This window comes from Rhopalosiphum padi, chromosome 4, assembly GCF_020882245.1.
Source record: "Rhopalosiphum padi isolate XX-2018 chromosome 4, ASM2088224v1, whole genome shotgun sequence".
Lineage (NCBI taxonomy): Eukaryota > Metazoa > Arthropoda > Insecta > Hemiptera > Aphididae > Rhopalosiphum > Rhopalosiphum padi.
This window is the reverse complement of record NC_083600.1, coordinates 31,697,850-31,763,777: the sequence shown is the minus strand read 5'-3', so window position 1 is coordinate 31,763,777 and position 65,928 is coordinate 31,697,850. Positions and strand designations below refer to the sequence as shown.

The 65,928-nt window shown below is 26.2% G+C and overlaps 6 protein-coding genes across 9 annotated transcripts; 3 read left to right on the top strand and 3 right to left on the bottom strand.

Annotated features, from left to right (window-relative positions):
- Positions 1 to 20,379: 20,379 nt before the first annotated feature.
- On the bottom strand, positions 20,380 to 23,629 carry LOC132929636 (something about silencing protein 10). Its single transcript, XM_060995127.1, has 10 exons — positions 23,388 to 23,629; positions 22,666 to 22,819; positions 21,965 to 22,199; positions 21,788 to 21,906; positions 21,550 to 21,712; positions 21,335 to 21,452; positions 21,086 to 21,265; positions 20,823 to 21,025; positions 20,600 to 20,754; positions 20,380 to 20,520 (listed from the first exon to the last, which is right to left on the bottom strand). Exons 1-10 carry the CDS (start codon positions 23,402 to 23,404, stop codon positions 20,428 to 20,430), a joined length of 1,437 nt encoding a protein of 478 aa, XP_060851110.1. The 5' UTR covers positions 23,405 to 23,629; the 3' UTR covers positions 20,380 to 20,427.
- A 144-nt stretch (positions 23,630 to 23,773) lies between these two features.
- On the top strand, positions 23,774 to 26,105 carry LOC132929635 (DNA-dependent metalloprotease dvc-1). Its single transcript, XM_060995126.1, has one exon. The coding sequence runs from the start codon at positions 24,222 to 24,224 to the stop codon at positions 25,761 to 25,763; it is 1,542 nt and encodes a 513-aa protein (XP_060851109.1). The 5' UTR covers positions 23,774 to 24,221; the 3' UTR covers positions 25,764 to 26,105.
- An 893-nt stretch (positions 26,106 to 26,998) lies between these two features.
- Positions 26,999 to 44,289, bottom strand: LOC132928562 (guanine nucleotide-releasing factor 2). Of its 2 annotated transcripts, XM_060993337.1 has the most exons (18): positions 44,081 to 44,289; positions 43,825 to 43,981; positions 38,215 to 38,465; positions 37,818 to 38,105; positions 37,522 to 37,742; positions 37,241 to 37,458; positions 37,065 to 37,175; positions 36,336 to 36,475; positions 36,033 to 36,246; positions 35,270 to 35,293; positions 34,925 to 35,105; positions 34,707 to 34,853; positions 34,202 to 34,383; positions 33,664 to 33,838; positions 33,239 to 33,601; positions 32,174 to 32,452; positions 30,785 to 30,916; positions 26,999 to 30,722 (listed from the first exon to the last, which is right to left on the bottom strand). In XM_060993337.1, exons 2-18 carry the CDS (start codon positions 43,877 to 43,879, stop codon positions 30,593 to 30,595), a joined length of 3,111 nt encoding a protein of 1,036 aa, XP_060849320.1. In that variant the 5' UTR covers positions 43,880 to 43,981; positions 44,081 to 44,289; the 3' UTR covers positions 26,999 to 30,592. The 2 variants fall into 2 exon arrangements, with proteins under 2 accessions (XP_060849320.1, XP_060849321.1); XM_060993338.1 differs by lacking the exon at positions 35,270 to 35,293.
- LOC132928563 (cyclic AMP-dependent transcription factor ATF-6 alpha) lies at positions 38,807 to 56,227 on the top strand. Of its 3 annotated transcripts, none has more exons than XM_060993341.1 (14): positions 38,807 to 39,257; positions 50,652 to 50,695; positions 51,553 to 51,679; positions 51,736 to 51,842; positions 51,920 to 52,094; positions 52,169 to 52,234; positions 52,559 to 52,770; positions 52,836 to 52,976; positions 53,062 to 53,204; positions 53,271 to 53,471; positions 53,879 to 54,058; positions 54,142 to 54,365; positions 54,475 to 54,609; positions 54,717 to 56,227. In XM_060993341.1, exons 2-14 carry the CDS (start codon positions 50,654 to 50,656, stop codon positions 54,812 to 54,814), a joined length of 1,851 nt encoding a protein of 616 aa, XP_060849324.1. In that variant the 5' UTR covers positions 38,807 to 39,257; positions 50,652 to 50,653; the 3' UTR covers positions 54,815 to 56,227. The 3 variants fall into 3 exon arrangements, with proteins under 3 accessions (XP_060849324.1, XP_060849323.1, XP_060849322.1); XM_060993340.1 differs by lacking the exon at positions 38,807 to 39,257 and adding an exon at positions 44,497 to 44,767; XM_060993339.1 differs by lacking the exon at positions 38,807 to 39,257 and adding an exon at positions 45,921 to 46,206.
- Positions 56,228 to 59,060: 2,833 nt separating this feature from the next.
- On the top strand, positions 59,061 to 62,814 carry LOC132930108 (beta-parvin). The gene is made up of 8 exons (XM_060995779.1): positions 59,061 to 59,292; positions 60,238 to 60,327; positions 60,412 to 60,585; positions 61,018 to 61,115; positions 61,191 to 61,358; positions 61,448 to 61,588; positions 61,652 to 61,895; positions 62,349 to 62,814. Exons 1-8 carry the CDS (start codon positions 59,169 to 59,171, stop codon positions 62,423 to 62,425), a joined length of 1,116 nt encoding a protein of 371 aa, XP_060851762.1. The 5' UTR covers positions 59,061 to 59,168; the 3' UTR covers positions 62,426 to 62,814.
- A 363-nt stretch (positions 62,815 to 63,177) lies between these two features.
- On the bottom strand, positions 63,178 to 65,145 carry LOC132930109 (uncharacterized). The gene is made up of 3 exons (XM_060995780.1): positions 64,682 to 65,145; positions 63,866 to 63,996; positions 63,178 to 63,767 (listed from the first exon to the last, which is right to left on the bottom strand). Exons 1-3 carry the CDS (start codon positions 64,754 to 64,756, stop codon positions 63,341 to 63,343), a joined length of 633 nt encoding a protein of 210 aa, XP_060851763.1. The 5' UTR covers positions 64,757 to 65,145; the 3' UTR covers positions 63,178 to 63,340.
- Between the last annotated feature and the right edge of the window lie 783 nt (positions 65,146 to 65,928).

Below are 65,928 nucleotides of genomic sequence, written 5' to 3'. Positions count from 1 at the left end.
TACCGGATAACATTTTCCCGTTTCCAACACCTCGCGAGTCGTGTCCGATAACCGCGAATTTCCAAAAGTAGGATCGGACGCGGCGCCAACATTTGGTAGCAGAGCGTGGTTCCGACCTCAGTGGGGGGTTCGGTAGCGGTGTGTTGGTTCGTGTTTTGCCTTGGTATTTTGGTGCTAAGTACAGTGCTTGGGTGTTCCCCGGACGTTGACATTTATTGTCTATACGTGTGTATTAGTTGACCGGCCTTCCCCGTGGGTGGTTATTATTATTAGTACTATTTAGGTACTGTTAAATTAAATTAAGTTAATGTGTGATGCGCGCATAGTGCAGATAGTAGTATATGGCTGATATAGGCGTTTATTAACATTAAGTTAACCGCGCGTTGGTCGTGGTGTTTGCTATCAGCTGTACTGTAGATTAACGTTAGAGGTAATTCTACGCATCACCTGGATATCGTCGATATATTCAATAAGTTAATGCGTATACGCGATAGCCGTCAGTTTTGATATCGTCGATATATCTAAACTACACTTAATTAGTCGTGTCGGTTGCGACATTGATATCTCCGATATATCAATTGCACTAACGTCGTAGGTATACTACGTAATTTGCGCCTGTCGTTGAAGTGATATCGCCGATATATCATTATTATTATTTATTATTCGCGCCGGTCGCTGTGAAATATTTTAACATTTTGGGTATTGTCCGTTCACTCCGGTTGTTTATACCGTGTTGTGATTTAATTCGTAAGAATTCATTCGGTTGTAGTCTTCCATAGTAGCGTAGGGTGGGGTCCGCTACCATGGCCGAAGATGAAGAGCGTCTCCGTCGTTTTACAAGATTATTAAAATTGAATACTATAAAGCGCGCGACTGTGATTGCGCAAATTCGAAGCACACATGATGTGGCATTACGTGTCGTTACCGACAATAGCTTAGTCTCCCTGTACTCCTTTTACGTGGCTGACCTAGACTCTTTGTGGCACGAGTTCAAGTCTTTTGATCTGGTCGTATTAAACTGTTTGTTTGAGCTTAACAGGGCGGACGAGTATTCGTTAGACTTACATTCTACCATGCGCAAACTTGTCGACATGTCCAAAACCGTTTGGACACAAATATGTCATATGGACACGGAGCGTATTATTAAAGCACATCCGACGACCTTTGAGTCAATTCCGCGAACGTCGAAGACTGTCCGCAGCCAATGTATTAGTTTTCCGAGTGGACATTTTTCGGAAGTGTTACCGACCCGTCCGTCTGCGTCCGATATAAATTCAGTCGTGTCCCGCCCAACCGCCACACCATTGTTGAATCGTGATTATGATATGTTAGATTGTAATTTGTTGACGTTCAGGTCACCATTGGCCAAGTTGGTTTTTACGCTCGGGCCTGTAATGAGATCGCCGAATTTCGTAAGGCCGTGTATTTATGATTTGTTTAGAAACGGGCCGCTCCTCCCCCCCGATATTATCTGTGCAGTCCGCGCTGCCAATGGAGCTCATAAGTGGTCATTGAACTTTGTTAAAGGTTCGGCCGTGTTAAAACGCGTAGTCGCGCCGCCGCCGCCGCCTGTGTTCCCACTCCACCCCGTGGTATTCCGTAGGCCTACAATGTGCGTACAAAATCCGGAACGCTATCGCGATGCGTATCCGTCGTTATCGATATATTATTTACCTGCGCGTCGCCGTCTTCAATACGTGATGGGATCGCCGTCGTCATTACGTCAATGGGCAGACGTGACAAGTATCGTGGTTTGGGTAATAGGCCTTCACAAATCGTTTAAAAAATATATGTTCAATCGCGGGTATCAGATCCGCACATTGTTAATGACCGGTTTCTTTGGACAGTATATTAAATCATCGAACGTCGATAGGGCGTTGCGTGGCATAATGCCGATTATTCCAGCCCGACTCCTCTTATACTGGTGTAACACACATGGAGCGAACGGCGATCCGTTGGAATGGGACGACTCATCTCCGTCGCTATCCTTATGTGATTTATCCAAATTTCTGTCGTCGTGTATCACGCGTATTGTTGATATGACCAACCAATTGTCTACGCGTACTTGTAATATTGACCACATGTTGCATACTGTGGTTCATAGGCGTCGTAAGAGTGCCACTCGTGGTCGACATAACTGTGACCCGTCGGTCCTTGTTGTCATTTGCGAAGCTTGGGTATCGTATATATTACCTCCAAGTAATTTGTTTCCGTATATAGTTTTTGACGGAGGCGGTCGACCGCGGCGCTTAGCCCGGTCTAAGCGCGAACGTACCATTTACGTAACGTCGATCTCTTGCGTCTCACAGCACTTCGGTCACCGATTGCACCGATTGTTGTGCTCCACCAATCCGTGTGTCAGTACCACGATGCGTTCCGCATCGTCATCGGGACAGGGGGCAGACCCGTTACATATGTACGAATTGCGGCTAATAATTGTCCGTCGAAAGGTAAGGAGTGATGTAATATGTCCATGGTGGCATTATTACCCACCAATAATTTGAAAATGATTTACTATCATTGTCGCGTCCTTTTGTGTCACCTATAAGCACTGTGCTCCTTGACACGACGCGTCTGGCTCACCAACCCAACCACCTGTTAATTATTTTATTGTATTGCACGTTATTTAACTATGTATAGACATATCGCTACTGGTTGGGTGTTGGAACGGGGGGAGTCCTCATGTATAAAGCCGAAATATAATTTGATCGGTATTATTATTATTATTTTGTAATTTATATTATTTTGTTCAAGCGGCACTATTGTTTTGTGTCCATAATTGTGTACATTATTTTGATATCGTCTTACGACTAGTAAAATGATTGTTTAATTATAAATTTATAAATTATGTTTATTTCACTTTTACAAAATTATTAATTATTTTTTATAGTGCCTTTGCGAATTTTATTTTGTTGTACGGACATACGTCCTTAATATATTTTTTTTTGTATTTTTACAATTATTTATTACCTGAATCATATTCTGTTCATTGGATTGTTTTTTTTTTTTTTTTTTTTCTATTATATATGTGTTTAATGATTTTTTCTCTCCTTATAAAAAAAAAAAATAATGTGAGCCATTGGCACTACAATTTGTAACAGGTTATGAGACCGGCAGCTATTGACGTCGTACTTCCATCTTCATTGGACTTCCGATCCGGTTCTCTCGTCAACGCAAGTGATGCAAAGCCTCACGAGGGGAGGATGTTCGAACGCGGATCTACTAAAGCGCATTATCGCGACTTATCAATTTCCCCCCTCCCTCTTCGAAGTTCGCCATCGTACCGAAGCCGTGAGTGCTAATTTTATATAAGCTGTGCCGCCATCGGCCAGCCTTTATATTAGATATTACACTTTTTTCCTGGCGTTCGGGCCTGACGCATCGTTGCGTCTGTTCGCCGCCTTGTGCCGGGTTGTGCGGCCAAACCGCGTGTGTGGTAAATGCGTTTGTATACATATTTTAAGCCGTTGTGGCATTTTGCGAACTTATACGCGTTCTTTTCCAGCGGTCGACCGCAACGGTCGATATACCTTTTTTGCCGGTCGTGGCATCGCGTATCGTCACCGCAGTTGTGCCTTTTTCGCGTCTTGTTCGGCCACGTGGTCGACGAGGTTTTTATTTTTTGTGCGTTGTTGCCATAAAATCACGCATAGTTGCGTTGCTGTGCTGGTATTCATACACCAAAATTAATTATTATATTACATTCGTGTGCGTCGTGTAACGTGCTGTCCGAGAAAACAACGTGTTTAGACGAGCTCTTCTGTGTGTTGTCGCCACAGAATCTAACACGGTGTTTTTCGTCACCTGGTGTGACGCGTGCATCTCAATATCATCATCATTGTTCCAGCGTTCCGGACCACTAGGCAGAGCTCGAGCGGTGTCGGTATCGTTAACCTATTTTTTTGTATTTTCATTAATTGTACTGTTTGATTTATTGTAATCGTCATATACACAAATTATTTATTTTATTATTATTTCATGGGCGCCCACCTTTATTAGACTGTTAAGCCGTTTGCATTGATTATTATTATTATATTCTATTTATTTAATATACATTTTTGGTGGTGTTATATGCACTCGTATATTGAAGTGCTATTATAATATATATATACCGGATAACATTTTCCCGTTTCCAACACCTCGCGAGTCGTGTCCGATAACCGCGAATTTCCAAAAGTAGGATCGGACGCGGCGCCAACAATAATATATTAGTATATATACTCTTGTACCTATTATATAGGTACACATTTTATTCCACTACATAATCACTATTATTTCTCGCGTACATATAATAAGTACGAACTATACTATTATATATTATAATATATAGACTATATATTGTATATATAGGTACTCTGCAATCTGCATGTCATATATGTAAAATAAATTTGATCTTATATGTTCTGTATATATAGCACCTATACATTTATAGATTTAACATGATTTTAAATTAAATATTTAATTTTAATTTTTTAAGTAAAATTCGTATGATGTATACCTATATATAGATATAATATCAATATCCTTGTGGTTGCGAATCCTAATAAGGCTTGACGAATGTGTTTTTAGCCTACAATTATTATAATCGTTCACAATGTGATAATAATATATGTTATAATAACGTTATATATTATATGCTATATGAATATATATATATATATATATTGTAAATCGTATTAAATGTTAAGCTATCGCATAATTGTGTTATATCTAAATAATATATTAATAATATAATACATATATAAATATTATATTATTATGCGTATATGCGGTTATATGGGCCTACCTATTTATTTTAAAGTTTTAATTATTATTATAGTAAGAACATATAATTTAGTATGTCTATATTATAGTATGACTGCTATACCTGTAAAATATAACTACACTAAGTATACCGCTTGACTCTTGCACGTATAATATATATAGGTATTATATAGGTACCTCATCATATAACTATATAGAAACTTAAATTATAACTATAAATATGTTTTAATCTATTGCAAGGTAAATAAAAATAAAAGGGGGTAATGGGTATAACATGCAGGCCTGCAAGTATAATATGTGATCTACTTAAAAATTATAATCGTGGTTCGTTGACCGATATAACTGACGACTGTAACATTATCAACAAGTATTAAAAATATCGGGACTATAACTTTGTTATTATAATATAAAATACCAGCTATTATCGTAGCGATAATCCATTTGGGCAAGTGTAATTATTTGGGAGTCGGACGTTTCAGCAAGTTTATACATAGATAAAAACTATGTATCAGGTTATGAGCGTGATTATAAAATATTTAAATTAATATGCATGACCCTTAAACTATTCGTTTATCGTTAATCATATTTATATATTGCACAATTTGTTACAAATATTATATATACCTATATGCATACATACGTCTAGTATAAGTATATATAGACAGTATGTCAGTATATAAGTATTAGTGACAAATAATAAATAATCGAAATAGGTATATATATATCCACTCGCAATACTGTATATATAGTAAACTAAAAGATTAGAAATGAAATAACAAAATATATTGTGATGGAGTCGTCTTGAATGACTTTAATTGGAGATTGTCATAGTTTTAAACACCAATAATAAAAAAATATATGATAAAAAAATTTTAATTTATAAACAAAATATAATGTCTGCATATAGATACTTGAGACAGAAGTCAAAAACACGATTATTTATATAATTATATTTTATTGAGCGTCTACTAATAATATTCGATAATTTTTTTTCAGTTCATAATAAGTACAGTGCACGTATATAGGTATTATACCAAATTTTCTTAAAACAAATGTACATCTATATATTGATATAACTATATAGTGCAACTTATATAAATATATTTGATATACTCGAACAAAAAATGTATATAACATAAGTATAGAATGATTCATCGAAAACATGCCTGCTTCTTTTTTCCACTTCACTATATTAATGAAGTTATTTAAAATCTGATTTTTGAACTTTTTAATTTTCCTCAAATAGATTAACACAACTCTAGAGTAACACATTTTCAAATTCTTGAAATTGTTGTACACTAGGTTATTCATAAAGTGCCCTAGTTATGAAATGGACCTGTTAATCTTATGTTCTTCAAATTAAAATTAATTTTTTTAAATTAATATTAATTTATAAATATTTATAATTTATAAAATTGGTGCAGTATAATTAATAAATATACTATTATCTTCGGTATTAGATACATCGCTATTTTATGTTTTTATAAAACCATTTTTAAGAACTGAAAAACTATTGGATTGAATTTTGAATTATAAGTAACTATACATCAGCATTTTCAAAAAAAAAATTTTACTAAGTAATTTACAGTAAAAAGGGAGAGGGTTGTACATAGGGGAATATCCGGATATGGGGATAGATATCTCTCCCCATTGTCATTTTTTAGTGCCAAATAATAGGTATTATATAATTGTTATATTATTATTACTTTTTGTTATAGTGATATTCATGTATACATAATTAATTGTGTGTATATATTTATACACATATATATTAGCGGAAACTGATAAATAATTTTTGACTCATTGACGTTATTCACATTAACGACATTTACAATGGATTAACATTGTAGCGCTCTATAATATAGAAACGTAAATGTTGATCCTAAAAAATGTCTTGAATTCATGGCAGAAAAAATCAAGAAAAATTGATATCATTTTTGTAAAATTATTCATAAAAACAAAATTGTTTTAAATTTGTATTATGTATATCATGTTATAATTATTGAGTATTTAATAGGTATTTACTCGTATGCCCCACTTTGTGATTAATTTTTATTTACCCCCTCCCAATGAAGAATCCTGAAAACGCACTGGAGTTGTAATATTTGATGAAGAACAAAAGTTTGTATTTCAGAGTATCTACTCCTTAAGGCTTTTAGTAGCACAAAATTCGCAAGTATTTTAATAAACTCATTATAAGATGGAAAAATATGTGAGAACATATGCTCGATAAATCATTTTGTATATTTATGTATAGGTATAGTAAGTACTATTATATTATCTATTTACAATAAAATGTTGATATACACACAAATATAACACAATTATGTTACCTATATATAATGTGTGTTTAATAAAGTGTTTATATTATTGATTTAAAATTAAAAAAATTTACCTAGCTACTATATATAGTATCCGTACATTATATAATGTATTATTGTTGATCTTATAATATGTATGTTTAATATAATATGCGTATGGCATACATGTATCTCAGTATCTGTAATATGGTAGTATGTAGAGAATACATACTATGTATACATTAATATGATGAAATAAAAATAAAAATTGATGCATAGATACAGTTTGGATAATACTATTATTGGTTCTATAAGTTATACTAAACAAATAATACAATATTTATTAATTTAGTATAGTTTATTTAATCTTAATCCGTATATTTATTATACTATATTAAATCTGAAATATATTCGAGACTTCAGAACGCTATAGCTAAATATATAACTATAAGTATATACTATACTTTTATAGCGACTATAGTCTATATCAGGGGTGGCCAACTTTAATAAACTTGCGATCGACCTCCGAGATTTTCTAGGTTCTCGCAATCGACCAAAAAAAAAAAAAAAGGTTGTTAATAAAAAAAAAAATATGTATATTATATATGTACAGACGTGTTACACTTCTTTTATTCGATATCTGTGTATAATCTCGTTTTTCATAGCTATTTTGCATTTTCTAAGTATAATTTTTATATTCGTTGATATAAAAATATACAAATTTACAGAAAAAATTCAAAAATTCAAGAAAATATTAAAGGTAGTCGCAATCAACTTAAATTCATCTCGCGATCGACTGGTTGGCCACCCCTGGTCTATATAATATATGTATAACCACACACGAGTCCATGATTTCTATATAAATACGTATTGTATTTCTGCATCACTATATTCACTACATTATACTCTGATTGATACTAATTTTGAATATCAATGTCCTATTAAGATTAGTTTTTAATGATTTAATACTATTGCAGTGTAATTAATTGTATATAATCAATAATCATTATATAATTATATTAATCATTGTATTATTGTATTATAAATCTCAAGAATGAGTTTTAATATCAATTAAAAACTAATATGTTTTTGGTTTGGGTATTGTAGTAATTGTATAATTATTAATTATTAAATTTGTTTGGTGATTATATTTTTATAATTGAAGTTTCAGATAAGTTCTAATGAGTGTATTATTTTGTCTTTTAATAAATTAGAATGCAAAGATTTATCATAAAACTATATATAACTGAAATAAATACGTATATTAAATAAAATATTATTAGTAGGTTTTACTTCACAGTGATTCTTTAACAGTAAACACTAGCTTTTACTATTCCAAAAAGCACAACCTTTTTAAAATGTATTGTTTTTTACATAAATTGAAGTCATTTAACTCTAGGTACAATAAATAACATTTTTGAAAAATATTTTAATTTTTACTTAACATATTTTAGTTTGTTATAAATGTCTTACTGTATAACTTTAATCGATATAATTTTTACTATACAAAGTGATCCTTTCAACTACCTATCTATTATACATACTCATTATTTTCAAATCAAAGATGTATAATATAATGTGTGTTACATTCAAAAACTTAAAAATATAACGATAAAAATAGTTGTTTTTGTACTGACTTAGGTAAGTGTAAAAAAAAATGTTTTTGAAAACAAAATTACTTAGAGTGTTTTTACTGTTTAAAGAATCCCCCAGCGTAATTATCTATGTATAATAGAGACGAAAAATGTATAAGCTCATCGCACTATATAACTGTTATATACTTATATAGGTATTATATATATATAGGTACCTAGCTTCAGCTATATATACTTTATTTTGCTATTATATAATTAAACCAATAATATAAAAATTTTTATATTATAATTATTATTGCTATTTTAAATCAATCATGGATACAACATCTATTTATATTATTTTATGTATATAGTATATATGCATTTAATGATTTGAAAATAATACACAAATATTTTGTATTTATATAATAACACCAAAAATTCGACCGGAAACTGTTACTTATTGTTATTCTATTAACTTATATATATATACATGATGTGGAAAGGTAAGTAAAATATCTATGTGTATAGGTACACAATTTAAATAAATTAACATATATAGTTTGTAGTAAGCGATATTATCTTAATTCTCTCGACGCCTACTCCTATATATTCTCTGCGTGTAAATACGCACAGAAAAGATAATAAACCACAATATTACAATATTTAATTCATAACGACTTCGGGTACAACTCATTTTCGACGGTATTTTGTTTCGTCTATCGAAAGGATTGAACTTATAAATATACAACGTAGTAGTTATAACAGAGTTTAAGTACCTTATTGCTGCTTTCTTTTTGAGAAAAAGACATAATATATAAATTTAATGTGACATTATTTTTTCGTATCATATTATTATACATTCTTTGACACTTATCGACAGATTACAGAACAGACTTTTAAATTTTATAATTAGGTATTTTATATGATTAAACTATTATTATTACTATATAACGTAAGCCTCTGCATCTGGGCCATTGACAGATAATTGCTATTGGGTACTTAATAGTTATATATATTATTTTATGATATTGTGCTATCGCAAACGCATTGCGTCAGTATATATACATATTTTATACATAAAATTATAATATATAGTATCTCCAAAACCTATAATACTTTTGAGTAAATTTAATTTTAAAGTATTTAGTATGATAAAACATCAATAAATCAAAAAGGATTTTATATGAACATTAAAATTTGGTACTAATTATTTATTAGTATTATTTGCTAAAGTATTATTTATAATAAGCACGTAGCTTACTGTAATGGTGAAATATAATTAACACTTTTTTTGTAAGCTTTATTGTTTTTTTAACTTACTGCAGTTACTAAGCCTTTACACACTAATGCATTTAAATGGTCGTCATATTACCAATTTTATATTATAACTATAAATCATAAATATTAATAATTGCAAATCATTTTTTTTAGGAATTAATAATTTATAATATACTATTTATAAATGCAAGCAGCGAATAAGTTCAAGCTGCAGTCCGATGACACTGCAAAGATAGATCTAATATTAACCTTCGAACAACATTAGTTACAACACTCCTATAGACATGATACCAAACACTATGGAAGTTATAAAGACCCCCAAGACTAATGGTATGTAATTAATGGAATACTTAAATAATAATAATTATAATTTTTAAGTTAACGTGTAATATTGTAATTAATATATACTTACTACTACGTAAAGCAATAAGGGAAAAAACATCACACAATAATTGTTAATAAACCATTTCGGACTTTTATCAACATTAGGTGATTGTTTATCCTATAATAATCATCAAATATCGTTTGTAAAAATCCGAACCACAACAATTATTCTGTGTTTAGTTTTATTACACTAAGGTGTTTAGCCAAGCTATTTTGTGTATATTCTGCATATACATAGGTTTCTGCAATGCTTCACTGGTATTCGTACTTTTACCGTTTTATACAGTAGAATCCGCTTAATTGGGACACATTGGGCGGTGACCTATCTTTCCCCATTATCCGACTGTCCCGAATAACCGAATAACTATAATAAGCCAATACATTCTTCGGGACTATACCAATCTGTCCCTATTAAGCGGTTGTCCTCTTTATGTGGTGTACCAAATAAGCGGATTCTACTGTATATATATTATAATTTATATTAAATTACCAATAAATATATCGGTAATAAATGATAATAACACGTATTGCGATAAGTCTAATTTACATAATAATATTGTCGTTACTATATACCGTTATATATATATTGGCTAAAACCGCATAGTCGAAATCAGCATGAGCTGTTTTATCTTGTATATAGGTATACTACATGCTGCATCTGCGATTTAAGTCTGCGCATTCCTGTGTTATGAATGTATAAAAATATCTATGATAATTATTTATTTCAGAGATAACAATATTTAAACATGAAAATTTTTATAATACATATACGTATATATATAGGTATACGCAAATAACGACTAAAAATCAATAAAATTAATATTCACATAAAGTCAAATGGTAATATTTATTTACTTGTATATTTGTGTAAGTACCTAGGAGATAATATTTTTTTCACATTAGAAGTAGGTATTACAATATGTGTAAATAAAATATAATATGAGTCAATGAGTCGTCGCCGCGCGTTTGTTCGACCCAAGCGGGATTCGCTTTCACTGTAGCTATTATTATACACTCATCCGCGAAACCGTTTTTACTATAGTGTTTCATATTATATAATATAATTTTAATGGAATGATTACAATACTATAAATACATTTTATAATTAGTTTTTGTTTTCTATTACTTTAATAATTTCTTTGGGGGTTTGAAACCCTTACCCACCCCCTCTGTATACGAGCTTGAATGCTTAATTCTAATTATAATAATGGTGTTTGAAAAAATAAATGAACCCACGAAATTCTAATGCTGGCCGATTAGAATAACGAATGTATATAATATAGGTATTCGCTGACTAATAATATATAGACGACGCTGCTGTATCTACCAATCGTCTTGAGAGATTTTCGAAATTCTCGACCACGCGGTATTGGGACGATATTTTATTTGCAAGTTAATTAAAAATTCAGATTCCGAACGAAGTAAACCACCAGTAACACACAACGCGCTCACTGCAAACTACAATAAAATATATACAAAATATCGATGAAGTCTTAATCCAAGTACTCGAAAGTATATTATATTATAACATTACCAATTTACCAACCTCTGTGGGAGTGAAGTGAAGACGAAACCAAAATCGAAAGAGTATAGTATAATTAATGTGATATTTGTTGAAATCATTGTACTGCTGCAGATATTGTGCAGCGGGCAATAGTCCGTCTCCTGAGATTGAAACGATGCCGTTCGACAATGTTGCTGCAGTCGATCAAGGGACGGCCAAGGCACGTCAGTCGACAAAGAAATCGGAGATGTGAACGAGACGCCGACTATGGGCGCGGAAGTGGAAAACGGTATGGCAGGTGAACTTACTGGTCGGCATACGTTGACATTTCACGGCGGTCTGGTAAAACGGGTCGTATTATTGTACATATATATATTAGCACTCCCAGGCCCAATTTCCGCACCCACTTAACCGGAGACATCAGACAGGATGGCGGCGGCGGTACAAAGACCGAAAGGATGTACGTTACAGAGCAAGAACATACGGTTTACCCGGCGGTATTTCACGCTATCGCGCCACTTAACCTCGGCCATCACACGCCGGCGAGACGAGCTTCGTGTACGTCGCACGCTCAGTCGTCGATCCTCTTGGTGACTCGGCAGGAGCCCGATGACTGCTGCTTTGATCACGTGTCGACGATTCCGCCCAAGCGGTAATGTATTCCCGCGATGACGACGGCGGTGGAGTTGGAGAATTTAGCACGGATTAACTAACGATGATTTAAAGTGCGCGATTCTGGCTCGCTGCCGAATGCAAAATTAATTAAAAATGTTAAAATGATATTGTAATATTATATAATATAATGTTTTTCGTCAAAAATTAATATAAATTATTAAAAGTTACATAGATATTATTACAATACAATTATGATTAACATTTATAAAATACAAACAATTAATTAACAAATGTTTAAAAATACGTATTAATAATATATTTTTTGTCGAAAATACTTATTATAATACCTACTAATTTATGTGCTATTGATTTTAAGTATTTATTGTTATTCGTTTCATCATTTTATCATCTTACAATAGGCAATAGCATTTAACCGCTCGTCCAAATTCTTATATTTTCGTCTTTTCTTTTGTCAAGATACTCCAGCCGTCTGTTGCTCAAGCTTAGCCTCCTGCCACATTCGATTATTCCTGCTTCTAACCGCAACTTTTATAATAAAGGTTTAATAAATTATTATTAATGCGGGATATTTTGCAGGTATATTATCAAATCTCCGTTCGACCCGTGTTATAATGGTCTCTGCCATTTATCGCTCACCGCAGAGTTGTCATCCGTGCAGTGCTGCATCGACGTGCACTATATATCCAATTGCCGTCAATACCGTGGAAGTTATCGCGGTCCTCGCCTGCAGTCACGTGTAGTCACATCGCGTGCGCTCGGGCAAAGTGGCTGCGACTGCACTTATTTGGTAATTCTACAGTTGGCTGCGAAAACGTTGCAAAGACGACCTACAGTGGCCTATACTTTAATATAATATATATAATCGCTATATAAACCTTGTTACACACGTTTATTGTGTTTTCCTGCCGATATACTTTTTTTTAATCTAGTTCAAAAAATTGCATGCCACGTTGAACACTCAATGGTATTTTTTTCATTTGTTTCAGTATTATCAATTATTAAACGTTATGTGTAAGCCACTGAACGACGTTTTTTTTTGTTTTTTCTATTAACCAATTTTTTTTATTTATTTATATACCTTTTGGTTTAATTTTTTTGACATCAAAATATTAAATCATATATTTTTTTAATTTGTTATATTCTGATATTATATAAAATGTTTTGTATGATTAAAAATTGTTTATACAAAAAATATTAATTTTTTTTTTTACTGTCCAGTATTTATTTTATATAGGTTAGTTTTACAAAATTAACAACTTATGAAATTGTAAAAATATTTTCAAAAGCCGCATATTACAAGATAAGTTAAAAAAAGGAGGTAGATATAAATAAGTTCAATAATTAGAGGAGAACCTTTAAAAAGCCATTGGGAAGACTGTGAAAACCAACGTAAAAAGAATGTAGATATAATAGGTACTATTATAAGCATTATGTGACTAAGTGAGAGTAGCAGCAAAAGAAAGGGACCGATGAAGAGGAATTGGCAGTGAAACAATGAAACATATCAACTTTTATACCCAGTATATTATTATTTCCTGCAGATAAGTAATTCATAATTAATATAAGTGTTTAATGTTTACTTATTGATTTTACCAAATAGAATAGTATATTATTTTTTTGTTTTGTCCTTCACATAATATAATGAGTGGTTTACAACATAAATGATATGAATAAATTGTAATAAATTGTTCATGTAATTATGTAAGTAAGAATAACATGTTATTATTGAATGACATATGGTTATGCAATTGATAATGAATGTAGGAATTGATTATACGTATACCCACTAATCATCCATTCTACTTTTCTACTAATATAAATACTAATAAATATGCGGTTGAATTTATCTACAAGATATCTAGCAAAAAATAATAAGTTATTAATAACTAATAACCGAAGTAATAAATCTGTTAACAACTAATAATTAAGTACAAATTTGTCTTCAGAATAAAAAAAAATTGTATAACAACAGACAACAGCTAGTGGTTTCCAAAGACTTGGTGGGGTGATGGCTAATAGTTATAATATTTATAATAATATTATATACCATATTATAGTATGTTCTATCTTCTATATTATTATAGTTTATTTATACTTCATAGTACATAATATGTACATACCCCTAATTTCATTCTTGTACCTAACTAAACATGTTTATAATAGTCGATATAGCCGATATAGGTATAGTACCTATATTATAATACATAATATATATAATATATTTTTTTTTTAATTTTGTTTTTAACAATATACAATTTTTAGAAATACGGGTGTGAGGGGGGCTGTCCATGTATAATATTTATTTATTTTACTTGAATATTTTAAATACTTAAAATACGACATAATATCTATTACCTACCTTTCAATATATATATAGATATATTTAAAAGTAGATAAATAACCAATACGATCACTTTTATATTGCTACAATGTTTTATATAATAGTGGTATTATAGGTATCAACTATTTATTGGTAAATGAGAATTAATTATATTGTAAGTACCTTTATTATGGCTAATGGAAATATATGATAGCAAAAATGTCTATTAATAAAAAGTAATAATCATAGACCTTATATATGCTAATTTAAACGGTTTAAAGTTTATGATAATATTGGTAATAAATAAAAAGTAGAAAAACAAATGAGAATTTCAAATCACCTATAACATACATTCTTATTAGTATTTTTATTTAAAAACTCTCTCGACCGCAGTGCAATCCATTACCTAATTATCGAGAAAGTATTTAAATCATGTTTATTATTATTTATTATTTATATGCATTAAATAATAAGATGATTGTTATAAAAGCCGGTCAGAACTCAGAAAAAAAACCAATATATCTATTATGGACCATAATTTATGGTAGTTTATCAAGATATGAATAAAATAAGAGCAGAATTTAATCCTTGCATTTTTTTTTACCATATTTTTAAATTAAACAACAAGTACACATTTTAAAGTTAAGTTTGATTAGGTTAAAAAGAAGTTTAAAAGTTTCCTAAGTAAACCTATATTTTACGGACAAAGGTTAAGACAGACATATTCGCAGATTACAATAAATAAATAAATATAAATCTATAATTCATAGATATATAGGTAACCGTAGAAATTACTAAATATAAATAATAATTAACGATTAAATAATAAATATTACAGCGTTGATTATGATTTATGACACTCGTCAGAATTAACATCAATTTTTTACATTTAATTTTTAAATACAATTTTTCTTTTTATATTTTACTATAGGCATGCCGCCTGTTTGGTGATACTCGAATAGTTGCAATACAATTTATTAGCGGTTCGTGAATAGGACTTAAACGACAAACGTCGTTAAAATAAAATATTTAATAATATAATAGGTACTCAATAAATGTAATGTAATACTTGGAAAAAATATTTTATTATAATCGATTCTTATCCAATTTTATCTTTTTCTTGTATCATAATATTAAATGACCATGCACCATTATTATTACCTATAAGTATATACATGTTATTGTATGTGATATAGGTATATATAACTAACGGCTAATATATATGTATATAATATATAGTCAAATTTTTGTATCTTTCAGTCTCGACGTGTATTGAAGAATGTACATACACGTTATATGTTTTTTTTTTTTTTTGTTACCTATAGATTTGGACAAGAGCGACCGCCCGTCGAGAAATGCTGCGCGTTTATTAGAATTCGGACCATCCGAGCGAAAATTCTAAAGGACACCACTGTATTTCACCTTTGATATTAAACGATCTTCTTGTACATGTAATAATTTTAAAACGGTTACCTATTGAACATCGAAACCCATTTTCGTTACCCTTGGAAATACTTTTGATGTGTATATAGTTATTTGCTTAACGATCAAAAAATATAGGTAGGTACAATATATTGTATATAGTATATCTGTATATAATATACATATATATATAGAGAGAGAAAGTAATATAAAACCAATATATTATATATTATATTCGTTTTATGTGTATCTATCAAGTATCAGTGCAGTTTAATATTCTTGTATATAGGTACCTACACTTATTTATATACATGGGTTATATGTATATAGTTTATTTCAAACAGCAATATTAATGTCAGTTATGTCACAAACTACCAAATGGGGTTCCATTATTCCAAAATTTTATCATTTGGTTATTGCGGTATAAAAAAAGTTATGTTTTTTCACATATTAGTTTAATGCTAGACATACCTAGCTATATTTATAAGTTATAACTTTATAAGGATTTGTTCAAATTCAAATTCTCGACGAATACAAATTTAAAGTTAAAATATAAAAAAACTAAGTTAAGTACCTATATATAGGTACCTAATAACACTACAAGCTAGATTAAAAAAACTGGATACCTAATAATAAGTTAAAGGTTGAAATTCAACCGTTGAATTAATTTATACAATACAACGCATATACAATACCTACCGACTACCTCCTACCTATACTATAATATAATATTATTAATTATTAATAATATTTTATTAAATATTATTGTTATATTATATGATATAAATTTATAATTTATATAAGTCAATAACATCTTATTGTCCCTATCTATTATACCGTACGGCGTAGGTACAGTAGGTAGTGTGCTGGTTGTATGAAAAATAAATTTGATTTTTGGTAAGTATAAAAAACATAAAAAAATTAAAATTAGTCTAATTATAGAAAATACGTTATGTCAAAAATATTTAAGTATTACCTTTTTTTTTTTAAAAAAAAATTAGCGTTTATTTGAAAATTTACAATCTATACAAATTTTGTACAATGAGTAAATTGGAGGGAGGGGTGACAATGATGGAGCGGTGAAGGGAAGCTTACAGTTAAGCTACCTTTTAATGAGTCTTAAATCTAGTTATATGAATATAAGTATAATAGAATTTTAGATAAGGTCTCTGGGCCAGTTTCTGTTTAGTCGTCGGGTAGGGTTGCCGGGGAGATGTTTTGAGTGAAGATTGGATATTAGTTTGTTTGGGTGGCCAAGCATTTTGCAGTGAAGTCTTGAGTAGAATGTGATTGCTGTTTGGTTGATGGATTGAACTTTGAGATCTTGATGTAAAGCGGCATTTGTGACATACCAAGGTGCTTTGGTGACCATGCGAAGATATATCGATTGGAAAGCTTGGATTGTCCGAAGGTTTGATGGTTTGGCAGTGCCCCAGAGGGCGATTCCGTATGACCATATTGGTTGGAGCCGTTGGAGGAGACTTTTGTATAAAAGTAGACGGTAAGAGAGGTTCATGTTTAATTTGAGGAGAGGTCTGATGATGTGTAGGCGGGAGTTAAGCTGTTTCCTTTTGTTTTTGAGATGAGGACCCCAGGTGAGTCTTCTATCGAGTAGCAGGCCGAGGTATTTTGCTTCTCTTGAGTGGGGGATTACTGAATTGTTAAAAGAAACTTCAGGACAGTCCTTAGGTCTGAGGGTGAAGGTGATATGTGTAGATTTGAGTTCGTTTATTTTGATTTTCCAAGTGTTGCACCACTTTGAAAGGATGTTGAGATGGTTTTGGAGATAGTGGGAGCAAATGTCTGGATCGGAATCAGCAGCAAGAATGGCAGTGTCGTCAGCATAAGTACCCGTAGTGTTTTCGGTGGTAGGAATGTCAGCTGTAAATAAGATGTACAGAAACGGGGCAATGCCACTTCCTTGAGGTACACCAGCAAGTATATCGTAAGAGTCAGATAAGGTGGATTCTATTTTAACATTGAATGATCTGTTTTCTATATAAGACTTAAGTAAGAGATAATATGGCGCAGGATAGATTTTTTTTTAATTTGTATAGCAGGCCGGCGTGAGTATATTACCTATACGATATTTTTATAATTTAATATTCTGTGTTTCAGTATTTCTGTTATCAATATTTTTTTTACCATAATTTTAAACAACCATACGAATATACCTATAGTAATTGTGTATAAGTTTAAATGTAGTACTGATATTATATATGAAATGAGGACAATTTTGTCTCCGATTTTATGAATTTTTATAACTTAATTTTCATTTTTAACATTAAAGTGTTAGGCAGTGACGCCAACACCAACCGTATGATTTGTCTCGGTGGGAAATTGTAAAAAAATTGCATTATAAAATTAAATAGGCAGATAATGAGAGAACATAAAATATATAATTTATAAGCAATAACTTATTACTAATAATCAAAAATAACGATTTTATAACAACTCTAATATCTAATAATTTGTTTTCTAAAAGTCAGCAAAAAAAAGTCAAGGTGGGATATAACCCCTAATCTTCCCACTGGGCATGCTGCTGGTTCGATAGAAATCTAAGATATTTTCGATACTAATGATCATTTTAACATTTTAAAATGTTTATAAATTATTGCTTATTTGCTTCGTAATTAAAATTTAAAATACCAATATAAGTCTAAGAAATGCTCTAGATAATAATCTTACCTTTAAATTTTAAAATAGATGACAATATGGCGTCATGCACTCAAATTATATAAATAAAAAAGTAAAGTAGAGTATTGTAAATATAAAAATTTGCTATTGTATATTTGTATCTCCGCATAAAACGTAGACCACACATGCGGGCGTGTGACGTCCTCTGAAGACCAACATTTAATTTAAAAATAATAACTCGTACATTTGTATACTTGTATCGATGTCGATGATGAAAATAGACAATGAATACATTATTAAATCATTTTGGAATATTTTATTACCTACTATGGCTAAAATGGATCTGTATATAGAATATTATAATAACAGTAATAACACTATAATCATAGTTAGAGTTACTGCAGATAAATATTATAGCTTATGCTTAATACATTTTTGTAATATTATCTATCATTGTTTATCTAATTTCTGATAAAAATAACTTACTATTTACTAAGAAACCAATAACTCAATAAGGAATAGGTATTCAAAATTGCATCTTTATTGTTGGGACTTAAAGGACTTTTATACCGGGTTTCGTGAATTAATTTAATGATTCAATAAAATTTAACGAATCAATCACTGACAAGTAAATTATGTTAAACTGTTAAAGGGATAATTAGCTAACTGCTTATTCAATAGATGTTTAGTGATTGTTCATGCAACATGATATTAATATCCAAAAACCAGGTTCCCAATAAAGTATTACAATACATCATACATGACATATCAAAACATTTGTGTTATGTTGTGTTTTGTATATTATTAATGCATAGATAACAATAATATATTGGTAACACGTTACCTACATATAAATTTAACATATTATTAACTATAAACGACTAGAACACAATGCCAAATACTGTGGACGTAGACAAGCCTGGACTAAGGAACAGTGATTGGTAACAATGGTAACTTATATATTTTTTGACATATTATGTACTTATTATTTATTTATGGATGCTAACAGACTCAAATAATTAACAAAAATAATAATAACATAAATATTAAATAGTAACATTTTAGAATAAAATTACAACTAATGAATTTTGCTCTAAAATCTAAATTTTCTATTACTGCCATATTTAATAATGAAAAAATTAATCAATAGTTCTAAAAAACCATCTAAAATAATCAAACTCAGTAATTCACCAAACTTGATCACCCCCGGTTTTTTTCTATAAATAATTAGTTTATTCAAATTCTGCTTTCGGACATTTTTATATATACTTAAAGAACCATTTTTTCAATTATTTATATCAATAAGGAAGTATCCTGACACAAACTTATTTTTTTCAATTGATAATATAATATAACATCTATTTATAAAAAGGTTCCCTATCGACTATTATCCTGAATAGGGTATTTACTCTATAATAGATTACCTTAAAAAAATATTATATTAAGTTCAAACAATATTTAATTGTATTTCCAGAACTATGCTTTGATTAATAGGCTTAATAATATTACTATTTTCATTACTGATAATTCATTATTAAAAAAACACATTTGGACTTGTTTTTTTATACATTTATCATTTATTATCAAAAACAAAAACATAGTCAATTAGGCTTTAATTTTTATGCTCTTAGACAAATTAACTTTAATACCAGAAATTTCTCCATCATAACGACGAATTTCTTTACGTGGCTCTGAAATCTGAAATGAAATACAAACAAATATTATTTATAATCATATGAAATTCCAAAAGTAACATTTGATTATTAATTTAACAAACCTGTCCCTTCCTGCGGATTTTGGCTTTACGATATTTCATACGATTCTTCACTCTTGGATTTCTAAGTTCTTTCTTTCGTCGAGGCGTAAGTCCTTTATTTTTAGCTATTTGATAGGTTATACCACGTTTTTCATCAGTGGTCATCATTGGCTCTTCTATAAAATAAATAATTTTGTTATGAAAACACTAATATTTATAATATATTATTATATTAGTATTATACCATTAAGTTCTATTGCATTTTCTTCTTCTTCTTCTTCTTCTTCTTCATCATCATCACTATTCTCAAATTTATTTGATTGGTTGTCATTTATATTTTTTAGATTATTTTCTTTGGGTTTAACTGTATTAACAGCTTTTTGTACTGGTTTAGTCAGTAGATTGAGTAATTTTTTAGGTTTATTTTTGCTTGCCTTAGAGTTTGATCTAAAACATACAAAAAAAATTAAGTACCAAAATATTTAATTGAATTAAACAATTTCTTACTTTACTGTGTTGATATTGGACAATATTTGATCAATCTGAGGTAATATTAATGTTTCAAAATGTTTATTCTGTTCACATAACATTTCACGGTATCGAAGTAATCTATTCATAATAGGATGATTTTGCACTGGTTTACGGACAGATTTCATAAGAAAATAGAACCCAATGTTGGTACAATAACTAAAATAATAATAAAAATGTAAAATAAGAATAATTTCAACAGCTGTTGATGTAAAATATCAGTATTACTTCAATATAATTTCGAAATAACATTGTATATACTCTGTAAACCGACTCTTTGGTATGTCCTCAGATCTAACTAACTTCAAAAAAGGAGATAATTTTTCTTGTACAATTCCCATGTAGGCTATAATATAATAATAAATAATTTTATGATATAATATTACAAATTATATGAATTCCTATTTTAAAGAAAATAATGTTAAATGTTAAGAAATAATTACTTTTGAAATCTTCGATAAGTCCAAAAAGTTCAGGTGATTCTTTCATTAACAATTTTCGTTTTTCACGATCGCTCATTGAACTCAAATCTTTTTTAACAGTCATCATTTGTGTTATATCACTAGTATCAGTTCCTTCTTTTGCATTTTCAGTTACTTTAGTCCCCTAGAAATAATAAACATTAATAAATCAAAAACATTCTGTGAATACATTTTATTTACAATAATGTCAATAACTTACAATAAAAAGTTCACTGTCAAGATCTACATTTTCTAATTCGGACATCATTCTTTGATGGATTTTACGCGCTTCTTCTTCTTCCATTTTAGCAGTTTCTTCATCCTCTTCCCCCTCAAAACCTAAATATATTTAATTATATTTTATAAAATATTCAATAATTAAATATATTTATGTTACCTCCATGATCTTTATCTAAGTAATCTGTATTATAAAATGATCTTCTTAGTTGACCCCAAGCTTTGTCATTAGGTAAATCATCAGAACCACTTTCTGCGCCTTCTATATCACTATCATTAATATTTTTTTCTTCACTGTCATCTGAATGTTGTTCAATATCATTTTCAACTTCTTCATCTTCTTCTTCACTATCTTCATACTGATCTAGTTTGTTACGTAGCGGAAATACTTCTTCCTGATTACATAAGTAAACAAATTATAATCATTCACTTTAAGATTTTTACTTATTTTCAATGCACCATATTTATACATAAAAATGATTAAAAGATTTTAAATAATTCACTATGAAAAAAAAAACAATAAGCTTATAAGTTAAAAATAAATTCAATCTATAAATGTTTACTTAAATATACTTTTTTTTTAAGTAAAAATAAAATAATTTAAGAATAGTTGGTCACAAATATTTATATTATATTTTATACAATTAAATCAAAACTATTTTATTGAATTTATTATACCTCAATAAATAACATTTCTAAATTCAGTCTTGACAATTTAAATTATTTTTGTTACACAATAGTACAGCTAATCTTTCATAACTTGTATAAGATTAAATAAAAGGGTAATTTAAAAGTATGATTTTCACATAGAAACCATAATATATAAATTGTAAACAGGGTTGTAAACATAATTATAATTACTTCGCTCTCCTCATCGGAATCATATGGACCTTGAGCTAATTCTTTCCGTGTCTTTTCTAGAAGAAGCTTTTCGTTTTCGTCATAATCACTCTCTGAATTTTCACCATCAAAATCTACAGAAGCATCATCATCGCTCTCTACTTGTTTGCGTCCCCTTAAAAAAATGATTTTATACTAAATAATATGTTATATAATTTTAATATATAAAAATCTATATTATAATATATAAATCTAGATTAGAATTTAATTTAAAATAATGTCTTAGCTTTAAATTTAATTAAAAAGATTTATACTTTGAATATAATGAACATTTTTGAAGATATGGAAATATAAGCTATTAATACAACGGGTGATAATATAGGTACTGATGTTCAAAATTAAGAGTATTTAAGTAGGTAGATAAATGAAAAAGTATAGTTGTACATTGAAAATAAATGACACTAATTAAATACATCTTTATTTACCAATGTAAAACTGCAAATTTCTTAAGATATTATATTAATAAAAGTAATTCTAAGCAAAAAGATTAGATACACATAATTATTAATCATAAGTTATATTATAATATACCTACATCATTATTGTTTCATAGTTTTTATTTTACATGTATAATTAATGTTAAAATGGAATATATTTCAAATAAAATAACTAACATAATATTTCTACTTTAATATAAACGTAGACACGTATATAGTAATTTAAATTGATTCAAATGTACTTACCAAGGTTTCTTTTTCATTGTAGTTTTTTTTGTATTATTTATTACTAGGTATATTCTAATTAATTATAACACATTTGGCACGTTATTATATGTTTTAAATGATAAAACTTCTCAATTTCAATTATTATTCAAAATCAAGATTCCACTGTTCAAAACTTAAGTAAGTACTCGAGAAGACAATTACTTAACTATTGAACATTGAAATTTGAAGTATGAACTATGAAGTACTAAGCAGGTATCTTAATCTCAAATTTTAAATTTAAGTTTTTGAGGTTAAGACACTATCAATATTCAATTACCATCTCATTATCTACCATGGTTCAAATGGGATGTTGTTATCTTCTTAGTGATAAAAACACATGTTCGTTGTTTTCCAAACATATTATTTTATCAACTACCTATACCTATATCAAGACGTATTCAAGTTTAAATATAACTGTTTTAAATTTTAATATGGTCAAATATAGTAATTATTAAGGATTATGATATCAATGATGTCTTAAACTCAAAATTAATTGGATCGTGATTGTGTGTTCGTGTATCGTGTTATTCAGTGCCTCAGTGGTCAATAATCGGTACCATCATATTATCATGATTGGTACTTACTCTTACCTCAATAGTCGTTAGTCAATGGTTATTTGATTGTTTGTGACGTTTGTGTACAGTATTATGGTTTAATATCCACCGTTTCGATCATGATCTGATATTGAAATAAACATTCAGCGTGAACTGTGATGTTTTTAATCATAGATAATCTTACATTAACTGCTTTAGTAAGTAATATTCAATTTAGTTAATAAATTGATTGATTTTGTTGTGTTGTGAATGTTTTAAAATGGATACAAGCAACGATTATTTATTCGCTCTACAATTGCAAAACGAATTGGCCAATTTTGAAGACAATGGAGAACTACGTTTTATAGATTTGACAAAATCTGAAAACAGTTCAGCTTCTGGTTCTAGTAATGGAAATATAGTTGATTTGACTGATATCGGTACTAATGTTAAAAAACAAAAGCGTAATGCTAAAGATAATGTACCTCGACCAACTAAACGATTTTACACTCAAAATGTAGAGACTACTGAAAGTGTAGTACACCATTCTTGGGAAACATTGGACCCAAATCCAGATATACACGGTTTATTTTTGGCATTTAATCGACAGTATTTTTGGAGTACATTGGACTTAGTCATGATTCAATGGAGCAAAAGAATGACAGTCTGTGCTGGTTTATGTAGATATCAAAATGGATTTTGTTCCATAAGCCTTAGTGAACCACTTTTAAAGCTCAGACCTCGAAAGGATCTAGTTGAAACACTATTACACGAAATGATACATGCATATTTGTTTCTTACCAATAATAGAGATCATAGAGATAGAGATGGGCATGGGCCAGAATTTTGTAAACATATGTACAGGATAAATATAGGAGCTGGCACTAAAATATCGATTTATCATGATTTTCACGATGAAGTAAAGTTGTACAAAACACATTGGTGGAAGTGTAATGGACCATGCCAATATAATAAGCCATTTTATGGATATGTAAAAAGGAGTATGAATCGTGCACCAGGACCAAATGATAATTGGTGGGCTAATCATCAAGCTAATTGCAGTGGAATTTTTGTTAAAGTTAAAGAGCCTGAAGGATATGGATTGAAAAAAAAATCAACTGTTCCAAAACAATTAGATGTTAAACCTGCTAATAAAATAACAAATTTCATTACAGTATTGGATCCTCCATTAAACAAAGTTCTTCATAATGATTCTGAAATATATTCGAAACCAAAAGAAAATGATAAAAAGTCTCACTTAGACGACAAATTGAATTCACCTACAAAGAAAGTATCTGAACAGAATGCTAACATGTCTTCTAAATCTGATGAATGCAATAAACAAAATGCTCAACAAGATATATGCTTAAAAAATTTAGATGAAACTACATTATGTCCTATTTGCAATGAACCTGTGTTTACAGACTGGTTGAATGATCATTTACAAAATTGTGATCAATTAAAAGAGATGTTTGGCACTGAAATAAATGATAAATGTAAATGCCCAGCATGCAATGATACAGTTGATAGATCCTTAATGAATGAACATTTAAATAACTGTAAAATGTTGATTAATGTGTTTGAAAATGACTCTGTGGATATTCCTGATGATACCAATTATGTAAACTGTCCATGTTGTGAAAAGATGGTTAAAGAAAGTAATATTAATACACATTTAGATATTTGTATGTCAACAGAAAAGCCAGAAACACCAAAGCCAAATGTTAATGAAAATAATTTAAAATGCCCATGCTGTGAAAATATATTTAAAAATGTTATAGAGTTAGATGATCATATAGATAACTGCTTGTCAGTATGTTAATAACCATAATTTATTTTGTATTTCACTTTTTTTATACTTAATATGTTAATATATTTTTATCTTTGTTGTATTTAAAATAAAAACAATGCTTATTTATAGAAAATCCAGAAAATATTATTGTAAATGACTTAAATAAAAAGCATTAATCTTAAACCAGAGCTCATCTGCTTCAACTTGTTAAAAATTACACGTCTGTTTGAGAAAATGTCTGGATATTTCGCGATTGTCATTATATCAAATACTACATAGTACATTATATATACTGTATATTTTTATGAGTTATTGCAGTATAATAATAATTTTGATTGATGTGTTATACAATAAATGTGTTTTGTTATGGCATTCCACAAATTTACTTTTTATTGGGTTACTCACAAATAAAATAAATAAAAAGTAATGTATGGCATAACATAGTTAAATTAACATACATTTTTATTATAATATAAAAAATATTTTTAAACAATACAATAACGAATACTAAATTTTGTTAAATATTAAAATTATTTTTAAATAAAATTAATTTTTATTTCTGTTGTTATTATTAGTAACGAACAACAAACCATCAAAAATATTTTGTGACTAGTAGATTGATAAGCACTGCTAAGCTATTTTGCTGAGAGTACCGGCACTTGGTAACCTTAGAACATAACAATATTTATGAACTATAATTTTCACAAATAGCTTAATTTAATGGTAAGCTATTATCAAGTTCAATATTTAGGTTTATTATTATAATTATTATTAATATAATAATAATAATTATGAAATATACAAATCTATACAAATCTATTCAGTGTTTACGGAAACAAGGAACACTTACACTATATTCAGCAGTAATTTATGATAGTGATGTATATTTTTGTTTTATTCACAATTTGTTAAACTCATGTGTTTTGAATGTGTGTTAGTGTATAACCCAACTTAATTTTTTTAAACCATATTGACTATACACATACTAAATCCAAAATAGAGCTATTTCAAATTTGGTTTATTGTCTAATCTATACATTGAACATGAAACTTTTTGAGAATTTTTTCTACTTAAATAATAATTATTGTAAGTACTTATATAAAATTAAATTACTTTATATTTAATTTTCACACCATTACAGTTAGTCATCTTTTTTATATTTTATTTAATTAAAATTTGAATTGTCAGTTTAACATAAATGAATTCAAAATTGAATATTTTTATAACATAATTTATTTATTTTGTAAATTGATCAACTACAAAAAAATCAAGAATATTATTTATTATGTTATTACGTCAAAAAACAAAAAAAAATGTTAAAGAGTTCTCTTTTTGAGCTTGTATAAACAAATGGCTTCAACTAAATATTCTAGTACAAATAAATACTGCATACCTATAACACTTCTTTTTTTTTTAAAACAAGTTACAAACATAATACTATACAATTTATTTTAACAAAGAATAAATATACATGTTATTGATATATTTTTGTATATTTAGCTACATCATAAAAAATCGCATTTCAAATGTTAGGTCACCTTAATACTGCTACATAAATTATGTAAAGGCCGGTCAAATCAATAAAATTAAATACATCTTTTGCTATTAAATATAATCATAAATTTAATACATAATGTAATATATGCAATAACTAATGGTGTATTTCTATTTAAAATGTTTATTGTACATAATTTTTTACAATAATGAAACAAGTTAAATTCAATAATTCTACATTTGGGATACATAAAAAAAAAATGTTTAAAATTAACATTTGTCTAGTAGCAATATAGATCACATCATTAATACATATTTAATTTTTATAAATTAATGAAGAGATGTCATGGATGAGAAATTAATTTATGATTAAGTAAAATGTATTAATTTGTCTTATTTTAATGATATGATCAATAACAAACAATACAAATGTGTGACAATACATTAAAATATAAGATATGCCATTTTGAATAATTGATTAGGACCATAAGATGACGCATAGCAATGTTTCTAAATTTATATTATTTTAACAAATGTTCATTGTTTAATAATGCTGAAATTAATACTAAAAGCAATTTAGCAAAAATAATAAAATAAATAAAAAGTTAAATCACTTTTAGAAAAGTACACATTTTCTTATACAGTTATATTATAACCCAAATGCGATAAAGGAATATGTAAATATACAATAATATCACCATAAATAAATAATATAAATGTTTATGGTAAAGCATTTAATGGTAAATATAAAGTATTTCAATATTTTATTTCTAATACATACATTTTTTAATTTAGGCTATGCAGTTTTACAAGTATAATTTAAAATGCTTTATGTATTCTGACCATTAAACTTTTTACTAGAAATTTTTAATATAATACATTTTATACTATGACATATGGACAAATTGTTTTCAAAAGATTTTACTCAATCTGGGTTATTTATTACACAATAATTGTATAGTTAAATAATAGGTAGTTAAGACAATTATTCCATCTTTTTTTTCTAGATTTATTATGTCTATATAATATTTTTCTTTTTTTGGCTTACAATCGTTATACAAAAAATTGTAGTATTAACCAGATTCTTAAACAAATATAATATATATATATATATATAATAAATAGTCATTTTATTAAAAAAATAAAAAATAAAATAAATAGGAACTAAAATTGTTCAATGCTATCAAATTTTCATCAAGTAAATATTGAGGTTACCTCAGAGGTAAATATTATTTATTGTTAATAAATCGTTTATCCTCAACAATTGACATTTTTTAGTTTTAGATTTAACTAGTATTTTATAAACGTAAATGTAAAACAATACAATACATAATTTATACTATATATATTATATACTTTGATTTAACTCAAGATACTATATAATTTTGGTGTAACTTATATAACATTTTTCATTGATTCTGTAATTTTTATATCAATCATAAATACCATTGATTTTACATTACAAAGATATTAAATTTATTAAGTTTTAATAAATAGGAATTAAAAAAATAATAAAATTATTCGCCCAGAGTGCTTTTGATTTGTTACATTTTTTTTTATTTTCTGTAATGTATTACATATATTGTGAATAACATTCTACATTTATTATGTTTAAAAACAAAATACACTTGTGTGGCACCATAAATAAAATATTGACAATTTGTTTTAGCATGTAATTAATTTATGATTTTACAAATGTATTTTGTGCTGCAACATAAAGCATGTACATACATAACATTTGTTACACATGATTATTATTTTATACGTTATGAGGTCTCTAGGAACAAGTAATGACAAGTATGATGTATGATGTATGATATAAAGAAAAATAGAAAATACTGTTTAAAATGTATATAATAGTGGTTGGTTTAATCAGTGTGTTACATCTTACATATAGTCTAAATTAAGGGTCTCTTCCTAAAAAGGTTGAAGATTCTCATATTAAATTATAATAAAAAATTCAAAAATAAATAACTAATATCAGAAATAGTAACTTAAAACTTAGTAAATTGATGTCAATTGTATTTTCGAATGATAGTATAATGTTGAAAATAGATTTAGTGAATTTAATAATACACATTCAATGTATTCAATATTTCTGAATGAAATAAAAAAAAATAAACTTTACTACAAAAAAATAAAAAATAAGAATATTTAATAATAATATTAATAGTTAAAAAAATGATGTATAAAATTTCAACTAGAAAACATTGCTTAATAAAATAAAGTTTTTTTTAGAAAAATGACTAGATATTTACTAAAATCTATCTTATTTAAGACCTTGTTAATTGTTAGCTTTAAAATTTGATCTAATTTTAATAATAATACAAGTATATATTTGATACCCAAATGAGATATTCCAAATTTACCAAAAATATAGTAATTTTAAAAGCAGATTGGATGTACGAGAGCTTGTTTCATTTCACTTACTATAACGCAAATTGTGGGTTGTTATTTTTTCCAAATATGAAAGCAATGATTAATCATGAGCTATGATAACATAATAATTCAAAGTGGTGCATTGATAAATTAGTGTTAACATTATTTTTAAAATTGGAAGTGCTCATTAATTTATTTTTTTAAAACTGTGTTAACCTTGCATTAAAATTTAAAGTATTAACATTTATGTATCAAATTTAATTGAAAAAGTCAACAAAAGTAAATTATGAATTCTTAGTGGAAGTTAAAATTGTGAAAAGTTAGTAGGTATTGAAATTTTTGTTAATTGTTGTACATAGTGAATTTAGTATGAATAAGTTGGAGCACTAAAATATATTATTTTATGACAAATTATTCATCAATTACTAAACACTTAGAAAAATATTAAATTTTTAAGGTACGTTATGTATTACTTTCCAATTGAATGGTTGAATGAATGAAGGTGTCAAGTGACATTTTTAAACTTTTTAAACCTTTAATTTAATCGTACGTTGTAACAAACATGACACAACATAATATTTTTTTTCAAAACATTTTATTTGACACCTTTATCTATATAACCGTTCAATTATTAGAGAATTTAATAATTTATATTAGTGTTTCTCAACCTTTGTATTATGATGACACATTGTTAACATTTTTCATACTTTGTGACACACAAAAAAAAAATAAAAAAATAAGAATAATACCTATTAATTTTTGTAAATTTAGTGTACATTTTGTGTCATTTAATATTAGTACTTCCCACGATACGTTTGGACTTACTCGGCGACACACCGGTTGAGAAACACTGATATATATGCCCTAGAAGATTATGTTTTCATTTGGAAAAACACAAAAAATCATTGCAAAACAACAGTTTTTTCACAAACTGCTTTGAATATAAATTGCTACATACATTAAAAATCATATTTTTAAATATACTTCTATGTAGTTTTTTTACTTCCTCTAGGTTTAATGCTTTCACTAATTTGCCACATGGCTTCTTCACATAAAAACTCATCAAAATTGTTAAAGAATGCAATGATATGATCATGTTTCTTGAAATTATAGCATCTAAAAATATTTTGGAATAAGTGTTAATTTGCATAGTCTGATATGTAATAAAATATTATTACCCTTTTTTAAATCTCTTCATATTTTCCACAATATTAAACTGTTGCCATCTTTTGGAAAAATTAATTATATTATCTGATATATAATCATTGTTGCCAATGTGTACAAATGTTAAATCTTGTAATACTAGACCTCTGAAATAAAAAGGTTTTTTAAATGTTGATGTATATTTAAATAGGGAAGTACAATACACTTAATTGTATAACAAATTAAATTTTTTCGAATACACTTTTTAGATTTTGAACGGAGTGATGAATGTATTGATTTTACAATGATGTGAGTTTTTTTTTTATTTTTGTGTCTGTCATCACGTTTTGGAGTAGTAATAATGCTTCGATTTTTTTACTTCAGCCCCCCTTTGAAAAGGAAAATTCATCTAGTTAGTACTTTGGGAGGTCAAAAGTTAAAAATTTCCAGTAGTTTTCAAAAGCGTCGGGAAAAACCCTGAAAAATTAACGGAAAAACGGGAATTTTTACGCATAACCACTTTTCGACAAAATCGATTTTTTGATTTTGCTGTAACTCATAAATACTTGAAATTTTCACCAAATGTTTATATTATGGTTATTTATTTACGATTAAATTTTCAAAATATTTTGACCTTTTCTAAACTGCTTATAGACAATTGAAATTTTCGACTTTTTTAAGTTTTTTTTTCTTAAAATGCCAATAAAAAAAATTTGGCTATCTAAAAAATCTTTAAAATTTATTACAAGGTTTATTATAAGTTGTACTCATCGTAGTAAAAAAAAAATCAAAAATCATTAGTCACAATTTTTGTTTATAAGCATTTAAAGTTCAAATGTTTACGAAATATATCAAAACCGCGAAAATCATTGACTGACAAATCATCTCCGTTCAGATTCGTTTTTCGTATACAATGATACCTGTCATTGCATTCAAATTTAACACATCTATTATAGTGACCAGTGACCTACTCTCCATCTCTACTATACAGCAGAGCGATACCCACTAGCCCACTTTTTTTAATAATGTATATTGTTGAATATTTTAATGCTATCAAAATAATCTTAGTAATGTAAGCTAGATAACTGTTGTAAAAGTAGTGCATATATTCTTTTAGTTTAACTACTAATAAAAATATAAAAGATAATATTTACATCATATATTTTATTTCAGAAGGCCAAACACCAGTATTAAAATAACTGTTGTTTTTATTAACTAACTTATTGTAGTTACATATAATTAGGTTAACTTAATTGTTATGATATGCATGTCTAGATATATTAATTTAAATAACAATAATTTTTATCTCAAGTAAATTGGTGTAAACACAATCGTTTATTTTGTTGGTTCATTATTTTATTATGATTATTAATTACCTATAAGATTTTAAGTTTAATATATTTAAATATTCTAAATTGTCTTACATGTAAGGGATGCAAGGAGGATTTGTGTCTGCTAAAGCTTGTCTATAAGCTCTAAAACTTGATGAACTATCAATCAGTGCACAGTATTCTTTTAATCCTTCAGTAATATATTTTTGCCATTCTAGACGTCTAATTGGTGCACTATCTAAAGCAGACAAAAGAGCTAAATATGAATTAAAATTATTCATCTTTCTCAAGCTTTTCATAATTTTGATAAACTTTAAAACATAACGTTCACGTTCTTTAGCTTCATTTTGTTCTAGTATACGCGATCTCGCCCTAAAAAAAGTATTATATTACTTATGTATTTATTCAGGGTGATTCATCAAGCATGCTCAATCCAATTTTTCTTTTACTAATTAATTTATTCAAATTTCATATTATATAAAGGTCATATTTTAAAATATTTAAATTTGTATTATTTTTAAAATTCAAATTCAAATTATTCTATGGCATTACAATTTTTTTTCTTTTAATGAGACATGATGATTTTTTTTTGTAAATTTTGAGGTATCTAAATCAAAATTCAAACAAGTAGTTTTTGAGTTATAAATATGTATATACTAAAGATATAAGTCCTTCAAAATGGTTTTACAAACATATAAAACCAATGTAATATTGGATCTAGTATTTACTTTACTTACTTCACAGGTAATTTTTACTAATTATAAAATATTAATTACTAAAATGTTTAAATAATTATAGCTCCCATACTTCTCAAAACCAATATTATGGACTTATCATTCTAATTCTTTAAAAAATCTGATTTCTAATTTAAATGTATTAAAAACTTCAAAATAGTCATATAATTAACAATTTACAAGGAAAAAAAATTAATTCTCAACAACTATTGGTAGTGAGATCATTAAGACATCATAATCAAAGTATTCAAAAATATGGTCCTGAGTATAATATATAGTAATAATTTCCTAAATTCAGAATTTCAATAAAAAATATTATTAAAGAAAATATAGAGATGAACACGCTTGGCAAAAAACCCTGTATAGAAAAACAATATATTATACATTATTAAACATAATTTATATTTTCCTTAAAAATACATACCAGTATGACATTTTGTTAAAATGTTCTGTAAATTCTGTGAGATTTGGACTACGCTCTTCATTTTGTTCCTTAACCCAAATTAAAACTTCAGGTATCTCAATTTTCATAAATAGTTCTGAATCCAACATTGTCATTTGTTCAGCAATAAGTTCTGTTTTATAGTCTAATAAAGTGGCTTGACGAGTATATATATTTTGAGATGGTAATAGAGCATTAATTGAAGTATTATGCACCAATTTTGCCTGATACCTTTCCAAAAGTTTTACTCTAAGTGCTTTTGCCATAGTTAAATCCCCAGCACATAATAGTTGATATACAAATTCCATGAGAATTTGCAGCACTTCATTATCTAAGTCTGTTAAACTATAATCAATTGAATCTTTTAAATATTTATTCACATAATTTTAAAATTTGTATTCACTTACGTTAAATCACTAACTACTCTAACTAACAGAGAAAATGACTCTCGGCCAGCTCTTTGCCTATTTAAATCACCAGAGTTTTGGAACCTTTGATGTCGCATGCAAAGTTTTTGTATTAATTCTAAAGGTGATATAAATGTTCTATATGTTGTTAAAAACGCTTCTTGATACATAAAATCTAAAATTAAGATAAAATATTATAAATAAATAGTAAATATACATACAGTTATTCATAGTGTCTTCACTAATATTTTCAGCTTTAACATTTTGAAGGTTAGTATACATTTTAATTTTCATATTCCAAAGCAAAATATTTTAGATAAGGTATATAAAAATAATATTTTTTTGATGTATGTGTGACTATTGGTGTTCGCACACTATCAGAGTACAAAAGTTTTTTTATGGACACCAATGGTTACACTTTATTATTATCTATACATATTATAATATGAAATTCTATATATTTTAAAATAAAACTATGAAATAATGAGTGTAGACACTTAAATGGATAATTTTGTATAATACAATTTTTAATTTTTACCATTTTTAACTGCATTTGTTGCATGAACTACAAGTGCATCTGCATGCCCACCACGAACAAGTGGTCCGTCTTCTTCTGGTTTTTTAAATAATAGCCATTGAGATACATTTAGTTCTTCCATAATGTTAACTTCACTAATATCAGTTTGTAAAGGTTGTTCAGTAGTACTTGGTGTAACATCCCTATAAAATATAAGTTATGTTAAACTTTGCAATAGGTTAAAAAATTTATTACTGGTGAAAATAAAATAATTGCACAGTTCAAAAATATAATTAAAATCATAATTATTCACTTAATAATTAATGTTTGTCATGTACAAATGTATATAAAATGTATGATGATCAATTAAATAAAATTACTGTGAACTATTAAGATTAAAACCATAAAATTACTTAAGAACTACTCTAGGAAAATTTGATAATATATATTTTATTTAGTTCAACCTTCAATCTATCAATAGTCATACTAAAAAATAGAAATAAATTAATATGTTAAGTACTCTTACTGAATTTCTAAACATTGAGATTGAATTGGAGTTGATATAACTTCTGTTATGTATACTTTATTTGGAGTATTAGGTGGTGTCAGTTCTCTATAAGGAGATGTCATTATTTTACCTCGTTTAGGCGGTAATGCAGGTGGATCAGAGTCACTGAAAATATATAAATATTTTTTTAATTCAAATAACTTCTTTAATTTAAAATTTAAGAATATGTCTCATACTTGGTAAAATAATATTGTTGACAAGAATTTTCAACGCTATAACTTTGGATTTCACTCTGATACTTTTGAGGTGAATGCCAATTACTTTGATGAAGCATTGTGTATGTATGAACAGAATGACGTAGAAATTCCGTAGTATTTCCATGCGTACAATTGCCAAACATTTCCATGTATGCCATTACTATGATAATTTCATATTTTAAGTAAATTACAATTATAATATTCAAATAAAGAACAACATTCTATATTCACTCTAAACTATTTTCAAACTAAATTTGATATAGTTTCTTCTAACTAAATGGTAACTAACATGCACAAAAAAACCTATATTTTTTAACATCTTACCAGAATATGCCACCGAATGAAACACTAAAGAAAAATAAATTTATAACTATAAATTGATTTATCATAAATAATAATTATATTAAAAAGAAAATTATTAGTGATTTCAATCATTTTATTAATTATTCAATTTTATATAAATCATAGATCATTATTTTTTATTATTACAAGAAAGAACTTATTCATTTATTATTATATTTAAAATTAAATAGATATAATAATTACCAATTGAATACAGTGAAACCTCTAACAGATACCTATAAATAGTAGATATTTTTTGAAACAAACTAATAACATTCTATAAACTGAACCCTCTGAAAAGTTGACAAAATTTCAGCTACAGAGTGTCAGTATTTAGAGGTTTAACTATATTTGTTTATAGAGGTACAATAAAAATTAAATTATTTTATTTATTTACTTGTTCATTCTTAACAAATATTTAATAGTTATTAATTATTGAACTATTAACCAAATATTAGGTAATAATCAATATTAAATATAATAATTATAGATAATGTATTTCAATAATTGTTTACTGCTAACATAAATATATTACACTAATATTTATACCTCTAATGTTAAAAAAAAAAACCATTAGATACATCTAAGATATTATCAAGTATCAAAAATAGAAATTTTTTTTAAGTAGCATATTTATGTATCCGGAAATACTTTGATAAATGTGTTAATATATGGAAGTCTCATGTATATATTATATATTTATTCTAAATCTTTGAATAAAAAATCATGTTTTAATATAACTTACTATGTTTCTTTTTTAACGGTAAAGGTGGTGGATTTGAAGGATCCACTGCAGGGTTATCAAGTGATGCAGTATGTGTTAAAGCTTGGATACTACAATGACTGTTATTTCTATGGAAGTTATATTGTGTGGCCATTTCATCCATAGATAAATTGTCATAAGTAGACCTTAGCCTTTGTCTGACTATTCGTTTTTTTTCTGGCACTGGTGGTGGAATCTAGTAAAATTAAAACTTCCAATTAGATATTGTATTGAAATATATAATAAACAAATTTTTATTTTAAGTTAAATGAAAAAATAAATTACTTCATCATTTGTTGTTAAACAATTAATTTCGTTTGATACTACAGTTCTATTAGTGATTTGATGTATTGTTGTGGATTTAGAATGTGTCCAAACTTGATTAGATGCCTGATGAATAAATGCAGTTTTCTTTTCTACCATTGCTAATAAACATAATTAAAATTTATTTTTATAATTAAAGAAAATGTTAAATGAAGGATAAGAAATCAATCTGTCTTTTAGTGTTAAAATTATCAATTTTAGGACTAAAAAAAGATTTAAAATTTATATTAGTAATATTTATAGCATTCAAACCTGTTTTCAGAAATCTAACATTATTAGGCCAATCAAGAAGTAGAAAATAAAAATATAAGCATAATTAACATAAAATATAGTAACTGTAATAATGAACAAATATGTATAAAATGCATTAACTTTGTATATACCAGTTTACAATAGGTCATTTTACTTTAATATTAAACTAATCACACAATGTTGGTTCTACTTAATGAAAATTTGCCGTATTGTACATTTATAACATGGAGATAACACACGTGAGTGTGATGTCCTCTTAATATTTGTTTCTCCATACTAAATAATTATATTCTTATGTTATTTTACAGTTGTAAAAGTTGTAAAAAACGTTATTTGTCAGTTTTGATTAAATTTTTTAAAATAAGTAAATAGTTAAGTTTAAATTTAAACTGTACCTATAAAATGTTAGAGATGTTATAAATATTAAAAAACACTTACTATGCTGAGGTGGATATTCAGAAAACGGAGATATTCGTTTTTCATTGCCTTGATCTACTGAAGCAGAACTGGAAGAACAGTTACAATAGCCACATACATGATTGGTATCATCTAATAATTTATATAATTAGTATTTTATATTATTATTTGATAAATGGACCATATTAATATCTTACTAGTTAAAAAAGAACTATCATCATTGGACATAGCAATGTTAACTTCATCATCATTTAAAATTGAATCTAGTGAACCAATTGATGAAGACCTATCAGAAAGGCTTAATGGCTCTAAAGATAAGTTGCACAGAGCATGCTTGGTGTTATTATGTCCAGTACGACGTTTTGGTGGTAAAGGAGGAGGAGAATTATTTTGGTCAGTCTTTTTTAACCATGTTCTGTTTGGGAATAATTTTGTTAATAATTAGACAATGTTTTTATTAGATATCACTTAATCTTACCGATCAGGTAAAGGTGGCTTTGAAGGAGGATTACAGTCAACTGTATCAAAGGAATGATTACTTGTTTGTTCCAATATTTCTCTTTCCCTTGGTGTTAATGGTATATCTGGTAAAGAAACTCTTTGCTTCAATTCATCAGGAAGTTTCAATGAATCCTCATCTTTGTACACAGTTTTAAGTACACCATGGTTAAGTTTATCATTAGTTAATGATACCAAGTTCTAAAATTTACCAAAAATATTAATTTAAAATAATAACTGTATAACAGAAAATATATGCCTATATTATTTTAATACCTGAATAGCCAGCTCAACTAAACGCAGTATATCTGATACATTATCTGTATTGATTGCTTTTTCTCCAAATATGAGAACATCATCACATAGCTTAATCAGTTGTGCTACACTTTGGTACACTTGATTTAAAGCAGATACAACCAATGAACTTTGCTCATTAATATCATATGATTTAAACACCCCACAAATTGTTGTTACAGTTTCTAAAACTACTGTACCATTTCCAGGTAACATTTCTAATTTATTTTTTGTTACTACATCAAGGAAATGTCTTAAGGCTATCTGAACCTAAAAAAATTATTTTTTTATTAAATAGATAATTATTTAAATATAAATAAAATACCAAATTTACATACTTTTAATAAAAATAAAAATAAATGATAAGATTAAAACTTACTTGTCTAACATTAAAGTCGATGTCATTAAGGGACCGCTTAGGACTACTTCCAGATGAAGCATGTCTTTGCTTTGGCAAACCATTTTTCGGCGAACCACTTCTAGAGCTGATGGCGCTATGACTAGGCGATCGCATTGCTGATGATATAATATCCAATAAATCTTCTTTAAATGAACGAGCTCGTCTAGCAAATTTATTACCACTACCAATGTTACTATTCCATTTTTTGTACTTTTCATCCGGGACAACTCCTTAAAACAAACAGTACAAGTTAATATCACATTTATTTAAAAAAAAATTCTACAGTAATGCAGTACATTTTAGGTACACTTGAGATGGCACAAAGCTAATATTTAAGATTTAACACTTTACTACTTCAGAATATAGGCAGTTATGTTATTACTTATTTGTGGACCGTTGATGCAAGTACACAGACTACAGAGATAAAGAATCTAAAAATAGAGCGTCTAACCTAAATGAGTGGGGTACGACACTACGGTCGTACACGAATGACGAATGTGGAATGACTATAACTAAACACGCCCGACTGTCTCAAACATGCAGTTTCACACTTCGCTTTCAGTGCTCAGTGCTCACTGCTCACTGTTCAGCCAAGTCAATCTTAATATTACTTTAGTTTACAGACTATGTATTGACAAATGACAACTATCCAATTGTCATATCTACTTATGACTTATCTACAAATTTTACATTTGACGGAATCCACGGAAATAGTTTTCTACATTTCATACTCGACGAATACGTGTTTGGCGCCTACGTAATTGGAAATATGGAATCAAATAAACATTAAAACAATAGATTGTAGTATTGTATACCTATTTAATTATTACGTCACGTCTACAACACCGTATCAACGATCAAGGTTATTACTTATCCATACTTAGTCATTTGTTTTAATTTAATACAGATACAGGATGTACGTATATGGTAAATATATATAGGCACTAAATGAGTAACCAAGTTTGGACAGAATACCGATGGAAACACAATATGATTCAAAACAACATAATTGACTGGTAAATGTAAGTTAATAGAATATTTTTAACAAAAATTAATATCTAAAAATGAAAATTTAGTATTCAATAGGATTCAAATACTTAATGGTAGGTAGGTAACTTTTTAATATATTATTATTATTAATTTTTTTTACAATAAACAGATTTAAATTTTAAATTGTATATATTATAGTACCTATAGGTACTAACCAATTACCTATTTGTTGTTAAACTCATTTTTGTCCTATAAGTTATAGGTATAACGCAATTAAAAATATATATATATAAATATTTTGAAGTAGGTACGTGGTATTAAGTAGATGATAATATATTTAATACATTTATTTATTTATACGACGTCCTACTCGCATGATGTGTTGCCTCTGTCTTGTTAAATGATTTAATAACAATATAAAATTTGAGTTACCGAACACAAATTTTCTATGTTATTTGTTTTTTTATTATTTGTAACTACACTGCAGTTCGCTATATAGATATAAGAATACAAGGATATGGATATCTACAACACGTGTAGGTGTAACATCCTTTATGATTTTTTAAAAATTGTATACTTACATATTTGGAATTACTTTTTTCGATAAATTACGCATACATTTTAAAATTATTATTAATATAATATTTGATTTAAATATTCACGTGTTTCATTAAATTTTAAAAATAGTATTTTAATTAGAAATCAATTTATCGAAAAAACATTTCTAAGAAATTACGATTATGTTATCTACCATTATTTTTTTTTAATAATTTATAGGTCATACATTTAGCCATACATCCGGAAGTTCGTGCACTAACTACCGAAATGAGTAATAAACATATAATTTGTTATAATGCAACAAATATTTTGAAAAATCCATTAAAGTTTAACCTTTTTTTGTTCCTATTTCAGTGTAAATAAACTGATTTAAGTTTTTTTCAATAAATAGTACTTATAACTCTGATTACAAATAATATGCGAAAAATGTGTAGAAATAATTAACAAGTAGGTATTTCATTTAAAAGGTACAGCCGTTTAAATTTTACAATTTTAATATTATGCGAAGCCATGCGCCAGGAACTATATACCTACTATTTTAGTACCTATAGTTAATACTTATTATTTAATAAGACTCAAAAGTTATAGGAGCTAAAAGGCATAATATGCACGAAATATTTTGATATACGCATGAATAAGTGTAACGTATGCAAAAAAATAATTCAAAATTCCAACAAATATCTTTTTTAATTAAAAAAATTTTGAGAATCGTGCCGTTGTCATCAAATTGATATTCGACTGCGACGATGACAATAAATATCTACGAAAAATAATACTGGATTTTGTAGGTACTCAATATTATTTAAAATACCTACTACCTATAGGCTATAGCCTATAGGTTAAGAAAATAAATCAATTTTTTTTAGAAAATATTAAGCATGCTTTGTATGCGTATGAAAATCAATTAGATAAATAATATGCACTTTCCCTCTAAAATTCACTAAATATGTATTTAAAATTATCCTTTTTTAAACTTGCCATCGTATTGTTCGGATTTCTAGCTTGGTCTGCAATAAATCGAAAGCTTACACTATACAGAACAATATGTAACTTTTGAGCCTTATTTATTAATATTACCATTGATTTTAGAATATAATAATATTCTAAAATCAATGATATTTTTACATACGAGTTATGACTTACAGAGCCGCTGCTGCTGTTTTGCATTCTTACGTATTTAATGTATATCTACTAATTACTATCTATACTCGTCGAGTTTAGTGATCTGAGCTGATAAACGTAGGGAGCGATTGTCATACCTAATTTTACACATAAGATACATCCTTTAGGTAAACCCGCCGATGGGTGAGTTTAAACTCACCTAATTTCCCCTCTTTATCATATGTAGATTGTTGCACATCTTGGGGAAGTTTTAGAGCCAAGCTTCTAATTCAATGAGATATCCCTGGGACCTCAAAATTTGCAACCGTAGCTGATAGGTGTAGAGAGTGACCGAAAGACGTCATACGTAATTGTGATACTTTGATTTGTAAGGTTACCTAACTACCTACGATGAATGTCTGAGTCATTAGGATCAGATATAGTACAGAAAGTGCAGGTTTATCATAGGAAATCGAGGAATACGCAAAATATACATAATAGTGCATGTCGCACGGTCACACGACGTATATGGTATATAGGTACTTCAATAAGCTGTAGCTTTTATATAACTACCTAGGTACTCGTTTCCAAATATTTATTTTCGTGTTTTTGTAATCAGAAAAAGTAGTGTTAATTTTAAATGATATGCCTGTTGTTAAAATGCATTCGTTACATTACTTTTTTACTTTAGTAATACTTAATATAATATCTCTTTTTCCTGTTTTAATAATGATTGATTTTAGATAATTATAGAAACTAAAATAACATTATTTTATTTTTGAAAATCCAACTATATGCAATTTAAATTATAAAAAACACGTGAAAATATATATAGTAAAAGTATACATATTTTAAACTCTCCATGCAATATATCAAATATATATTTGTAGATACTTTTAAATTTTTGTTAAAGTATAATCAACCAAATAATTTAAAATATGTGTATTTTTATACAACAGCTATTGCATATTTCTTAACCAAGATAGAATGTAAATAATAATTTAGAAAACTAGTCAAAAAAGATAATTTCTAATTCTAATAGACTACTGGCAAAATTAAAACATAAATAAAAAGTATGGAAGTAAAATCATTTAAATGTAATAACATTTTTTTTTTATTTTGCTACAAGTAAAACTAAATGCTATGAAAAAACAACATCAACAAAGGTTTCATTAATAAATATGATTAAATTAGGTATACAATTTAAAACTATTATACTATATACATATTTTAGCATTTAATTTGTTTCAATCTATTAAACATCATATGTTTCTTACTTATAATTAAAATTTTGTAATTTAATAATTATCAATTTGTATCTTTTCCCCACTATGAATTATTCTAACCAATACTTTATTTTCCATTCTACTTTCATATTACTCTGTTACTATGTTGATGGTTATAAATCATAATAATAAACAGTTTTTTATATTGTGCTCAACTCATTGAAATAAATAAATAAATAAATATACAACTGTAATTAAAAATTTAAATATTTTTGCAAAAATTTGTTCAACTTCTATTTTTTAGATTTAGGAAAATTCACATTGGATGTTATTATGCAATTATATAATTATAAATATTATTATCTAAAAAAATTTCTTAATATATCAAATATAGGTTATAAATTCTAGTTCTAGTGGACAAATTTATAATTGTTTAGAAAATGTACAAATAATCTCTAAGAAAGCAACACTAACTGTTCAAATTTTTGTAACTTTACTGGAGATCAAAATATTTTTTAGTGCCTATTAATAGTTTTTTGTGAGTTAAATACAATTATTATGAGATGGCTGTTGTTGCTTCTAATATAATAATAGAACACAAAAAAAATTAAATAAATTGCTCACAACCCAGGGTCCTTATACAATACTTACATTACTAGAGAAGGCATAGATAGCCCTACCAAAATTAATCTCAACCCTCTCAAGATAATTTAATCTTCAAACCCTTACAATATCAATCAAAATGAATATAGTAGAAAATAGTATGAAGTGAACCTACACGCAACAAGCAAATATTCAACCCCAATATAAATAATACTAAAGCAATAGACATAACTTCATTAGACATAAAATATTTTTATTTGATTATTGTTCTATAAGTTTTAATATTTTATTGTCAAGTTTTAAACTGATCTATTTTCATTTTTCAATAAAGATAATTCTATAACAGGTCACATTCAATAAAAATGTAATGTAGATAAGTACCTATATTATTTACCTACATTTTTAAAAGTTTGAAAAAATGCTAATGTCTCTGATTTTTAAATTTTTTTAGGAAAACTTAAAATAAGTCAAAATAGTAATAGCTATATTACTAATATTTAAACTCATTAGTAATAATAAAAGAAAAATTAAACTAGAGTAAAAAATAATAATTTTACTTTCATAAAAATAAGCAATGAAAAGGAATATAGTAAACCCTAACAAATAACAGTTATTACATGATTTCAAATAAAGGCTAAGCTCCAACGGTTAGGTTAGGTTTATTAGGACTATTCTTTATGAAATTTGTTGGAGGGGTTTTAACCATACAAGATTTTTAGCTAGTTGTCACTATATAAGTTGTATCAAAACGATCTGACACATTTAAACATAAATTTAATGTAAAATTGTTATATCTCCATGATCCGCAGTGTGTTTATTAATTATTCAAAAACTAACTGAACATTGTATACTTAATTTATTACATATTGCTGATACATTTTATTATGCAAAATATTTCCTATTATCTCCTCAAGAATACAATTATTATCAATAAATGAGTTGTATATATTTAAAAAGAGTAATCAGTTGATAAACAATATTTATTCAAGTATTTAATAAATAAATAACTTTAGATGTTTAATGATTTGTCAAGACTTTATTTAGTAAACATAAGCATGCGTGTGCTCAAAAACAATCTACAATGTTTACATAATTGATTATTAATACTTACTACATTGCTCAATTTCATCATCTTTATCAGAATCATGTTTATTCGTCGAAGACATGTTGTTAAAAACCAATCATACGACGAAACAAACCATAACTGAATGTAATACATTGTTGATCATGTTATGTGTCGTTTGAGTTCAACATGATCAATCAAATTGCTGATAATCATTTTCAGTATAATGAATTGAAATATAATTAAAGAAAGGTGTATGTAGATATGACACTAGTCACTAACAAGCTAAAGCTACTACACTTACCATGGCTGATTATGCTTAAACGCTGAATGGTGACTGTTTACTTGAACCAATCTGGTACAAAAATTATATTGTTCCATCATGAATTAGTGCATTTATATAGATATTCATTATTTATACTCTAACACTAATGGCATTAAGAATTAACTCATAAATCTTAATTCTGAACTATATTTATGAAAAGTTGTGATATTTGTTGGCGTTTAAAAACTTTTTATCACATCATTATCACAATACCTATCATATAATATTGTTTTTGAAACCACGGTATGAGCAGCACAGAAATTTACTGATATCAATACGCCTTGGTTTTAAACATTTTGCTATCAAATGTTATCAATTTATCATGTACAGTAAAGTTGTATGTACGCTATACGGTATGTACATAGATGTAAAATATGTTTATAGTTAAAAAATGTGCACTAAGATATTGTTAACAGAATGAATAATATTGAATATTATTTTTTTGTGTTTACTAAATAATTTTAGTTTTTATTTTACATACGTATTTGTTTTTATAAATCTTTCTAATCAATCATTACCAAAAATTACTTTTTATATACATTATCTTACTTTTTTATTCTTATATATAATAAAATAATAAATTTAATTTGTTGAAATTAAGTTTGAAATTTAAATAATTGATGCCGAACGAAGACATTTTTTATTCTTCTGATCCCATTTCATCAGGTAACAAATATCTGTTGTCTATTACTATCATACTTAAAATATATTAAACAACAACTGCTTTATTGTGTAGAATATTTTAATTGGTAACTATTCTTATATTTTTATAATATAAGCAATAATTGACTAATTAAATATTTATGATTTTCAATGCATAACAATATAACAGGTTATTGGTTCCTGTTATAATATTTTAAATGACATGAATCATCATTTAAACAAAATGAATTATGATATTTTAATTAAAAATATTAGGTATATTATATTTCATAAAAATATATAAGCGGGTATTGAGCACTTAGTTGGTAACATTTTAGTAGCCAACACTGCCATTAAGTTATTCTATAGTAGTAATGTCTAATAGTCTATAAGATGTTCCAGAAATTTGATCTTTTATACATTTATACCCGCTTTTTACATAATTGTAAATGTTTTTATTGATTTTTGATAAACCCATTTATCGGTTTTACAAATTCAAATTAATCTGAACACTTCCTAACTTTACACTTGATGCAGTTTTTTAATTAGTATTAGTCCTATACATACAAGTTGAACAATTAAGAATAATACAATATCTGCAAATTGTATATAAAAAAAATTATTTTATAATAAAAATATTTATTGTCTATATAGTTTTATTATTTAATTTATAGGTGATTTAAGTAAAAATACTTTAAAACTGATTATAAAATGTAATCTTATTTATTGATCTTTTACAATTATTTATAAAAAAATAGTTTAAAAGTCATTGTATTATTGTCTATAGTAAGGGTCTATAGTGAATTTCTTGACTAGATGATTTTATTGTTTAATATTGATTATATTTTTTTGCATTTTTTCTTAAAAATTATACTCTTTTTTAATAATAATAAATAAAAACAACATATCCATCTAATTTTACGTTATATTTTAATTTTAGTCATCGAATATTTTACGATTTTTCAAACGTTAATTTCAAACTCATGATGTAGATTAATTAATAATTACCTATATGCAGCATATACATATTATAAAATTTGACCAGTTGATATTAAAAAAACGTTTCGCAAAAAAAAAAACATAGTTGTCAAATATTTAGTGGCTACACTGAACAAAATCAACGTGTGTTGTGTTTTTAAAACGTAAAAAATTGGAGACTATGTTTATTATCGAAGCCGGCATATTATGTATTGCTGCAGTTAGCAGTTGTCAGTTTCAATATTTATTTTGAATAAATAAAAATAATAATAATTGTATAAAATATTTAAGACGATCCTTAATTTTTTATTTTACGATAAAAACTATGTAATTAAAATAACGATTATGTTTTTGTACTCGACAAATCAATAGACATTTATCTAAATATATTATTGATTCATTTTAAATTAATATAACTATATAAGTCATGTCAATATTAGATCCTAGCGATATTTCTACTTTGCCTTGGTATTATGACGAATTTGGTAAGTGTTTTTTTTTTTTAATTTTTACAGGGAATACTTTAGTACCTAGGGTTATAGTAATAATATATAATTTTTTTCTCACTAACCGTACTTTGTGTTGGGCTAACTAAAAATATTTAATATTTATTAATTATTATACTTCTAAGAATTATATGATTTGCTATCCTACCATTCCTATCTATTGTGTCTTAAGTATAGAGATTGATTTATAAATGTTGAAAAAATTTCATGAAGCGTTTTTATTTTTATTTTAGTATATAATATTGAAAGTAATTTTCCTATTACATTAAAATATAGATAATTATTAAAATTGTTGAATAATTAATAATATTTATATAATATAATAGTGTTTATGATATTCGTATTTTACCAGCTTATATTAATTTATAAAATATTTTGTTCGAAGAAAAATTGACGTACGATATTACATTGTATAATATTCGTATAATTTTGTAATTATTAATCATATAAATTAATAATTATAGGTAATATTCAGTTTTTAAATTAAAAGTAAAAAACTGCCGCCCATTTACTTCCGAGTTAAGTGATAGTGTAGTAGGTAGTACTACTGTATTCACCGCAGTGTTCCTCATGTTAGTACAAGGATTTATATATAGGATCAATGACCCGCTTATATGATATTATCTCGAGTTCAAGGACATTACTTATTATGTTTTTACTACACTTTTTTATTTTATTTTCCATGATTTTGCAATACAATTTTTGCCTAAATTAATGTATTTTATTTTATGTTTAAATGTTTTTAAATTTTAATTGAAAACACAAAATAATAAATAATTTGATTCACCTAGCTTTATGTGTAATGTCGTAAGGCCAACAATTATATGCCCTAAAAATCTATAAAATATGTATGCAGTTATACCCTAAAAATTACCAAAATATGCCCTTAAAATATGCTCTAAAAAAAAATGTTATTGTAAAAATGATTAAATGATTAATTTTTATGTATTATACTATAATGCAATTATTGCCAATGATTTATAAAAATGCGTGGTATTAAAAAATATTAAAAATTAAAAAATTAAAGTAATAAGTGATTCAAATGATAAACATTTTAATTTTTACTTGATCTTATTGCATTGAACAATTAATGATTATTGAATAAGTTTTCAAACAGCATTGAGCGTCGACAAATTTTTGTAGCATGAAAAAGAACGTACTACATCAACGGATGTAATAGCTAGGTGCCTATTTATAATACAATAAATTGTTGCTTGTCAAATCTTCTGGGATACTATCTAACATCACCGGATAATACTTTAGACATTTTCGTAAGAATATGAAAACTATTTTTTTTTTAAAACATATTTTTTGTTAATATCAGTGCCATTTGTACCATTAATTTCACATGTTTTACTTCGCGCAGTTTCTATTATTTTAATTGAGTCTTTAATAAGTTTTTAAGATCTTAAATATGCTGCAAAAATATACTTAATGCTAAAAAATGCAAAAATTCTATAATATGCAATAATATACAAAATAAAATTTCGTGTACAGCATCTTTAGGTTATGAAACAAATTTTAGTATAAACTAGCTATTTTTTTGATCAACCAATAAAAAAAATATGCAAATGCATATAAGTGTTGGCTCTAGACTATTGTGTATTATATACCAACTACCATACCAAGTATTGAAGTATATTATATACCTTAGTGTGATCACGATTCCCGGTACAACTAAATATCTCAGCTGCGTGACATTGGATTAAAATGAGGTTTTGGGGAAGTAAAAAAAAGTACCCAAATGGCAAATATGTACACATTTTGAAAAACTTTCAAATTGTTAACCCTTTTCTGAACGCGCATATGTAGTATAATTTACTTTTTTTAAATGACATTTATTTTTTTCTACACTTCGGATAGATTACTTTTGTTAAAACTATTTTCGAATAGTTTTTTCTATTTAAAAAATTGACCATGTTAGTCAGTTTAAATTTGAATTTAAGCATAATTCACTTTCATCGAAATTTTAACACGGTCAATTTAATAAACAAAAAACAATGTTTATATGAAAATAATTTAAAAAACCCAGAAAAAGTCCGAAAATGTAGAAAAAAAATAGGTTCTAATTAAAAAAAGTAAGTTGTATTGTGCATGTGTGTACCAAAGGGTTACAGTTTTAAAATTTCTTAAAATATATAGTTGAGTACTATTTTTCACCTCAAAAAAACGTATACGCTATCAGCTATTAAAATATCAATTTTATATTTTATAATTATTAATTAGGTATCTACTATACCCACTAAAATATTTTTTATTTTAAACGCATTAAAAAAATATATTTTGGATATAAAGATGGGCCCTCAAAATCAATGGGCGCCGTGACCGTACCCCCTTGCACCCTTTAATCCGGGCTGGAACATACCTACTTAAATGCAACTTTTATTTTTGAAATTGTTTATGGAATTTTGTTTTACAAGATTTTTAAAGTTGCTATAATATGTCAAATATATATATATATATTAGTAAGAAACTTATGGGGAATTTTGTACTTTCAATTCTTAATTATAAAAAATTGAACTTAAGATGTTTAAAAAAAATTGTAACTACGTATTTTTAGGGTGTTACCACTGGGTATCTTCCCTAATCTCATTATTCATATCATTCTTACTTGTCATTTATCAAACCTATATATGTATAGATTGTAGATTTCTTCGAATAATAAAAAAAAAAAAACTACGTATTTTCGATATTTTATATGATAGCTAAAAAAATTATGTATGATCTATTTAAATTTTTTAATCAATTGTTGAACTTTTTAAAAACAAAATTTTTTCAACAGCTTATAGATCAACTATCTACGGTTTCTCAATGCATTATTACAACTAGTGCTTCGGAAATTATATTTTTTCCGCTATTTTATTAATAGTTCTTTCTTCTTTATAGTAATTCACTATTTTAAAAATATACTTTTGAAAACGATCTTTCAGATTATATAACCAAGTAAATTTAGAAATATATTTTTATTGCTAATTGCTATTAAAGTTATTTATTTTACCTACTAATAGTAATAAAGAAATTTGAATTAACTGGTTGAGCACACTTTAATGATTAATATTTAATTGTTATAATAGTATATATTTTTATAATGTAGGTATTATCGTTACAGATTACCGATCTACCATAAAAGGGTGTGAAATACGAATAGGTTCATGATATAAATGTGATATAAAATAATAGCAATACATACTAAATTAAATCTTTTGATAATTTAATTGTATACAACATTAAATATATTAAGTAAGACTCTTAAAGTTTCAAATGTCCTGGAAAAATATATTTGAAACAACAAAATAACTAAAAATTGTTTTTCTTTTTTTTTAATATCTAATTTTGTCTAAATTTGAAATTTATATGTATATAGAAAAAAGTTAGGTTTTAAAAATTAATTAAATTTTTTAATTCAAAATAGTTTTTAAACTTTCATAATATTGATAAATTTTGTGAACATTGATTCTAATGCTTAAACAAAATATAGCTTAATACAGCTGTAAGAAAAACTTATGGGATTTTGTATTAAATTTTCAAATATTAACTAAACGAAAATTTTTTAATCAAAACTTATAAAAAAGTAAAAACATACATTTATAGTAAAATCAAAACACAAGTTATATTCATGTTCTGCATAGAATCTAAAATGTTATTTTAAGCTAAATTGTTTTATTTATTTTCCAATAATAATGTTTCTAATATATTTATCAATAAAAATATTAAGTTTTTAAAATAGTCATTGTTCAATGTTCAATTCCATGGAAAAATAAATATAAATAACCAAACAAATGCACCATATAACAAATAGTTTTAATAGTTTAAAGTTTAAAATATTCAAATATACACTATTTTAAATGTTTACTTAAATTTTCTTGAGATTATAAAAAAGATTATTAATAAGTAAATTTTTATATTACTTTGTAATTTTACTATTGCGTATTGAAACAAAAAATATGTATAAACCAATTTACTCACTGAATTAAAAATACTGAAACTTATTGTTATTATTAATCAATTATAATCATTCTTTTACATTTTAGAAGCACACAATATTTTTATGTTAAATTATAAATATAAGGTATTGGGGCGTTTATTGTACTTGTATTATGTTATACTAAACTAATAACAAAATTTAACACAATTTTGTGGTTCATTACTTTGTAAAAATGTCTTTAAATTTAAAAGATTTCAAAATGTAATAAAAAAATAATTAGTATCTAAAATAAAAAATCCTCTTTGTCATTTCATTTTTTGACTTGTTATTAAAATCAAATTTATTACTTGTTGATTAATGATTATTAATGAACTGTCAACTGATAGTTAATATATAATAATATTGATAATCACTTAGTAATAAATTGCTCAATAAAATAATTATATTATAAGCTAAAGGCATACTTAAAAATTAAAATTGTATTTATATATTTTTTTAGGAATGATGGATGTACTAGTTGAACCTAAGGATAAACTCTTTGAGGTAAGCTTGTATAAGTTCAGATAAATTAATAAATAGTTTTTTTCTAATAATTTCAACTATCCACATAATGCAGTATTGAGTATAATGATTATTTACCTGAATATTTTAAAATATTTTAATTTATGAAATTATTTTTATATATACAAAGTGTTCTTCAAGTAGTCCATAGTCCATCTCTTTTATTTCTTCAATAATGTAGCTACCTAAAATCTGATTTTTGGTATTTTTAAATATATTTTAAGACCCTATTATCTAATTCTTAACATTTTTTTACCACTTAAAGAGTGTTTTGGGATATACAAAACTATACAGTAAATTATTTAGTGGACAATTTTTCTGAAAATTGATGTGTCAAAATTAAAATTAAAATGGATTTTCAAATTTATTTATCAAGAATAATTTATAGGTCCCATGATTTAGGAGATATAAGGGCTATGTTAATTTTAAAACTTATATATGTGGTCCATATATCAGACAAAACATATATTTCATATATTTATAAAACTATTTAAATTTAATATAAGTTAATTTAAATGTTTAAAAAAAATATTCAACAAATCATTTACTGTAAAAAAGAGAGTAGGTTTTCATTTTAAATATAGAAATTTGTCCCACCACAGAACTATCTTTAAGTTGTAACAAAAATCTCAAGAATTTGAAAATTGGTCTTTATGTTTATTTAAAAATTCCATGTATCAGAATTTTAATACATTTATCATTAAATTAAACAGTAGGAGAGAATATTTGGTGAATCATTCTATATATTTAATTTAAAATCATCAATAAATATTTAATAAACATTTTTTTTTGTGTATCATTAATAATTTTTATTAATTAAAATGTCTTTTCTATTTTAGTTTGATGAGCTTAAAATGGAACCATTGTCACCTTGTTTTGGTGATGATATAAAATTTAATACTGGAATTAGTGATCTAGATACCGATTATATGATGCAATGGAACATTGAATCATGTTTAGAAAATGGTAATATTATTTTAGTTGTTCTTTTATTTTTAGAATAATTGATTTTTATATTTTAGGTATTGATTTGGAAAACAATTCATTCAAATCATCACCTCCATCATCTCCTTCTTCTAATGGGTCAATGCCAAGTGGTGATTCACAATCATCATTTGATTCAAACCAAGTACTTGCTAAAATATATTTATATATCAAGTAATAATAATAATTTTCTTATTTTTGTTTTTGTTTTTGTTTTAAAAGATATTACCAAGAATATTATCACCAAATATGAGTAATGAAAATACAATAATTTGTGATACTAATACAGTATTTGCTATAAAATCTACAAATGGAAGTAAAACATTACCAAAACTGAAAATATCTCCAACTCCAATTAAACCAAATTTCAATGCAGCTACTAGAACTAATAACAATTGTAAGTTATAATTAGACAAATTATTTTTAAAATCAATTTTTAATAGCGTTTCTAATTTTTATTTTATTTGTTAGTCAATGTTTCTTCAATGCTGACTGATCAAACTAATCAATCTCCAGTTACAATTTCAAAATCATTTGGTAATAATTAGTATTATAATAATATTATACTAGAACAAAAAGTCTCTTGGCATTTAGTCTCAAAATTAAGTGATAATCATAGGACATTTTTAATAATATTTAAATAAACCATTTCAGAATAAGTAAAATATTCTTTTACTTACTTTGTAAAACCTTGTTGATATATCACAAGACGAATATAAAATAATATATTTATATTTGGGTATTAAACTGTAATCATTTTTTATTTTACATATGACATAGAATACTAATAAATACCTAGTGACTAAATGCCAAATGTATAATAAAAACATAACTCATGTTGTCAATATACTTAATTTTTAGCATCAACTCTTCCACGAAAGATTATACTAACTCCAGATCAATTTTCAAAAATAACTAAATTGCAAAAACAAAAACAAATTGATTTGAATATACCAACTGCAATACCATTAGTATCAAGTACATCAGAAGTTAATACTCAATTGACATTGCCAATAGTTGATATTGATTCAGCAAAGTCTAAAAATTCTACTACCACTTTACAATATAATCAAGTAAAACATTTATTATTCAAATAAACAAAGTATATTTAATATATTATTTGTGTGTATTATATTAGTTAAGTGCAATAAAACGACATCAACGTATGATACGAAATCGAGAAGCAGCAAGCTTATCTCGTAAAAAGAAAAAGGAATACGTAACATCATTAGAAGAAAAAATATGTATATTGGAAAAAGAAAATCTGGAATTGAAAATTGTTAGTCAATTAAAATAAGTTTTCAATTTTATAGTAAACAAATATAACCTATTAGTTTTACTAAACAATTTATTCTTTTATTTAGGAAAATTCAGCATTAAAAGAACGGCTTAAAATTTTCGACAAATTATCTTCAATAACAGATAGACCTATTATCAAAAAAGCCAAAAAAGCTACAGCTATATTATCAGTAGTTTTAATGATTTCTTTAAATGTTGTACCTTCAGGGTAACTACTGATGATAAATTATAACATATATAAATATTTTAAATTGAAATAATTTTACTTATTTAGGCTTTTCAATGTAAGGCAATTCGATAAATCACAAATGCAAATGAATCTTGGTGAAAATTACAATACAAAAAATATTGAAAACATAAACTTTCATAGCAGAAATCTATTATGGGTCAATGATTTTGAAGACAGTAATTCGTCGTTGAATGCTACTGAACATTTGATGTGTCCAACATTTATAAATGTATCTGAATCAAAAAGGTTAGTAAAATTATCTGAATTAAATAGATTATATTAAGTATTTGTTTACCGACTTTTAAAAGTCTTATTTTTGTGTGATGTATAATTTTATTGTTGGGTACTTACTCGATAAGAATATTTAATATATAGCATACAAATAGAAGATTTTTAATTTAATTTGTTTTTCGTTGTATTTATGATGTACAGTAGCATCCGCTTAATTGAGACACATTGGGCGGTGACCTATTTGTCCTCATTATCCGACTGTCCCGATTAACTGAATAACTAATGAACCGATACATTCGTTCGGGACTATACAATCTATCCCTATTAATCAGTTGTCCTCTTTATGTGGTGACCCAAATAAGCGGATTCTACTGATATAAATCTAAGTTGGAAATAAAATAATCAAATGTTCTTATTTTTAGAATTGATAGTGAACTTCGAAAATGGATAGAACCAAAGAATTTGAAGTTGTTGAATGATAATTTATCAATGGTTTATGTTGAACCTCCAATTATAAGTACAACTATTGAACATTCCAAAGATAATGAATCCATCGGAAACAAAGACAAAAAAATGGAAAGAACACACAAAAGGAATTTTAAGTGAGTGCATTACATTTTAAGTAAATTATATAAAATTAATATTCCAATTAAATCTAAATATTTTAATAATATTTAACTCATAGAAAAAGAAAGCATATTCCATCTAACAACGATTTCATAGAAATATTTGGTCAGTTGAAGTTAGATAGTAAAGAAAGTTTATTTGATTCCATTGAAAGGCAAGATGATACATTCTATGTTGTATCTTTTTCTGGTGATCATTTATTATTACCAGCTAGTCATAATGCCTCTAATACTACCCTTCGACCAAAAATGTCACTTGTTTTTCCAACTCTATCATCAAATGGTAAGAATTAATTTATTAAATCATACAATATTGTAATAGATTATATAAATTCTCTGATGTATCTTAAATATAAATATTAATTATGTACTTACATTTAACTTTTTTGTAGGTTCTGATTTTGTCACTATGATTCAAATTGATTGTGCAGTAACTGATACAAAAACATTACATATTCGAGATACTCACTTAAGACATAATAATGAGTTTAAAAATAATGTTTCTTCAAACTTAAAGCAGCACAATGGTATTAAATTATTTTATTTAAAATAAAATAATTTTACTAAACATGCCATTTTTATTTAATGGCTTTTATTATGAAACTAAAACTTTCTTTAATACTTATTTTTACAGGTCATAGAAACAATATAGCACACAAGCCCTATTTCGTACGACAAAGTTATTCTGGTTCAATGTTTAGCAAAATGAATCATGAACTTCCAAGTTACTAATATTACATGTATTTTAAAATCAGAAATCATATCTCAATCATTTTCTCTTGTAGTTTAATGCAATTTTTTCTTTAAAAGCTTGGGTATACTATAATATACTAATAATATGAATTGTCATGTTTACTAATTCCTACAAAAAGTAGCATTCAATTGAAAAGTTAAACTACTGATATATGATCTAATCAATTAATTTTTAGTACCATATTCATAATTTAGCATATTGTATATGCAGTAAAATAAAAAAATTAAATTTTTAGTATGTATATTTAAATTTAATATTATAATAGGCTTTTTTGTTGATATTTTTCAAACTTTTTTTTGTATATATAATTCATTATTTAGAGTTTTATTATAGTAATATAGCCGAGTTATAATAACTTCATTTTTTTTTAATTTATTAGAAATTTTAATTTAAATCAATGTTTTAATTGGTTTATCTTAAAGTTATTACTTTCAAATATCATAGTCAAAGTCTTCTGAATGTTTTATATTTATTGTATTGTATTGTAATCTGGATTGTCTAGATTGTTAATTCATAAAAATAATAATATTAGAACTTCAAATTTTGTAGATTTTTTAGTAGTCTAAACTTTATTCAAAATGTGGTATATATGTAATGATTATTGCTTTCATACTTTTTCATACTCTCAGTCCCTTCCTACCAGTATTTTAAAAGAAACTGTAATAAATATGTATCCATAATAAATGTCCTTTTATTAAATCTATGAACCTTATCAATTTTAATTATATCATTAAAATATAGATTTAATATATTTATATTTATTTATATTACTGTATTATTATATAGCTTAGACAATAATAATAATAAACTAATGACTGTTGATGAAAGTTATTATTTTACATTTGAATCATTTAATGTAGATAATCTACATGGATTTATGGTTTTATATTTGACATATTGACTATTATCATTGTAAAATGCTATTATTTATTTTGATTTTATAGTATACTATTCCAAAAATAAAATGTATTAGAAAATATTAAATTTTAGATTGGTTTGTAATTTTATAATAATCTTAAGTTGTTTAAATTTTTTTATAAACAAGCAATAATTTACTATGAATTAATTTAACAGTATTTTTAACTCATTTTTATAAATATTTTATGATCAAAATAATATAGAGATATTCAAGGTTGTGTGTTATTTAGATTTGTTTATTTTATATTTTAATTTATGTTAAAAAAAAATTGTTTATGTATTTCTGTAATAGTTCCTTAAAAAAATGTGGTCGATTTTTTATTTGTTTTGGTTTAAGTAAGATTCAACTATATTTATTTATGTATTATTATAATTTATTTTCCTTTTTAAATTTTATAAAATAGGTAGTGTATTATAAGAGTGATTTTTGTTTTGTATGTATTTTAAGCTAATAAATGAAACATATTTATAAATATTGTTTTAATGTAAAATGTATTTGATGGAGGTATGTAGATATTAATCATGAATTTATCTAATTCAATCATATTTGTTATGAAATAAACTGTTATTTCAGTATTAAAAGCAATAATTAATAAATAAAATAAAATAAAAATGTGATAAAATTTAAAAATAAAAGTTAAACTTATAATTTTCTTTCACACATTATGTTAAAAATGAGATATAATATCTATCTAACTATTTATTCTGAATATTAAAAAACAAAAAAACAATAGCCAACCATAATTTTTTCCAATGATTATTAGGCATTTAATTGGTATTTCCTGGTTATATCGATTACCTCTGTAGGAAATCTGATAATAAATAATAAAATTATTAATCTATTTATAATTTTAGAAAATATTACATTATAATATTATATATTGAATTAAAATAACCAATGTATTATACTATATAATTATTATACGAGTACCTATGTAAAGTTCTAAATATGGCAATATAAAGATGCTCATTACTTGCACACTTAAAAATTGAAATATTGTTTAATACAAACATTTTCAAATACAGATAATAATTGCTCATATTGTAAATTACCTATATTATGTAATTCTCTACTTTTTATTAAAGCTACCAATTATCAACAGTCAACACAAAACTAATTTAGCTAAACTCATATATGATAATTGATAGGTATTTGTACATTTGTAAGATAGATATGGCACTAAAAAGAAGACCAGGTGCCCAGGTAAAAATCAACTTTAAAAATTAAAATGGTCAACGGTGCACCATTATAAAAGGGGCGGTGATGACTTTCATGCCTTATTCCACAAGTAGCATGCATGATGTATAATTAGTAGATAATAGATATATAATGTATGTATTTGAAATATCTTTAAAAGTTTAAAATAATCGTATTTTGGATATTTTTAGGTTGTTGTAAGGACAGCTTATGAAGAACCACTTGTATTACATTTTCAAACACTGATTGATTACATCAACTTTGTGGAAAACAATTTATGAATTGGTGATAACCAGGGCCGTATTAGCGCATAGGCACTATAGGCACTGTGCCTAGGGCCTACAAAAATAAAATGTGTGACTACTATTTTTTTTGTTACAATTATCCTGTTTATGAGGGATAAAGAAATATTCAAATTGGCGTAAAATAAGTTTTTTTTTATGGTTTTAACAATTTAATTTTCTATATATTTGTAGACTGAGTAAAATTAACTGTTTTTAAGATTTATTAAAATTATTATCATATAAAAGTTTAGATTTTAAAGGATTAACATTGAAATTCAACATTTCCTCTTCTAAACAGAAGGTTTTATACCCAATTAAATACTGGACACCGTAGTGCTGTATAAGCGCATAGGAATTAAAAGCACTTTGCCTAGGGCCAAGGCTGCAACTGAAAAAATTTCGGGGGGGGGTCACCGTTTTTTTAAAATATAAATACTGAAAGTTTATAGCCAATTAACTTTATTCATTAGTATAAAATATTTCTATTTTTAAAAAAATCTTGAGGGTCCGGACCCCTGGACCCTCCTCCAGCTACGGCTTTGCCTAGGGCCTACGATTGTATTAATCCGGGCCTGGTGATAACGCTTGAAAATTTAATACGAGGTTCCTAATAAGTTGCTTAATAACAAAATACCGAACATTTATAGTATTTTAGTTAGAATTAGGATTTTGACAAAATCCGTCAAAATTTCTAAAATTTATTTTTTACGACATTAGATTTACCCGATTACCATTATGCCTATTTCTCTTTAAAGAATTTTTGTTTGCTTTTACAACTAAAAACAAATAATCGTAATTCGTAGATACTTATAATTTTTACCAAATGTTTATGTTAGCAATGTTGATATTTCTTATATTATATAGTCGTTTATTTTTATAAATATTTTTTCTCGTTTAGAGCTATTTATAGGCATGAGCAATTTTGGAATTTTTTCTCTATAAAAATTATTCGGTGAATAATAATATATTAATAGGTATGTTAATAAGTTAATAATAATATTCACCGAATAAAAATTCTTGAAATTTTAATACAAAAACGCATATAATTTGTTCTTATATCTGTATCTATAAAAATACGTGCATAATTTTTTTTATACATATGCGTTTGAAGGTTTTTACAAAAATCGTCAAAACAACGATCATTTACAAACTACAAAAGTTTTGTAGCAAGCAATTTAAGAATCATCAACTTCTATAGCTTAGGTTTTACTAAGTTAAAATAAAAAGTTCTAAAAAAATTAATAAAAATAATTATTTTATAGGTACATAGGTAATATGAAGTTCGAATACAAAAAGTACTATACTTAGATTTTCTAAGATAAAAACTAAAAGGTATACCTAAGCTAGAATAGTATAATTCATTTAAAAAACTAATGTATTTTGTATGGAATATTGTATTATTATTTAATATAATGTGTTAATAAATAAATATAATATATATTAATTTTATTTGGAATAAATTGCATTGATTAAATATAAGTACCCATAGGTACTAAATATTTTTGGATCTATACCCAAAGGCAAATAAATTATTAATGAATAATTTGAATTCATTAAAATTTACCCTTCAAGAGTTTAACCATATACAAGCGACTTACACACAAACCATATCTGTATTTACTATTTTGAAAAAAATGGCCCGACGAAAAAAAAATTGGCCTGCTTAAATGTTGGAACATCTATTATAAAACTCAAATGGCGCCACTGCCTAAAACCTAACTACCTAAGTATTGTTCTGTGATATTATGTATATGTATAGTATATACTATATAGGTACCTACCTAAAATAACAATATACCTACATATCGATACGACGTGTCATAGACAAACATGAAGTCTCTTATCGTATTGTACCAATTTGTACTTACTTCTTATCAGTTTTGAAAATATAATTTTTATCATAAATTTTAATTTTGAAAATTTAATTTCAAAATGACTACTCCAAGATCCAAGTCACCAAAACCACAGAATTCGTTTAGAAAAGATGACAGCAAAGATGAGACAACGTTTTGGGACAAAATTGGGACGTTAGGACGTAAAAAGCGGATAAAGGAAGGTAAGTACTTTAACGTTACCTTATATGGTCATCACCAGTGTTCAAGAGTTATAGAACTGATAAATTATGAAATGCATTTTCCCTAAAATGTACCTTGAATAAATTTAATATATGCGTTTTGATATAGAAATGGACTGGAGAATCGGTCCTGAAAAACTGGCATACTTTCATGAAATATAAAATATAATAGGTACTACTTTTAAAGAATTTATCTCTAATTCTTGGGAGTGGCGTTAATTTGTATTTCAAAACATGGTCTTAATTTCAATATTTTATGCAAAAAAATTAATTTACAACTAAAAACTTATAAATTTATATTAAATATTACACACAATACTGTTCCTAATTTCATCAGCCCAGGTGACCTCTGCTTTTATGATATGCTTTTTAAGTCACAAAATTATTGGGAGATACAATTTAATAAATGCAATATTCACTTTCATAAAGGCATAATACCAGAAAATGTCTATCTTTAGACAATGTATCACTTGATGGGGTTAGTAATACACCACACACAGTGTCGATAAGCATTAATCGACAAGAAGTATGTACTGTATAGTATGTACAATATGTTAAATTTAAAGCAGCCATTTATATTTATAGTAAAATAAGTATTTAGTCTAATTTTGTATATGAAAACATTGCATTAGTACATTATTTATTTCCATATTAATTAATAGTTATTTAAATAGTAGAAAAAATGGAAAAATATGTATTCAAATCTTTTGAAATGTAATTCTTTTTAGTATAAAATGAATTGGTTTACCTGTAGCTTTTAATATACTGCATTCAAATGTATGTAAACAATATATCTAGCAAATAATGCTAGAAGTCTTAAGCTCTGATCTTTAATTATTCATTGCAATATTAGTGGAATAATATTTATTTAAAATAATGATTAAATTTGCATGACTTAATATAAATTTTTAATTGACATTGTTACAGTGCAAGAAGTTCAGGAAGAAGGTAAATATGCTATCGACTCGCCAGGCAATCCAGCTATGGCGGATGTTCCTCCTGAAGAATATACTCTTGGTACTTAATTGTTTTATACTTACTAGATCTACTGAAGTTTTAGAAAAAGAATTGTTTAATAATTTGTTTTTTTTAATATTTTAGAGGAAAATGAAGAACGGACTATGGTGGAACCAAAGTGCTATTCTGATCCTAAATTACAAGAATTAATGAGCATACTAATTGATTGGGTAAATGATGTGTTAGCTGATCATCGAATTATTGTAAAAAACCTTGAACAAGATCTTTATGATGGACAAGTTTTACAAAAACTATATGGTAAATAAATAAATATTATTTTTTTAAATTAATTTATAATAGATAGATAACTTGTGCAATAAAAACATGTGGCCTAATATTCCTATTGCTTAGCTGCCAGAAATGTCTTTTATAAAATCAATGGTATTAGTTTAGTTTGTCTTAGGAATTATGAATAAATTGGATTTTATAACTAACTTGATTAATTGATTAAATTATTACAATGTAATATTTTTTCTTTTTAAACATCTAAAAAATTAATAAAAAAAGAAAATATATTAATTAATTTGAAATTTATCATGATTATAGTTCATAAATATATTATAATATAATGCATTTATGTAATATGTTTGTAATTATACACAAATAGAACGCACTCTACTAATTATAATTGAATTTATATTGATTTTTTTTTATAGAAAACATTAAATGATTAATAATAATGATTTTTAGAAAAATTGACTAATGAAAAGTTGGATGTTCCTGAAGTAACTCAATCTGAAGAAGGGCAAAAACAAAAATTGTATGTTGTTCTTGGATCTGTAAATAATGTGAGTAAATATTGAAATTTAAACCTATTTTGGTTCAAAGTTATGAACTTATTTAGATTAATAATATTTTTCTAGATTTTGGGATTGACTGGTAACAGATTATCACAACAAAAATGGAGTGTTGAAAGTGTCCATTCTAAAAACCTTGTAGCCATTTTGCATTTATTGGTGTCACTTGCTCGTCATTTTCGAGCACCCATTCGTCTTCCTGAAAATGTCACTGTCAATGTAGTGATTGTACAGGTGTTTTGAAAATAAACATACATAATATTTAAATAGTATTCGTCATCTTTATGATTTATTTTTCTTAACCATAAATGATAATTTTATAGAAACGTGATGGGGTGCTAAAGAATCGAACTGTAATTGAAGAAATCACATCTAGGTACGATGATCTTGGTATGAGATGTGAACGTGATGCTTTTGATACATTATTTGATCATGCACCTGACAAATTAGAAGTAGTTAAAAAAGTATAAAACACCAGAATATTTTTTTTTCAAGTTTATTTTTATTGATTAATTGTTTCTTTTCAGTCCTTGGTGACATTTGTTAACAAACATTTAAACAAGATTAACATGGAAGTTCAAAATTTAGACACACAATTCCATGATGGAGTTTACTTGACATTATTAATGGGATTACTTGAAGGGTTTTTTGTACCATTATATTCATTTCATTTGTCACCACAAAATTTTGAACAAAAAGTGCATAATGTCAATGTGGCATTTGATTTAATGCAAGAAATTGGACTAGCTGCACCTAAAGCTAGACCGGAAGGTAACATATTTTTTTTCTTGAACAAATACATTTTTAGTTAATTATTTAATGCATTAAAAATGGTCCGGTTTTATGGAAATTAAAATAGCCCAGGGATGTCAAACCTTTTTTTGGGTCAAAATATTATATTTAAGAAAAGTTAAAAAAAAAAAAATCACGTGTTAGTAATGTATTCATAGGTATTTTTTTAAGGCTATAATCAATTAGTGAGGAGTTTTACAAAAACTCATTGACAGTTTAGATTTGAGAGGAGTGATGAATGTATTGATTTTACAATGATGTGTGTTTTTTATTTAATGTATTTATTTTCTATTTTGTCATTTCAACCTTTTGTTTTGGGCAGTAAAAATATTTCCATTTTCAAAAATGAAGTTAGTTTTTGGTAACAATATATAATTAATTTTAGATTATTTTATAATATAATAATATATATATATTTTTTTTGTTATACAGACATTGTAAATTTGGATTTGAAGTCAACATTAAGAGTGCTGTATAATCTTTTTACCAAGTATAAAAATGTATATTAATCAATCAAATCAGATCTAATAATTAAGTATTGTTAATTTTAATAAAAAGTAACATTTATTTAAGTGACAGTATTGTTAATTGCACACAAGAGATATGCACTACTTAATTTATGAAGAAAATTAACTGAGGTACACTCGTCCAATAATTAAGCTATTGACAATTATTAGCTTGACAATCAAAATTATAGATATATTTTGGTATTATTTATGTTTTCGAATTATACTATAGGCACTATATTTTGTATGCGATTGTTAGAATAATAAGACTACAGACTAACTTACTAATTTTATGAATTTATGAATTTTGTAATATTGTTTAATATTTTGTTGAATTATAACATTTTATATTTTATTGTTTCAGTCACCAAAATAAATTGTATGACGTTTAACTATAGTCTTTATTAGCATAAACCTAATGGCTAATACATACTTGTTAAACTTAAGAGCATTTAGATTTTAAATTATTTTTAAAAATTTGAATGAGCCTTTAATCCTGTTTATTATAGGTAAATAACTATTTAAAAAAAATGAAATAGTAAACCTTATGTTTTGAAATATTTGAATACAATATTTATTACTATATTAACAATATAATGTCTGAGGTGTAAGTGTACATTCAAATATGTAATTTACAGATCAAAGATTTCATATCATAGAAGTTTATATTTCATAATATAAATAATGAAATTATACAAAGAGGTTCCATTAAAACTTTTGAATTTGAAGTGAGCCAAATAGATACAGTTGCACTATTGAAATTTGTAAAATAGATCTATTTAAAGTTTTAATAAATGGTACAAAATTATTATAATGTATATTTGCATGGTGGTATATATTTATACATATTAAAAACAAAAAATAGGATACAAAACACTTTAAAAACATCAACAATAATAAAATAATAACAAACATATATCACATGTTATATAATTCTTCTACAGAATCGCATCTTAGTTTATTGTTCACTTTGATAAACTTTATTTTACGGCTATCCTGTTGGTGTGGATACAGTTGTTTTTTGCAAAAAAATACTTGATCATCAACAACACTACTAATCCATGTGGTTGATGGGAAATACATTGAAGATAGTTTATGTGTTTCAAGTGTAGTGTCTTGTGTTGAAACTGTTAAATATGTTGAGGAATTGTGTACTTTACTGCAATATGAAATAGCATCACACAAACAAGCACATAGCATGTGTGCTAGTCTTGTAGTTTGATCACTATCTTCATTTGTATAATAATTGTTTAAGTCTGATACTAAAATTACATGTGGCACATTTGGACTGTTTTCATGTATTGAACAAGTGTACTTGACAAGATCTTCCCACTGTGACAATGTTCTAGATGTAAACAATGAATAAATGTGGTTAAGTATTAAAATTATAACAACTTAAATTGTTAGAAATCAATTAAATTAAGTGTAAGTATATTTAATTACAGGAATGTAATACGATTCAATGCATGTACACTAGGCGGCTTGGCACCATCTAATGGAATTGGTAGAGATTTCATCTGAGATATTTGAATGTAAACCACTCGATATCCGAATTCAGACCAGTATATTGCACTCTATAAATTGCAAACAAACAAAACAATATTAATATTCACAACCATTAAGACATAATAATAAAATCTATTATTATTATATAATATGATAATTTATTATTAAATGATTTGTTAAAGTATGGTAGGCTCTAGTCTTTTTAAACACTATACTTAAGCAGTACTCTTTTTTTTCCTAAGCCAGTTTCATTTATGAATCTCGTTTAAATCTTAAATGAACTGAGCAATGCCCATCTGCACCAAAAAAAAAAAATTAAATTGAAACAATATTATAATGTTAAAAATAAAAATTTGCTTAATTGATTATTTATTACATTATAGCAGGTAAATTTGGTGCACTATATCCAAAATGAATATATTTTCTTTAGCGCAAATGTGTAATTGCAACAAACTTATTCTTAAGAAGCAACTGTGAATCGACATTCTTACAGGTTTTTACCTTTTTATTATTTTTTACTGTGAACTTACATATTGGATAGGTTTTTAAGAGTAGGTAGTTACCTACTAAAAAAATTCATATGATACTACCCATGACCTAAAATTAATCCTAAGAAAAATAATATACAATGCTCTTTTTTTAGTTATACATTATAATAGTAATGTAAATTTTAATTAGTATCTTTAATCATTTCTTAATTTTATTTTATATAAAACGTAACATTAAAAAGATGAATAAAAATGGTTCACCTACTTCAAATAATATAGACTGAGAATAAGCTGCTGATGTTCCACAAAGTAGCGTACATTTTACTTTAGAACTGTCCATAGAAAATAAGCAATATTTTTAATCAAGAGCAAAAACTAAAGGCTGGAAAAACACATTACAAATGTTTACAATGATTACATATTATATTATTAATTAATTGATTTTTAAATAAGTTCTAAACTGTGAAACTGTCATGGTAAACTGAATTGATATAATTTTAATTTATTTAAGTTAACTAAAATTTTTAAAATTTTATTTTTATCACTTGTAGTGTTATTTCGTGATTTGAGAATTTAAGATAAAGAATAGAAATATTATAAAAATGCAGACCACGAATTCAAGGTTTAAGCACAGAATAATTATGAAGAATTATTCTGTAGTTTAAGATAGGTACTTAAATCGTGATGCAGTACGCAGAAAAGGAAATACAGATATCACCGCGGATCAGAGTTGTAGATAATACTATCAAGGACTAATCACCGAAATGGTGTGAGAAGATGGTTATTGGTTTGTAAAATGTTTCAAGAAGGGCAAATGTCAAATAGTGCTGCTTAAAATAATAATATTGTACATTTTTCAATTTTTGTACTTTTAATAGTGTTAAAATAGTACCAGCGTATTAAGACTACAATCTAGAGAAAACAATAAATTAAGTTTCAAATTTTTAAACTGCATAGGTAATTATTTATTATTATTAATTAGGTATGTAGAATATTATATTATCTATATTTGTATGAAAATAGTAGACATTCTACCTATTGTCTGTTTTTAGAATATATATTTTTTATTTTATAGGTACTTTTTTTCTCTGGAAGATGAGTGTGTACAATGATAATAATAATAGTTTTATAATTTTACATCTTTGATATAAAATTAACATCAATTATAATTTTGGAATAATTAAACAGAATTAATTAAACCGGTTAAGTAGGAAGTGACTAGGCACAAACCTAACCTAACCTAACTGGAAATTAATTTTGGGAAGGGTTTTAAGCTAAAAAATTGTATTCTAATTTTATTCTAATATTGTATAGGTTATTTTACAACCACATAACATAACACGAAAATATTGGGGGGGAGGTTGATCCCCCCACAGGTACGGTCTGAGTGTACCTATATTTAAAAAATATTAAAACGATTTAAGTATGAATACAGTTAATTAGTACTTTATTTCTAACTATTTTATAAAATCGAAGAATATATTTTTATTAATTCAGTTGTTTGGTAAATAA

What these genes read in the sequence shown, in the direction of transcription:
- LOC132930108 (XM_060995779.1), top strand. Translation starts at nt 59,169, where the DNA reads ATGACTACTCCAAGATCCAAGTCACCAAAACCACAGAATTCGTTTAGA. An exon ending in TAAAAAGCGGATAAAGGAAG is followed by an intron (nt 59,293 to 60,237) that starts GTAAGTACTTTA and finishes ACATTGTTACAG; the next exon opens with TGCAAGAAGTTCAGGAAGAA. An exon ending in ACCTAAAGCTAGACCGGAAG is followed by an intron (nt 61,896 to 62,348) that starts GTAACATATTTT and finishes TTTGTTATACAG; the next exon opens with ACATTGTAAATTTGGATTTG.
- LOC132929636 (XM_060995127.1), bottom strand. An exon ending in TCCAATATCAACACAGTAAA is followed by an intron (nt 21,026 to 21,085) that starts GTAAGAAATTGT and finishes TGTATGTTTTAG; the next exon opens with ATCAAACTCTAAGGCAAGCA. An exon ending in AAATCCGCAGGAAGGGACAG is followed by an intron (nt 20,521 to 20,599) that starts GTTTGTTAAATT and finishes ATTTCATTTCAG; the next exon opens with ATTTCAGAGCCACGTAAAGA.
- LOC132930109 (XM_060995780.1), bottom strand. Translation starts at nt 64,756, where the DNA reads ATGGACAGTTCTAAAGTAAAATGTACGCTACTTTGTGGAACATCAGCA. An exon ending in CTCAGTCTATATTATTTGAA is followed by an intron (nt 63,997 to 64,681) that starts GTAGGTGAACCA and finishes TGCAATTTATAG; the next exon opens with AGTGCAATATACTGGTCTGA. An exon ending in TTGAATCGTATTACATTCCT is followed by an intron (nt 63,768 to 63,865) that starts GTAATTAAATAT and finishes GTTTACATCTAG; the next exon opens with AACATTGTCACAGTGGGAAG.
- LOC132929635 (XM_060995126.1), top strand. Translation starts at nt 24,222, where the DNA reads ATGGATACAAGCAACGATTATTTATTCGCTCTACAATTGCAAAACGAA.
- LOC132928563 (XM_060993339.1), top strand. Translation starts at nt 46,149, where the DNA reads ATGTCAATATTAGATCCTAGCGATATTTCTACTTTGCCTTGGTATTAT. An exon ending in TGAATCATGTTTAGAAAATG is followed by an intron (nt 51,680 to 51,735) that starts GTAATATTATTT and finishes TTTATATTTTAG; the next exon opens with GTATTGATTTGGAAAACAAT. An exon ending in ACACACAAAAGGAATTTTAA is followed by an intron (nt 54,059 to 54,141) that starts GTGAGTGCATTA and finishes TTTAACTCATAG; the next exon opens with AAAAAGAAAGCATATTCCAT.
- LOC132928562 (XM_060993337.1), bottom strand. Translation starts at nt 43,879, where the DNA reads ATGTCTTCGACGAATAAACATGATTCTGATAAAGATGATGAAATTGAG. An exon ending in TGATAGTTCTTTTTTAACTA is followed by an intron (nt 37,176 to 37,240) that starts GTAAGATATTAA and finishes ATAAATTATTAG; the next exon opens with ATGATACCAATCATGTATGT. An exon ending in TCATTCGGTGGCATATTCTG is followed by an intron (nt 35,106 to 35,269) that starts GTAAGATGTTAA and finishes AAATTATCATAG; the next exon opens with TAATGGCATACATGGAAATG.